Source organism: Triticum urartu, chromosome 6A (assembly GCF_056163025.1).
Source record: "Triticum urartu cultivar PI428250 chromosome 6A, HENAU_Tu73, whole genome shotgun sequence".
NCBI lineage: Eukaryota > Viridiplantae > Streptophyta > Magnoliopsida > Poales > Poaceae > Triticum > Triticum urartu.
Window position 1 is genome coordinate 579,863,183 of NC_141878.1, and position 72,089 is coordinate 579,935,271.

At 46.0% G+C, this 72,089-nt stretch overlaps 1 protein-coding gene and 1 pseudogene across 1 annotated transcript; both read right to left on the bottom strand.

The window, feature by feature from the left end:
* Positions 1 to 20,104: 20,104 nt before the first annotated feature.
* Positions 20,105 to 21,192, bottom strand: LOC125512960 (dehydration-responsive element-binding protein 1H-like). Its single transcript, XM_048678015.2, has one exon. It carries the CDS (start codon positions 21,100 to 21,102, stop codon positions 20,362 to 20,364), a length of 741 nt encoding a protein of 246 aa, XP_048533972.2. The 5' UTR covers positions 21,103 to 21,192; the 3' UTR covers positions 20,105 to 20,361.
* Positions 21,193 to 23,515: 2,323 nt separating this feature from the next.
* LOC125517012 (cinnamoyl-CoA reductase 1-like) lies at positions 23,516 to 47,347 on the bottom strand (annotated as a pseudogene).
* Positions 47,348 to 72,089: the final 24,742 nt, after the last annotated feature.

The window sequence follows — 72,089 nt, forward strand, 5'->3', positions numbered from 1 at the left end:
GCACAAGATCGTATAGTTCGTTTGCTAGAGTTTTCCAATGTCAAAGTATCTTTTCCTTAGACCATGAGATCGTGTAACTCCCGGATACCGTAGGAGTGCTTTGGGTATATCAAACGTCACAACGTAACTGGGTGACTATAAAGGTATACTACGGGTATCTCCGAAAGTGTCTGTTGGGTTGACATGGATCAAGACTGGGATTTGTCACTCCGTATGACGGAGAGGTATCACTGGGCCCACTCGGTAATGCATCATCATAATGAGCTCAAAGTGACCAAGTGTCTGGTCACGGGATCATGCATTACAGTATGAGTAAAGTGACTTGCCGGTAACGAGATTGAACGAGGTATTGGGATACCGACAATCGAATCTCGGGCAAGTAACATATCGATTGACAAAGGGAATTGCATACGGGGTTGATTGAATCCTCGACATCGTGGTTCATCCGATGAAATCATCGTGGAGCATGTGGGAGCCAACATGGGTATCCAGATCCCGCTGTTGGTTATTGACCGGAGAGTCATCTCGGTTATGTCTGCTTGTCTCCCGAACCCGTAGGGTCTACACACTTAAGGTTCGGTGATGCTAGGGTTGTGAAGATATGTATATGCAGAAACCCGAATGTTGTTCGGAGTCCCGGATGAGATCCCGGACGTCACGAGGAGTTCCGGAATGGTCCGGAGGTAAAGAATTATATATAGGAAATGCTATTTCGGCCATCGGGACAAGTTTCGGGGTTATCGGTATTGTACCGGGACCACCGGAGGGGTCCCGGGGGCCCACCGGGTGGGGCCACCTGTCACGGGGGGCCACATGGGCTGTAGGGGGTGCGCCTTGGCCTGCATGGGCCAAGGGCACTCCCCCATGGAAACCCTAGGCGCATGGGCCAAGGGCACCAGCCCCACTAGGCCCATGCGCCTAGGGTTTCCATGGGGGAGGAGTCCAAGTGGTGGAAGGCACCTCTAAGGTGCCTTGGGGGGGAGGGAATCCTCCCCCTGGCCGCCGCACCTAGGAGATCAGATCTCCTAGGCTGCGCACCACCCCCCCTTGGCCCTCCTATATATAGTGGGGGAGAGGAGGGATTTCATACACCAGCCCCTGGCGCCTCCCTCTCTCCCTGTTACGTCTCCTTCTTGTAGTATAGGCGAAGCCCTGCTACTGTGACGCCCTGCATTCACCACCACGCCGTCGTGCTGCTGGATCTTCGTCAACCTCTCCTTCCCCCTTGCTGGATCAAGAAGGAGGAGACGTCTCCCGTCCCGTACGTGTGTTGAACGCGGAGGTGCCGTCCGTTCGGCGCTTGGTCATCGGTGATTTGGATCACGTCGTGTTCGACTACATCATCACCGTTCTTTGAACGCTTCCGCACGCGATCTACAAAGGTATGTAGATGCATCTGATGACTCGTTGCTAGATGAACTCCTAGATGATCTTGGTGAAACGAGTAGGAAAATTTTTATTTTCTGCAACGTTCCCCAACACAAGTACCCACTACCCAACATCAACTTGTTGTTTGAAGAACTCAAAGGTGCTCAAGTATTCTCCAAGCTTGATCTCCGTATGGGCTATCACCAGATTCGAATTCGTGAGCAAGATATCCCTAAGACGGCATTCAGAACAAGCTATGGTTTATATGAATACACTATCATGTCTTTTGGCCTCGTCAACGCTCTTCCGACATTCTCTCGCATGATGAAGTTCCTCTTCAACCCCTACACAAATGACTTCGTCTTGGTCTACCTCGATGACATTTTGGTCTTTTCCAAGAACAAGGAAGATCATGCCAAGCACTTGCGTTTGGTGCTGGATAAGCTCAGAGAACATCAGTTCTATGCCAAGTTTTCAAAGTGCGAGTTTTGGCTCGATGAGGTTCTCTACCTTGGGCATATCATTTTTGCCAAGGGCATAGCGGCGAATCTTGAGAAGGTGTCTGCAATTGTGAATTGGGAACTACCTCAGAACGTGAAGCAACTCCGCAGCTTCCTTGGTCTCGCAAGCTATTGTCGAAGGTTCGTTGAGAACTTTTCAAAGATCGCGAAGCCTCTTTCAAACCTTCTCCAGAAGCATGTGAAGTATGTTTGGTCTCCTGAATGTGACATCGCTTTCAACACCTTGAAAGAGAAATTACTCACTGCTCCAGTTCTGACTCCTCCCGATGAATCCAAACCGTTCGAGGTCTTCTGTGATGCCTCTCTTCAAGGTCTTGGTGCAGTGTTGATGCAAGAGAAAAAATTTATGGCTTATACCTCTCGCTAGTTGAAGCCCGATGAAAAGAACTACCCCACTCATGACCTCGAGTTGGCGGTAGTTGTGCATGCTCTTTTGACTTGGAGACATCTCTTATTGGGAATAAAAGTGGACATCTTCACTGACCACAAGAGTCTCAAGTACATCTTCACTCAGCCTAATCTCAACCTCAGGCAGACTCGTTGGGTCGAAATGATTCAAGAGTATAATCCGAGCATTGAATATACTCTAGGCAAGGCCAATGTAATTGCTGACGCATTGAGCAGGAAGGCTTACTTCAACAGTCTAATTCTCAAGCCTTACTAACCCGAGCTTTGTGAAGCTTTCCGCAAACTCAATCTGCAAGTTGTTCCTCAAGGTTTCCTCGCCAATCTTCAAGTCTCTCCTATTTTGGAAGATCAGATTCGAGAGGCTCAACTTCTTGATGCTATGGTGAAGAAGGTGAAGATTGGGATTGCCAAGAGTCAATCCAAGTACAAGTGTTATCGCCTTGATGACAAGGATACTCTCATCTTCGAGGATCGCATTGTTGTGCCTAAAGGTGACCTTCGTAAAGTCATTATGAACGAGGCTCACAATTCACTCCTCTCTATCCACCCTGGAAGTACAAAGATGTACCATGACCTCAAGCAGGCGTATTGGTGGACTCGAATGAAACGTGAGATTGCTCAGTTCGTGAATAAATGTGATGTCTGCAGAAGAGTGAAGGCAGAACACCAACGACCAGCTGGTCTCCTCCAACCTCTTGCCATTCCAAAATGAAAGTTTGACCACATTGAGATGGACTTCGTGACTGGATTTCCAAAGTCCAAGCGTGGCAATGATGCTATATTCGTTGTCATCGACAAACTCACTAAAGTGGCTCACTTTCTGCCTATCAAAGAATCCATCACAGCAGCTCAATTGGCGGAGCTTTATACCTCTCGGATTGTCTCTCTGCACGGTATTCCGCAGTTGATTTGTTCAGATCGTGGCAGCATCTTTACCTCCAAGTTTTGGGATTCTTTTTAGAAGGCCATGGGCACCAACATCCGTTTCAGCACAGCTTTTCATCCTCAAACTAGCGGCCAAGTCGAGCGTGTCAATCAGATTCTTGAAGATATGCTCAAGGCTTGCGTTATCTCCTTCAGTATGAAGTGGGAAGATTGTCTTCCATATGCCGAGTTCTCCTACAACAACAGCTTTCAAGCGAGTTTGGGCAAGGCCCCATTTGAAATTCTCTATGGCAGGAAGTGTCGTACTCCTCTTAACTGGTCAGAGATTGGTGAACGTCAACTTCTTGGAAATGACTTGATCACAGAGGCAGAAGAGATGTGCAAAGTCATTCGTGATAACCTCAAAGCAGCGCAATCGCGCCAGAAGAGCTACTATGATAGTAAGCATCGTGATTTGGCTTTCGAGATCGGAGACCATGTTTACCTCCGCGTCTCTCCAATGAAATGTACTCGTCGCTTCGGTATCAAAGGGAAGCTTGCCCCTAGATACGTGGGTCCTTTCAAGATCGTCAGCAAGAGAGGCGATCTCGCCTATCAACTCGAGCTTCCCTCCAACTTTGCAAATGTGCACGACGTGTTTCATGTCTCTCAGCTCCACAAGTGCTTCAAGACCCCTGACCGCACCTTCAACTTCGAAGACATTGATCTCCAAGAAGACATTTCTTATCGTGAGCACCCCGTTGCTATCCTTGAAGAAACTGAGCGCAAGACTCGCAACAAGTCAATCAAATTCCTCAAAGTCAAGTGGTCACACCATTCCGACCGTGAAGCCACCTGGGAACGCGAGGATCACCTCCGTTCTGAGTACCCGGAGTTTTTCCAGTCCTAGATCTCGGGACGAGATCCTTTCGTAGTGGTGGAGTGTTGTAACACCCCGGATGTAATTTACCTTATCTGTACTCCAACTCTTGCAGTTTCTGGTCCTAAGTTATTTTATTTCCTCGTTGTCGGGTTTTTTGTCTCCGTGTGTTGTTGTCTTTGTCATGCATCTCATATCATGTCATCATGTGCATTGCATTTACATACGTGTTCGTCTCATGCATCCGAGCATTTTCCCTGTTGTCCGTTTTGCATTCCGGCGCTCCTATGTCCTCCGGTGGTCCTTTCTACCTCTTTTCGTGTGTGGGGGTTAAACATTTCCGGATTGGACCGAGACTTGCCATGCGGCCTTGGTTTACTACCGGTAACTGCCTGTCAAGTTTCGTGCCATTTGGACTTCGTTTGATACTCCAACGGTTAACCAAGGGACCGAGAAGGCCTCGTGTGTGTTGCAGCCCAACACCCTTCCAATTTGGCCCAAAACCCACCAAAACCTCTCCCATCGTCTAGAGCGTTCGATCACGATCGCGTGGCCAAAAATCATGCTCAATTTGGAGACTCCTAGCTCCTCCTACCTCTATATAAAGGCCACTCCCCAAAATTCCCGGATCTCTTCTTCCCCAAACCCTAAAAATTCGCCTCGCACCGCGCCGGACACATCCCCGCCGCCGCCCGCAGCCAACAGGGGGCCACCACGTGGCGCGCCGCCACCCGCAGCCACGCCGGCCCGCCGCAGGCCCCCGCCTCCACCGCCCGGGCCAGAGGCGCCCCGCGCCCTTCCTCCGCAGCGCCGCCCGCGCCCTACCGCGACGACGCCCCGCCGCCATCCCGATCCGCCGGCGCGACCCCGCCGCCTCGCCCGCTCACTGCCGTCAACAGCTCCGGCGCCGCCCGGCCACCTCCGACTCCGGCGCCGCCTCGCCGCCCTCCTCGTCGTCCGCGCCGCCCGGCCTCCTCCGACTCCGGCTGCCGCACCGCCGTGAACCTCGAAGTCCGTGCTCCGACGAGATCCAGATCTGGATCTGGAACTTCACGGTTGACTTTTCCCCCTCCAAACCCTAGCTAATTTGCATTTTTCCGCATGCCATAACTCTGCATCCGTAGCTCCGATTCGTGTGTGTAGCATATCAGAATGTTCGTCTCGACGAGTACATCATTTCATCTCATTGCATCATTTTCATTTGAGCTCATCTTGTTGCCCGAAATGCTGTTGGAAGAGGGCTATGTGAGGAATTTGTCAGATCTATTTCAGCAAATAGCCTTTTGTCATTATTGCCATGATTAATGTGTGCATGATATGATCCTGAGCTCTACATGTGTTTTGGTATATGCCATGCCATCTTTACAGAGGTGCTTGCCATGTATTTTTGTGATATTTGTGGTGACTAGCACAAGCTTGCAAAGTAGCGTAATCGGTAATGCTGATTTCAGGGACTTGTAATTCCTCTAAGTCCTTGTCCTGATTTTGTTGTTATGCCATATGTTCATGTTGTTTCCTAGTGATTCGTGCCTCTTTTGAGGATGACCAGTAAGGATGTTTTGTTAACATTGTGGTGCTCTATCCATCCATGTCCTTGTTTGCATTTATGGAGCACCCTACCTTGAGTCAATCGAGCTCTACTTTTGCTATAAATTGATACTGGCAGATTGTTGACATGTTTAGCGATTTTGCCGAGGATGTTGCTATTGATCCGTGCAAGCTATGTTGTTGTTCTTGCCATGTCTAGTTCCTATGCCATGTATTCTTCATGGGTGTATGCTTAGTTTGTCATGCAATGCTCTGTAGTAAGTGCATCGAGCTCGTAAACATGCCTACTCGTTAACTGATTTGCATATTCACATGCTTGCAATTGTATTTTGTAATCCCTTTTGGCTCAAGGTCACTAAGGGACTTTTGTTAAGTGCTTTGAGTAGCTTCATGTCATGCCTTGCTTTGCCATGTTAAGTTCCTGTATCATGTAGTTTTCATGCTCTAAAGTGTGCTTCCTGATGATAAATTCTAGACTTGTGTTAATTTCACAAAGTCTGAAACCTGTTATCATTTGCTCTTTTGCCATGATTGTTTGAACCTGTTAATGGATGAATTAGCCGTAGCTTAGTGTTCATATTTTGTCAAGCTTCATGAGTGGATCCCTGCCATGTATCTTGTTGTCATGTTTGAGTGTTGTAGCATGCTTATCTTGATGCATTTAGTTGGTCACTTGCTGATTATCGCAAACCGGTGCCATATTTGTTTTGCTTGCCATTTCCAAACCGTGCATCCGATTCCGGTGATCTTTATATCGATTTCAACCGAAATCACCTCACCTTTCCAGTGGCACTCTTGGATTTCCATGCTGGGGCCAGGTTCAATCATTCCTTGTCAAATCTTGCATATGCATCACATATCGCATCCCGCATATCATACCATGTTTGCATCATGTTGTTTGAGCATTGCACGTGGTTGATTGTGCTCCCTTTGCTTGTTGTTCTTATTTGGGTAGAGCCGGGAGACGAGTTCGTGAACGAGGATCACGTTGAGTTCGCTTACGAGGATCAAGGCAACTCTGAGAACTTTGAAGGCAAGATGACCATACCCTCGAAATCACTTCTATCTTTGTTTGCTAGATGCTCGCTCTTTTGCTATGCCTATGCTACGATACCTACCACTTGCTTATCATGCCTCCCATATTGCCATGTCAAACCTCTAACCCACCTTGTCCTAGCAAACCATTGTTTGGCTATGTTACCACTTTGCTTAGCCCCTCTTATAGCGTTGCTAGTTGCAGGTGACGATTGGAGATCGTTCCTTGTTGGAACATTGTTTATTGTTGGGATATCACTATATTATCTTGTTTATCTTAATGCACCTATATAATTGGTAAATGGTGGAAGGCTCGGCCTTATGCCTGGTGTTTTGTTCCACTCTTGCACCCCTAGTTTCCGTCATATCGGTGTTATGTTCCCGGATTTTCCGTTCCTTACACGGTTGGGTTATAATGGGAACCCCTTGACAGTTCGCCTTGAATAAAACTCTTCCAGCAATGCCCAACACTGGGTACACTCTTTTTCCCTTGGGTTTCGCGGACTGAAGGGTCATCTTTATTTAAACCCCCGGGCCAGTGCTCCTCTGAGTGTTGGTCCAACCTGTCAGCTGCCGGTGGCCACTAGGGGCAACTCTGGGCTGGCCTACCGGAACCTTGGACAATCCGGTGTGCCCTGAGAACGAGATATGTGCAGCTCCTATCGGGATTTGTCGGCACATTCGGGTGGTTTTGCTGGTTTAGTTTTACCATTGTCGAGGATGTCTTGTAACCGGGATGCCGAGCCTGATCGAATTGTCTTGGGAGAAGAAATATCCTTCGTTGACCGTGAGAGCTTGTGATGGGCTAACTTGGGACTCCCCTGCAGGGATTTGAACTTTCGAAAGCCGTGCCCGAGGTTATGGGCAGATGGGAATTTGTTAATGTCCGGTTGTAGATAACCTGAAACTTAACTTAATTAAAATGAATCAACCACGTGTGTTACCGTGATGGTCTCTTCTTGGCGGAGTCCGGGAAGTGAACACGGTGTTGGAGTAATGCTTGACGTAGGTTGTTCTAGGATCACTTCTTGATCATAGTTGTTCGACCATGCTTTTTCCTTCTCTTCTCGCTCTCTTTTGCGAATAGGTTAGCCACCATATAATTCTAGTCGATTGCTGCAGCTCCACATCATACCTTACCTTACCTATAAGCTTAAATAGTCTTGATCGCGAGGGTGTGGGATTGCTGAGTCCCCGCGACTCACAGATTCCTTCCTAAACCAGATGCAGGGACAGATGATACCGTTCCAGACGTTGCGCTTGAGCTCAAGTGGGAGTTCGATGAAGACTCTCGTCATTACTATGTGTCTTTCCCAGATGATCAGTAGTGGTGCTCAGTTGGGGCGATCAGGGACTTTGTCGCATTTGGGGGTTGATCTTTATTTTGGTATTGTAGTCGGACCATGAGTGTATTGGATGAATGTAATGCTATTTATGTATTTGTGTGACGTGGCGATTGTAAGCCAACTATGTATCTTTTCCCTTTATTTATATTACATGGGTTGTTTGCGAAGATTACCTCACTTGCGACATTGCTTTCAATGTGGTTATGTCTCTAAGTCGTGCTTCGACACATAGGAGATATAGCCGCATCGAGGGCGTTACACGTAGGTCTAAAGTAAACTACTCACACATCACTGGAGAGGCCATGGAGTTGATGTAGAGGCCCTCCGTGATCAATGCCCCCTTCGGCGGAGCTCCGGAAGAGGCCCCATGATGGGATCTCTCGGGTACAGAAGATTGCGGCGGTGGAATTAGGTTTTCGTTGTGGTCCCGGATGTTTGGGGGTACGTGGATATATATAGGAGGAATAAGTACGTCGGTGGAGCAACGGGGGGCCCACGAGGGTGGAGGGCACGCCCGGGAGGGGGGGGGGGGTAGGCGCGCCCCCTGTCTCGTGTCCACCTCCGTTGTTTCTTGACGCCCACTCCAAGTCTCCTGGATCATGTTTGTTGAGAAAATCACATTCCTGAAGGTTTCATTCCGTTTGAACTCCGTTTGATATTCCATTTCTTCGAAACCCTAAAATAGGCAAAAAAAACAGCAATTTGGGCTGGGCCTCCGGTTAGTAGGTTAGTCCCAAAAATGATATAAAAGTTTAAAATAAAGCCCATTGACATCCAAAATAGATAATATGATAGCATGGAGCAATCAAAAATTATAGATACGTTGGAGACGTATCAAGCATCCCCAAGCTTAATTCCTGCTCGTCCTCGAGTAGGTAAATTATAAAAGAAGAATTTTTGATGTGGAATGCTTTCTAACATATTTCTCAATGTAATTTTTCTTTATTGTGGCATGAATGTTCAGATCCATAAGATTCAAGGCAAAAGTTTAATATTGACATAAAAATAATAATACTTCGAGCATACTAACTAAGCAATTATGTCTTCTCAAAATAACATGGCCAAAGAAAGTTATCCCTACAAAATCATATAGTCTGGCTATGTTCTATCTTCACCACACAAAATATTTAAATCATGCACAACCCTTATGACAAGCCAAGCAATTGTTTCATACTTTTGATGTTCTCAAACCTTTTCAATCTTCACGCAATATATGAGCGTGAGCCATGGATATACACTATATGGTGGAATAGAATGGTGGTTGTGGAGAAGACAAAACGGAGAAGATGGTCCCACATCAACTAGGCGTATCAACGGGCTATGGAGATGACCATTAATAGATATCAATGTGAGTGAGTAGGGATTGCCATCCAACGAATGCACTAGAGCTATAAGTGTATGAAAGCTCAACAAAAGAAACTAAGTGGGTGTGCATCCAACTTGCTTGCTCATGAAGACCTAGGGCAATTTGAGGAAGCCCATCATTGGAATATACAAGGCAAGTTCTATAATGAAAAATTCCCACTAGTATATGAAAGCGATATCATAGGAGACTCTCTATCATGAATATCATGGTGCTACTTTGAAGCACAAGTGTGGAAAAAGGACAGTAGCATTGTCCCTTCTCTCTTTTTCTCTCATTTTTGGGCCTTCTTCCCTTTTTTTTCTTTTTGGCCTCTTTTCTTTTTTTTCCTTTTTTTATTTTTCGTCCGGAGTCTCATCCCGACTTGTGGGGGAATCATAGTCTCCATCATCCTTTCCTCACTGGGACAATGCTCTAATAATGTTGATTATCACACTTTATTTACTTACAACTCAAAAATTACAACTTGATACTTAGAACAAGATATGACTCTATGTGAATGGCTCCGGCGGTGTACCGGGATGTGCAATGATGCATGAGTGACATGTATGAAAATTATGAACGGTGGTTTTGCCACAAATACGATGTCAACTACATGATCATGCAAGCAATGTGACAATGATGAAGCGTGTCATAATAACGGAATGATGGAAAGTTGCATGGCAATATATCTCGGAATGGCTATGGAAATGCCATAATAGGTAGGTATGGTGGCTGTTTTGAGGAAGGTATATGGTGGGTTTATGGTACCGGCGAAAGTTGCGCGATACTAGAGAGGCTAGCAATGGTGGAAGGGTGAGAGTGCGTATAATCCATGGACTCAAAATTAGTCATAAAGAACTCACATACTTATTGCAAAAATCTATTAGTTATCGAAACAAAGTATTACACGCATGCTCCTAGGGGGATAGATTGGTAGGAAAAGACCATCGCTCGTCCTTGACCGACACTCATAAGGAAGACAATCAATAAATAGATCATGCTCCGACTTCATCACATAACGGTTCACAATACATGCATGCTACGGGAATCACAAACTTCAAGACAAGTATTTCTCAAATTCACAACTACTCAACTAGCATGACTCTAATATCACCATCTCCATATCTCAAAACAATTATCAAGTATCAAACTTCTCATAGCATTCAATGCACTTGTATGAAAGTTTTTATTATTGCCATGTTGTTCTAAAGGACTCTCAAAATAATATAAGTTAAGCATGAGAGAACAATAGTTTCTATAAAACAAAACCACCATCGTGCTCTAAAATATATAAGTGAAGCACTAGAGCAAAAACTATATAGCTCAAAAGATGTAAGTGAAGCACATAGAGTATTCTAATAAATTCCCAATCATGTGAGTCTCTCTCAAAAGGTGTGTACAGCAAGGATGATTGTGGTAAACTAAAAAGCAAAGACTCAAATCATACAAGACACTCCAAGCAAAACACATATCATGTGCTAAATAAAAATATAGCTCCAAGTAAAGTTACCGATAGACGAAGACAAAAGAGGGGATGCCTTCCGGGGCATCCCCAAGCTTAGGCTTTTTGGTGTCCTTGAGTTTTACCTTGGGGTGCCATGGGCATCCCCAAGCTTAGGCTCTTTCCACTCCTTGTTCCATAATCCATCAAATCTTTACCCAAAACTTGAAAACTTCACACCACAAAACTAAAAATAAAAAATCTCATGAACTCCGTTAGCGAAAGAAAACAAAACACCACTTCAAGGTACTGTAATGAACTCATTCTTGATTTATATTGGTGTTAAACCTACTGTATTCCAACTTCTCTATGGTTTATAAACTCTTTTACTAGCCATAGATTCATCAAAATAAGCAAACAATACACGAAAAATAGAATCTGTCAAAAACAGAACAGTCTGTAGTAATCTGTAGCTAACACAAACTCTGGAACCCCAAAAATTCTACAATAAATTGCTGGACGTGAGGAATTTATCTATTAATCATCTGCAAAAATAATTAACTAAATAGCACTTTCCAAATAAAAATGGCAGCAATTCTCGTGAGCGCAAACGTTTCTGTTTTTTAAAGCAAGATCAAAAAGACTTCCCCCAAGTCTTCCCAACGGTTCTACTTGGCAAAAACACAAATTAAACACAAAAAACACAACCAAAACACAACCAAAACACAGGCTTGATAAATTATTTATTAATAAACAGGAGCAAAAAGCAAGGAATAAAAATAAAATTGGCTTGCCTCCCAACAAGCGCTATCGTTTAACGCCCCTAGCTAGGCATAAAAGCAAGGATAGATCTAGGTATTGCCATCTTTGGTAGGAAATTTTCAATAAGACACCTATAATACTTAGGGGTTTCTTTATTTTTATTAATTATCAAACTCCTAGGTACGAAATCAAGGAAATCATTTGTAGCAAAAGGTTCCTTAAGGATAGTGAGAAATTTGGGGTGAACACTTATGGATTTGAGGTCCGCATTTTCCTTACTAGAAGTTCCACCCTTATTTTTAGGAACATACATCAATTTGGCAATCTTAGCATTAGGAGGAGTGTTTTTCACAGAAGAAAAGGCAGACCCAAGGTTGGTAATAATATCCTCAATTTTATCAATTCTAGTGGAATCTTGATCTATCTTTTCATTAACCATAGGCCCCTTTTCTTTAAACCTTTTAAGAGCAACTCCTACCTTAGATCCGTATTGGGTAATTTGGTTATGGATATTTCTATCCAAATTTTCAATTAACTCTACGGTGGCAACTTTATTTTCAATAATTTCAAGCCGTTGCATCACATGTTCCAAAGTTAAAATAGTTCCATTAACCAAAAGAGGTGGTGGGCCAAACAGATCTATCATAGCATTATAAGAATCAAAAGTATGGCTACCCAAAAATTCCCTCCGGTAATGGTATCAAGAATATATCTATTCGAAGTAGTGATGCCTACATAAAAATTGTGAAGAAGAACGGAAGTAGATTGCTTCCTAGTAGATCTATTTTGCGCATTGCAAATTCTGTACCAAGCATCTTTTAGATTTTCTCCCTCCCTTTGTTTAAAATTAAGAACTTCATTCTTGGGAGACAAAGGAGTAGATAAAGGACTAGCCATAACGACAAAGCAAGCGATCCAACACACAAGCAAACAAGAAACGGGCAAAAAGGCAAATAGAAAAAGAGAAGGGGAACGGAAAGAGAGGGAGAGAGGAAAAGAGGGCGAATAAAACGGCAAGGGTGAAGTGGGGGAGAGGAAAACGAGAGGCAAATGGCAAATAATGTAATGCGAGGGATAAGAGTTTGTGATGGGTACTTGGTATGTCTTTGACTTGTGCTTGACTTGACTTGGTGCAAATCTCCCCGGCAACGGCGCCAGAAATCCTTCTTGCTACCTCTTGGGCACTGCGTTGGTTTTCCCTTGAAGAGAAAAGGGTGATGTAGTAAAGTAGAGTAAGTATTTCCCTCAATTTTTGAGAACCAAGGTATCAATCCAGTAGGAGATCACGCTCAAGTCCCACGCACCTACACAAACAAATAAGAACCTCGCAACCAACGCGATAAAGGGGTTGTCAATCCCTTCACAGTCACTTACAAGAGTGAGATCTGATGGATATGATAAGATAATATTTTTGGTATTTTTATGATAAAGAGAAATAAAGATGCAAAGTAAAATAAATGGCAAAGGAAATAACTAAGTATTGGAAGATTAATATGATGGAAGATAGACCTGGGGGCCATAGTTTCACTAGTGGCTTCTCTCGAGAGCATAAGTATTATGGTGGGTGAACGAATTACTATCGAGCAATTGATAGAATTGAGTATAGTTATGAGAATACCTAGGTATGATCATGTATATAGGCATCACGTCCGAGACAAGTAGACCGAAACGATTCTGCATCTACTACTATTACTCCACACATCGACCGCTATCCAGCATTCTAGAGTATTAAGTTCATAAGAACAGAGTAATGCTTTAAGGAAGATAACATGATGTAGAGGGATAAACTCATGCAATATGACATAAACCCCATCTTTTTATCCTCGCTGGCAACAATACAATACGTGTCGGTTCCCTTTATGTCACTGGGATCGAACACCGCAAGATTGAACCCAAAGCTAAGCACTTCTCCCATTGCAAGAAAGATCAATCTAGTAGGCCAAACCAAACTGATAATTCGAAGAGACTTGCAAAGATAAACCAATCATACATAAAAGAATTCAGAGGAGAATCAAATATTGTTCATAGATAAACTGGATCATAAACCCACAATTCATCGGATCTCGACAAACATACCGCAAAAGAAGATTACATCGAATAGATCTTCAAGAAGATCGAGGAGAATTTTGTATTGAGATCCAAAGAGAGAGAAGAAGCCATCTAGCTAATAACTATGGACCCGTAGGTCTGAAGTAAACTACTCACGCATCACCGGAGAGGCCATGGAGTTGATGTAGAGGCCCTTCGTGATCAATGCCCCCTCCGACGGAGCTCCGGAAAAGGCCCCAAGATGGGATCTCTCGGGTACAGAAGGTTGCGGCAGTGGAATTAGGTTTCTGTGTTCTCCTGGATGTTTGGGGGGTACGTGGATATATATAGGAGGAAGAAGTACGTCAGTGGAGCAACAGGGGCCCACGAGGGTGGGGGGCGCGCCCCCTGCCTCGTGGTCGCCTCCATTGTTTCTTGACGCCCACTCCAAGTCTCCTGGATCACGTTTGTTGAGAAAATCACATTCCCAAAGGTTTCATTCCGTATGGACTCCGTTTGATATTCCTTTTCTTCGAAACCCTAAAGTAGGCAAAAAACAGCAATTTGGGCTGGTCCTCCGGTTAGTAGGTTAGTCCCAAAAATGATATAAAAGTGTAAAATAAAGCCCATTGACATCAAAAATAGATAATATAATAGCATGGAGCAATCAAAAATTATAGATACGTTGGAGACATTTCATGGATCACACATTAGGGTTGGTTGTATGTTGATATAACTATGCATTGGAGGGCAAGAGTGACAAAAGCTTCTTTCTAACATAGAAATTGATGCATACAGGATTGAAGGAGGACCAGTATATCTTAATGCTATGGTTGAGTTTTACCTTAATGAACGTTAGTTGTTGCGGACGCTTGCTAATAGTTCCAATCATAAGTGCATAGAATTTCAAGTAAGGGATGACATGCTAGCAGTGGCCTCTCCCACATAAAAACTTGCTATCGGTCTAGTAACATAGTCGATTGCTTAGAGACAATTCCGCAAATCCTACCACCACTTTTCTAGACTCGCTATACTAACTTAATTGTACTTTTAATAGAACATCACCTAACTTTTATTTTTCACGTTCTTTATTATCTTGCAAACTTATCCTACTATACCTGCAAGGTACTTCTAGTTTTATTCTTGTTCTAGGTAAAGTGAACATTAAGCATGCGTAGAGTTGTATCGATGGTCGATAGAACTTGAGAGAATATAAATTCCACCTTTAGTTCCTCGTTGAGTTCGACACTATTACTTATCGATAAAGGCTATAATTGATCCCCTATACTTGTGGGTTATCAACAAGTTCCATCTTGGTTGCAGGGATAATTTGCAGAATTACTTCCGGTTCCTATGCCCTATCAATGGTTGCCGAAGATTCACTAATCTCATGAAGTTATATCGTCCTTCCACTCACTTATTTAGTGAGAAATTCTTTTTCAAGAAAGTGCCCATTCCTAGCAACAAACACTTTGTTGTCGGACTTTTGGTAGAAAGAATACCAAACTGTATCTGTGAGATAACCTACAAAGTAACTTTTGCCTCATCTTGGATCAAGTTTGTTTGGCTATAAACACTTCAAATATGCCTCACAAACACAAATTATGTGATGCGAGACATTGGGTTTCTTCCCATAGCATAATTCAAATGATGTCGTCTCAACAGACTTAGACGATGCTCTATTTAATGTATAAGCGGAAGTAGTAAGTGCATGACCCCAAAAATATATCGGCGGTTCTGTAAGAGACATCATAGACCTTACCATGTCCAACAAGCTACGGTTACATCTCTAGGAAACTCCATTCCTCTGTGAAACAATTCCATAACCACTAAGATGTTGACTAAACTCATGACTAAGATATCCACCTCCACGATCCGATTGCAGGAAATTAATCTTTTTTCCACGATGATTTTCTACCTCATTTTGAAATTCCTTGAACTTTTCAAAGATCTCAGACTTATGCTTCATCAAGTAGATATAACCATACCTACTTAAATCATCAGTAAAAGTCACGAAGTACAAATACCCACCACGTCTTGTAGTGTTCATCGGACCACATACATCACTATGCATTATTTTCAATAATTCACATGTCGGTTCAGGAGGACTCGTGAACGGTGTCTTGGTCATCTTCCCCATAACACAATCCTCACAAGTCTCAAATGATTCAAAATCAAAAGACGGTAAAACTCCATCTATATGGAGTCTTTGCATGCTTTTTTTTCCGATGTGACCAAGACGACAGTGCCACATGAAAGTGATGGTGGCATCAACCTTCTTAAGGGGTTTGGCTTCTATTTTAAAGAAATCATTTTCACATTCAAGATTCAGAATGAACAGGCTCCCAACAATGGGTGGAAATCCATAAAATTTATCCTTACAATAAGGTTAACAACCATTGTTCTCAGATTTGTAGGAATACATGTCGTGTATCAAACATGATCCAGAGAGGGGATCCAATCGCCTCGCTCGCTCTTGTTGACCGTGACAGAAACCGCAGTGGAAGCGGTGTCCAAAGAACTCGAGCACTTCACCTTCTACAACTTTCATGTCGTCGACATTGGCAGAGGGTGAAAGGTGGGGAAGCAACGATTAGGGGAACTGCTCATGGGCGGTTTCTCTTTGATGGCGTCAGGGAGAAGATGGAAGAATGAGGAAGCATAGACCCTCTCTCTCTCTCACACACCTCTCCTATTTATAATGATGAGGAATCAAAACCGCCATGTGACACACGTCATCACAAGAGCCAAAACTGTGCATGGAAGTTGAAACAGTCAACATTTAAAACCAACTATCACACAAGCAACAACTAGATTTTATGTCAGTCGGATCACAAAAGCTGAGGATTCCTCCCTCACAATAAATTCAGAAGGGAGTCTGAGAACATGGAAAATATCTTGATGTAACAACACATCAAAACTAAAAATGATGACATTCATGATTCACCTTCCAGTCGGAATGTGGGACGAAGCATCTTTTCGGCTACCTGGGTTAGTCCTGAGTCAGAATTCACGCACCCATTGTGTGGGAACAAACCCGAGCATGGAGGTGCTCGAGGAAAACCAAGTGAGACGACACTCATCACATAACTAATCCGTGAACAAAGCAAGGAGCACCCGTGATATCCTTCGTGGCACGAGTCAGACCCAACGAAGAGACCAAATATCCAGATGCGCAAACTTGGTTTGCGAGAAAGCTGTCTGACCGGCGTTTCACATAAAGGGTATTGACTAGGGATACTTCGTCAATTCAAGCCCAGGCGCCTCAAACCGCTGGTTGGAATTTTATGATACGTCCAGAATTGGGCCATGAGACATACTCTTCCGAAGACATTGAAATGGGGTATCACCAAGTTTTTTTCAAATTGCTCACCCTTTCGCCTTCAGAAGGCATGATCATTTGAGTCTGTGAGGTCTCTCAACCAACCAACCAATGGTGATCAGAGTCCATCAAATAGTCAGAATGTTCTCCAATGTTGAACAATCAGTTTCTTCATCCAGACCTCGACTGACTCGAGGGCTATTGTCGAAGTTATACCTACGGGGTAGGACAAGATATGTAAATGGTCATGCCAAGGGCCCATGCCCATCAAGAAAACGGTGCAGCAGATAATGGGCCGGCCAAGGGGCAACCTTTCCAACCCATTGGAGACATAACCTAAGATATCAAACGGGGGGGGGGGGGGGGGTCCATAGCCCAACAATCAGATCCTCCACCCATGAAGGATAAGACCCAACAATCGGTAGTCACCAAGGCAACAACAGTCGGGAAGCTTACAGTCGGGTGTGCCATAGGATACCATGACCCCCACGATGCATTCATTACTATCATTACAGAAAGGTGGTATAATCTAGTTAAATACGACAGTTACAAGTAATAAGTGCAATGTATAGCCGGTCATGCATGTGACCGTTAATAGCTTTAATAGCAGCCAGTTATGGAACCCCTCCTAGCGCACTCTATATAATCTGGAAGGGGGCATCAGTGTGAGGGTTGAACTCTCTCACATTGTACCTGCGCCAATAGAAAGATCACCACACAGGATTAGGGACCTTCACCGTTGAGGACCCGAATTTGTAATTCCTTCTGCGTACTCTCATCCATGACATTGTGCATTAGAGATTTGGTCTTTGCAACACCTCTTGATCCATCCAAATCAAATTTGATAGCCATCTAACACAGAATCAGGGGATAACTACCTAAAATACCATATTGAGCCATTCTTCTTTCTTCCTTTTAGAACAATGATATGTAATTTTTGATTTACTACACAGTATAAAAAATTATAAATAAGATATAAATCAATAAAAAGCTTTGATAAAAAAGTAAACCTCTTCCATGTCTCCAATAATGATATAGTAGAAGACAACATCTTGGAGTGTTGGACTAGCCTCATATGTTTTAATGAGTTGTATGAGTAGTACACCCAAAACCATGGCAGCTTAAGGCCGGTGAGCACACCATGGTTGGAGACACAACTCTTCAACAAAATATTTTCAATCTGTCGCTCAATCGCTCCACCATTGTTGAAAATACCAACAAGTGTTATAAGATGAGTCATGAGAACTGCTAGCTCCATGGAGTTACAATGGCTAATGCAACTAAGGGGAGCCGGTAAGTCCTCTATAAGTTTGATACGACACCATCATCACAATTCAGATGTTGTTCTAAACATTTGCAGTAAAATATCTTTAGATGTACTATAAACTACGATCGTGTACTCTTTATACTCTAGTAGTGAGTACTGTAAGCTCTATGTGATCATGTATTTTGAATTACTTCATATTATAAATAATTGGGAAGCTAGTGAGGCTGAAGTGAACATATAAATTACTCATAAAACTTATGAAATTAATTGATGCCCAAGAAGTGAAACTTTTTCTTATCAATAGAATGTGAAAATCAAGAAGCAGTGCAGAGCCACCAAATAACGCGACGCTGAGCCACAAGATCCTCTGAGAGAAGTGGCCTACTCGGAAACTCTACCATTCAACACTACAAAACACATACATCACCTACCAGCACATGCTTCTCTCTCCCTTGCACGTTGTTCGAACTTTCTTCCATTGTTGGCCACAAGGTCAGATTTATTGACGACCATCAGTGCGAACCTCCATCTTTGTGATTGGCTGAGAGAAAAAACAACACGAGGAACGAAAAACACACACAATTAACTTCAACTTTAGCGTCTTTTTTTACTGAAAAAATGGTCCAACAATCGGCTTCACAAACCACAGGAAAACATCTACCATTTCACTATGGAGAGGATAAAGTATTTCAAGACCACGAACAAGCCTATGCATATGCATGTTCGGCACAGAAATGCCGATGAAGAGTGAAAATATATTTAAAATGATATTTCATTATAGAAAAACTCCTCCTGAGAATTTGACAACAATGTGTTGTTAAACACGCTTAAAAGTGCAAACACACACTCACGCTTACATATCATCTACCAAAGAATGGAGTGGCCAATTTTAATACTCATGCCATTCGAAAGCATAAAGTTGCAGTTTGACCATCATAATTTCATGCTTTGACTATCAATGTTATAGAACAAAACAAATATCTAATATTTAAGTCTACAAATTTTTTTTCCGTTATACTCGTTTTGAAATTATCCATGTGGAAGTGTTCCATTGGTATAGATTTATGTTTACAAAACACCAAGACATAAAAATTATCGAACAAATGACATAGTGTAGTTGTTTCAAGTTGCTAGACATTGCTACATTAACTATTAAACTAGAGGATACCCCGCACGTTGTTGAGGGAATATTATGCAACACATTTCAATGTGATTCATTGTACGAAACAAGAATATTTGAAGCAATAATATAAAAGGCTAAAACTAAAAATACATATAATTTATTATGTTTGATTACTATATAAATGTAAAATGTATAAATAGCATAATAGAATGAAAATTCTCATGTCCATTTGCATGTTGAGATGTGTCTTTTTTCATGCATATTTCATGATCAAGTGGCATGCTTGCATGTTAAAAGACATATGATAGTGGGGGTGGACTTTTTCTCATGCATGTTGTGTGATGATGTGGCATGCTTGCATGTTGAGAGAAATAGTTAGTGGGGGCTAGCTATTTAGATATAGAAGATACCATCTACTTTTTTTGCGGGTGAAAAATAGCATCTACTTTCGCAAGAAAAAACTATTAAATACCATCTTCAAAATCAAACAAAATAGGGCAATTAACATTCTATAAATCTTTAGATATTGAAGGTGCTAAACTTAAAGTTATATGCATTCTCTTGGATCGGATTGATTTTATAGTAATAGTTTTCTAATAATAAGAGGAAGAGGAGTAGAAATGTTTTCTAAATTTAGGCACTGTTTCCATATTCCACAGCAAATTTAATTAGATGTGCTCTAGTTATTGCATATCTAAGTGAGTGAATCAAGTATAAAGTGGGAAAAAAAGAAAAAAATATCCACACGAATCTCAACGTAAGACCAATGACATAAGATTTAGATGTGCAATACTTACATCACATCTAGATGTGCTTTAAGAAAACTGTTTAATAAAATATAACATATGATCAACAATATCTTATAATAGGCATATGTTTATGGAAAAAATAAATCTCAATGTTACAATTTCGTGAATATATCCATCTCTAAGAGGGCTACTGTGTTAGTTTAATGAGTCTAATGTAAAATTAGGGTGATGCATCGCATCAGTCCCACCAGGCCACCACTTGGTGGTTCTAGCTAAAGATATATAGCAAAGGGGCCGACAAGAAGGAATGAGACACTCGGAACGAAGAAGAGTCAAACATTGTCGATATAAGTCCTAGTAACTCCAGAGCGCGACATCAGCTCCGGCTCCGCCGTCGGCGCAGTCCCCATTGTCCCAGTACTGCCCGGTGGCCATGGTAGGCGGTGGCTCCATGAGCAGGCCCTGCGCAAGGTTCGCGTAGTAGTACGTGTCCGAGTCCGTCTCCCCAAACAGGCAGTCGAGGTCGAACATATCCATGCTTAATGCGCCTGGCTCTTCAAAATTGGCATCACCGGAGGTCTGCGCCGTCTCGGACGAGGGGACACTGCACGCCGCCGCCGACGGGATGTCCACGCTGGAGGCGACTTCCTCGACCGCCGCAGCGGCACCGGTGGCCTCCGGACGGCGCAGGAAGTCCGCGACGGCCTGGACGGCCGCGCGCCGGACATCAGAGAGGTTGGAGAAGGCGGGCGGCACCGAAAGCAGCCACGCGGAGTCCCGGAAGTTGAGGCACGCGGCGGAACGGCCGCGCAGCATGAGCATTGCGGCATCGTGCGCGCGCGCGGCCGCCTCGGCGGTGAAGTACGACCCGAGCCAGAGGCGCGTGCCGCGCTCCCCGGGGACGCGCACCTCGCAGACCCACCGGCCGGCGCTGCCACGGCGCCGCACGCCGCGGAACACGGGGTGCCGCGTCTCCCGGAACTTGGTGCGGCCCGCGGGGCGCTTCGGCGGCCACGGCCACGCCGTCCCCCCGTGCTCGGTCGTGGTCGTGGACGAGGAGGAGGGAGAGCTCGAGTGCTCGAGGCTCATGTCCATGGCTGCTGGCTGGCTGCCGGTCGATGGCTCGGTGGTGGTACTTCAGGAAAGCTCGAGTGCTTGAGGCTTGTGCAGTTGTGCTCGAGCGAGAGAGTGAGAGTGTTACTTAGTGTCGTGCTCGTGCGTGTGCGTATTTATGCGTGTAACAATAAGATGACAGCTGTTTCCTTAGCCGCGTTCCTGCGTCGCGTCCAGTCACTGTATGGCAAGCCGCGCTTTGGAAGCGCAGCATACGCTGCTTTGAGTGCACTCCAGCGGATAAGACGCGGCTTCGTATAGCTTCCTTGCTCGTAGGCGCGAGCTGAGTTCACGTGTTGTTAAGTCGCCACCTGAAATGATTATGTGAGGCATCGTGGCGCTTTCCTGAAGCGCGTTATGTTACCACGTGGGAAGCATGGCGCTTTCCTGCCAGGCGTTTGCCTGTTCGCTAAGTGAGTCCGTGAGTATGAAGAAGGTCACGGGTGACTCGCGAACCTAGCGACTGGCATATTGGTGGCAACCGGCGTTTAGTCAGGGGTTCCATGTACACGCATGTCAATATCTTTTTTTTTTTGCGGAAATGTCAGTATCTATTTAAAAATGAACGCATTTTCATCATTAGATTATTAGCACGAATCTCAGGGCAAATCTACTTTCACGTAGGCTTCTGGCATCCCTTATGGTCGAACTAACCGAACGACGACCGGCAGCCCACCCGGTCATCTCCGTGCTCACGGGATGTGGAGGCAAAGTGCTCCCTAAGAGCCACAATGGCTCATCGTATTTTCCTCACGCCCTTACACAATGCAAGGTGCCGTGAATTCACTAAAGGACTTTTGAGGGCGATCACCGAATCCGTATAAATGGAGATCTTTGTGGGCGGTTACCAAACCTGTACAAATTGCCCGGGGCAATCTCCACAACTTAATTGGAGGCTCTTGAAGATTGCCCAAAGCTTTACACCATAATGACTGAGCTCCGTGACAGCATCAACCATTTAGGGCACCCAAGCACCCAGGAGGAACAAATTGTAGGGTACCAAGCACCCAAGAGTTAAAAAGCTTCTCGAAATTTCACTTCCATGTATCACCGTGAAAAACTCAAACATATGCACCAAATTCAATGGCAAGAGCACACGGAATGCTCAAGTCATTCTCTCCAAATCCCACCACAACAAATAATGCTATGGCGATATATGAGAGAAAGAACAAAGGAGAAGAACACAAAAGAACGTCAAGATCTAAATTCAAATGGTTCCCCTCACTTAGAAGATATGGATTGATAAAAATGTAGATATAGATCTTCTCTCTCTTTTTTTCTTAAATAGACGCAAGAATCAAGGGAGAAACAGAGAGAAAGCAAACTACAATAGGTCAACAATGGTAGGGGAACCTTGCTCAGATTCATTGGGGCCATTGGGGAAGAAGACCCCCTTAAATAGGCTCCTATGAATCTAACCGTTACGCTGTAGAAAAACACTGGAGCAGTACAACCACTTGGATAAGTGGTACAACTGCTCCAGGCAGTAAAACCATGAGGTGGTGGCCTAGGCGGTACAATCGCTCATCACACCGGTTGCATCGTTTATTAAAACAACCGGAACTATGGTGCTCCCACCGCTCACTACCGCACCCCAAAACCCATAGGAATCACCCTCGAGCGGTAGTTGGGGCGGTACAAATGCCGCTACAACCGTCCCAAAAGCTTACAGGAGTGGCTGTAAGTTCCATTGCAGTACAAATGTTGGAACAACCGTCCCAGAACCATGCACACACCAGGCAAGCAGCCCAATCGCCAAAGCCGTTGACGGAACCGATAATATCCGTTGATGCCTGAGTGCCTCCAGTTTGTTAATCAAACTGTTGAGAAGAGACAATCTGTCTAAAATCCCACATTGAAGATGCTACGGCAATCTTACGCATCCGACACAAGTCTATGTCCATAATAAATCTGGATGTTATCTCAGGTCCCAGAAAATACATCGCCTTTGCTGCACCTTCATAACCGCAACTAGCCATCAATATCTTTGTCAAACATGACCCGAACATTCCTTATCGAAAACAATAACATGGCCACCCAAACGAAAATAAATTGGAAACGTAAAAAAAGAAGATGGGACATGATAGTCAAATATGGTACTTGTGTACACATTTTTCTCTATTGATCCCAAATTACGATATCATTCATTCTTTCTTTCTCTGGTGAAGAGGAATTTATTAATAATGGGTAAAAATACATTCATTACAAAATAAATAATGCCCCCTCCGTTCCAAAATATCATGGTTTTAGTTCTATTTACATGCCACACTTTGCTTTGCAGAAATACACAATTGATTTTATGAAGAAGTTCCAAAATCCTGACAGTATTTTCTTTTGTTGTTGCAGCCTTGCTCTTGTTGTTTTATCAGATGGGCTTGTCCCCTGTCTCACCCTGTTACAACTTACAAGTATGCGCCTTTTGTGCTATGGGAACAATGGGGAGAGGCAGGTAGCCCTTTTTCTGCAAACATGTCACTGTCTCGTACAAGCTTTGCCTCAGCGGAGCGAACTCCAACCCCAGCTCCCTCAGCCTCAGGTTTGAGAATGTAACACCCCATATGTAACCTGCCATATTTGTATTCCAACTCTTGCCATTTCCGGCACTAAGTTATGATATTTCCTCGTTGTCGGGTTTTTTTGTCTTCGTGTTGTTTTGCCTTTGTCATGCATCTCATATCATGTCATCATGTGCATCGCATTTGCATACGTGTTCGTCTCATGCGTCCGAGCTTTTTCCCTGTTGTCCGTTTTGCATTCCGGCGCTCCTATGTCCTCCGGTGCCTCCTTTTACCTCTTTTCGTGTGCGGGTGTTAAACGTTCTTGGATTGGATCGAGACTTGCAAAGCGGCCTTGGTTTACTACCGGCAGACCGCCTGTCAAGTTTCGTGCCATTTGAACTTCGTTTGATACTCCAACGGTTAACCGAGGGACCGTAAAAGCCTCGTATGTGTTGCAGCCCAACACCTCTCCAAAGTGGCCCAAAACCCACCTAAACCCCTTCCATCATCTCAGTCGTTCGATCACGATTGCGTGGCCTAAAACCGTGCTCAATTTGGAGCCTCCTAACTCCTTTTATGTATAAATAGGTCCTCCCATTCCAAATCCCGGGTCAATCCACCCCTGACCCTAACCCTAGCCCTGCTCCTCTCCGAGCGCCGGACGCGTCCGCCCGCCGCCGGACAACCTCGCCGCCGCCACTCACTGCCCGCCACGTGGCGCCCCGCCGGCCCGCCGCCGCCGAGGCCCGCGGGTTCCAGATCCGGCCCCGCGGCCTGAAGCCGTCCGCCGCCCGCGCCCGAGGTGCCGCCCGACCGCGCTCGCCGGCCCCGCCGCCTCCGCCGCGCGCCCTGCCGCCGGCCTCCGCATCCGGCCGGCCGCCGCACGTCGTCCCTCGTCGCCCTTCGCCACGACCGAGGCCCCTTCCTCGCCGCCGCGCCATCCCGGCCCCAGATCCGGCCGGCCCCGCCCGTTTCGGCCGGGCTCCTCCTCTCCGGTGAACCCCCGCGACGCTCCGGCCACCGCTGCTTCTTTTCTGGCGATTCTCGAAGAGCGTGCACGAACCCTAGATCTGGGAGAGAGGTTGACTTTTTCCTAAGTCCCCAGTATTTTTTGGGCATTTTCATCGCATCATATCTTTGCACCGGTGGCTCCGTTTTGGGCGTTTAGCATATCCAATTGTTCGTCTCGACGAGTACTTCATTTCATTCCATTGCACCATGTTCATTTGAGTACATCTTGATGCCCTAAATGCTGTTGCAAGAGTGATATGCAATGTTAGTTTCAATTTCTTATCAGCATTTGGACATTTGTCATTTTTGCCATGATTAATGTGTGCCTCCTATGAACTTGAGCCCTACATGAGTTTAGAAGTATGCCATGCCATCTTTACAGGGTGTATGACATGTATTTTTGCGATCTCTGTGGTGACTAGCACAAGCATGCAAAGTAGCTCTCGTAATGTTGCTGATTTCAGGGACTTAGAAATCGTCTAAGTCTTTTCCCTGATATTATTTTTATGCCATGTATTCTTGTTGCTACAGAGTGATCCATGAATCTTTTGAGCATGATCAGAAAGGACGTTTTGTAGATATTGTTGTACTCTATCCATCCATGTCTTTGTTTGCATTTATGGAGCACCCTAGCTTGACTCAATCGAGCTCTACTTTTGCTATAAAATGTTCCTGGCAGAATGTTTACGTGTTAAGCATTTTTGCCGAGGTTGTTGTAGTTGATCCATGCATGCTATGAGGTTGTTCTTGCCATTTTTAGCTTCTATGCCATGTTTACTTGCTGGGTGTATGCTTAGTTTGTCATGCAATGCCTTGTGGTGAGTGCATCGAGCTCGTAAACATGCCTACATAATATCTGTTTTGCCATGTTCCGGTTTTCTTCTAAGTCTGAATCTGTTAACGAAACTTGCTATGTTCACATGGTTGCCATTGTATTTTCTGATCCCTTTTGGCTTATGGTCAGTAAGGGACTTTTGTTGTATGCTTTGAGTAGCTTCATGCCATGCCTTGCTTTGCCATGATATGTTCCTGTAGCATGTTGTTATCTTGCTCTAAACACTGCTTCCTGATGTTAAATTCCTGGCTTGTTGTTAATTTCACTAAGTCTGTAACCTGATATCTTTTGCAATTTTGCCATGCTTGTTTGAACCTATTATTGAGTGAATTAGCCGTAGCTCAGTGTTCATCTTTTGTCAAGCATCTTGAGTGGATCACTGCCATGTGCTTTGTTGCTATGTTAGAGGGCAGTAGCTTGTTGTTCTTGATGCATTTAGATGGCCTCGTGTTGTTAATCGCAGATCGGTGCCATATTTGTTTTGCTTGCCATTTGCAAACCGTGCATCCGTTTCCGGTGATCTTCATATCGATTTCGACCGAAATCAACTCATCTTTCTAGTGGGACTCTTGGTTTTCCATGTTGAGGCCAGGTTCAATCTTTCCTTTCCGAAGCATGCATATGCATTGCATTTCACGTTCCGCATATCATGCCATGTTTTGCATCATGTTGCTTGTGCATTGCACGTGGTTGATTGTGGTTCCCTTTGTTTGTGTTCTTGCTTTGGGTAGAGCCGGGAGACGAGTACGTGAACGAGGAGCCCGTTGAGTATGCTTACGAGGATCAAGGTAACGTCAACTCGGAGAACTTTGTAGGCAAGATGACCATACCCTCGAAATCACTTCTATCATTGCTTGCTAGATACTCGCTCTTTTGCTATGCCTATGCTACGATACCTACCACTTGCTTATCATGCCTCCCATATTGCCATGTCAAGCCTCTAACCCACCTTGTCGTAGCAAACCGTTGTTTGGCTATGTTACCGCTTTGCTCAACCCCTCTTATAGCGTTGCTAGTTGCAGGTGAAGATTAGAGTTTGTTCCTTGTTGGAACATGTTTATTTTTGGGATATCATTATTATATCTTGTATTTTAATGCATCTATATACTTTGTTAAGGGTGGAAGGCTCGGCCTTATGCCTGGTGTTTTGTTCCACTCTTGCCGCCCTAGTTTCCGTCATACCGGTCTTATGTTCCTTTATTTTGCGTTCCTTACACGGTTGGGTTATAATGGGAACCCCTTGACAGTTCGCCTTGAATAAAACTCCTCCAACAATGCCCAACATTGGTTTTACCATTTGCCACCTAGCCTCTTTTCCCTTGGGTTCCGTGGACTCAAGGGTCATATTTATTTTAAACCCCCGGGCCAGTGCTCCTCTGAGTGTTGGTCCAACTTGTCAGCCGCCGGTGGCCACCAGGGGCAACTTTGGGCTGGCCTACCGGAAGTTTAGACAATCTGGTGTGCCCTGAGAACGAGATATGTGCAGCTCCTATCGGGATTTGTCGGCACATTCGGGTGGCTTTGCTGGTTTAGTTTTACAATTGTCGAGATATCTTGTAACTGGGATCCCGAGTCTGATCGGGTTGTCTTGGGAGAAGGAATATCCTTCGTTGACCGTGAGAGCTTGTGATGGGCTAAGTTGGGACACCCCTGCAGGGATTTGAACTTTTGAAAGCCGTGCCCGCGGTTATGGGCAGATGGGAATTTGTTAATGCCCGGTTGTAGAAAACCTAAATCTTAACTTAATTAAAATGAATCAACAGAGTGTGTGGCCGTGATGGTCTCTTTTGTTGGGGATCGTAGCAGAAATTTAAAATTTTCTACGCATCACCAAGATCAATCTATGGAGTAATCTAGCAACGAGGGGAAGGGGAGTGCATCTACATACCCTAGTAGATCGCTAAGCGGAAGCGTTGCAAGAACGCGGATGAAGGAGTCGTACTCGCAGCGATTCAGATCGCGATTGATTCCGATCTAAGCGCCGAACAACGGCGCTTCTGTGTTCAACACACGTGCAGCCCGGTGACGTTTCCCACGCCTTGATCCAGCAAGGGGAGAAGGAGAGGTTGGGGAAGACTTCGTCCAGCAGCAGCACGACGGCGTGGTGGTGGTGGAGGAGCGCGGAACTCCAGTAGGGCTTCGCCAAGCACTACGAGAGACGAGGAGGGAGAGAGGTAGGGCTGCGCCAAGAGGGAGATGATCTCATGTGTCTTGCAGCCCCCAATACCTCAAGTATATATAGGGGAAGGGAAGGGGCTGTGCCCCCATCTAGGGTTCCCTCCCTAGGGGTGGCGGCAGCCCCAAAACCCATCTAGGGTGGCGCCAATGGGGAGAGAGGGGGGCGCACCTAGGGTGGGCCTTAAGGCCCATCTGGACCTAGGGTTTGCCCCCTCCCACTCTCCCCTGCGCCTTGGGCCTTCGTGGGGGGCGCACCAGCCCACCTGGGGCTGGTCCCCTCCCACACTTGGCCCACGCAGCCTTCTAGGGCTGGTGGACCCCCGGTGGTCCCGGTACGTTACCGATAGCACCCGAAACCTTTCCGGTGAACAAAACGGGACTTCTCATATATAAATCTTTACCTCCGGACCATTCTGGAACTCCTCGTGACGTCCGGGATCTCATCCGGGACTCCGAACAACATTCGGTAACTGTGTACATACTTTCCATATAACCCTAGCGTCATCGAACCTTAAGTGTGTAGACCCTACGGGCTCAGGAGTCATGCAGACATGGCCGACACAACTCTCCTATCAATAACCAACAGTGGGATGTGGATACCCATGTTGGTTCCCACATGCTCCACGATGATCTCATCGGATGAACCACGATGTCAAGGATTCAATCAATCCCGTATACAATTCCCTTTGTCTATCGGTACGATACTTGCCCGAGGTTCGATCGTCGGTATCCCGATACCTTGTTCAATCTCGTTACCGGCAAGTCTCTTTACTCATTCCGTAACACATCATCCCGTGATCAACTCCTTGGTTACATTGTGCACATTATGATGATGTTCTACCGAGTGGGCCCAGAGATACCTCTCCGTTACACGGAGTGACAAATCCCAGTCTCGATTTGTGCCAACCCAACAGACACTTTCGGAGATACCCGTAGTGCACCTTTATAGCCACCCAGTTACGTTGTGACATTTGGCACACCCAAAGCACTCCTACGGTATCCAGGAGTTGCACATTCTCATGGTCTAAGGAAATGATACTTGACATTAGAAAAGCTTTAGCATACGAACTACACGATCTTGTGCTAGGCTTAGGATTGGGTCTTGTCCATCACATCATTCTCCTAATGATGTGATCTCGTTATCAATGACATCCAATGTCCATGGTCAGGAAACCGTAACCATCTATTGATCAACGAGCTAGTCAACTAGAGGCTTACTAGGGACATGGTGTTGTCTATGTATCCACACATGTATCTGAGTTTCCTATCAATACAATTCTAGAATGGATAATAAACGATTATCATGAACAATGAAATATAATAATAACTAATTTATTATTGCCTCTAGGGCATATTTCCAACAGTCTCCCACTTGCACTAGAGTCAATAATCTAGTTCACATCGCTATGTGATTAACACTGACAGGTCAAATCGCCATGTGACCAACATTCAAAGAGTTTACTAGAGTCAATAATCTAATTCACATCACTATGTGATTAACACTCAATGAGTTCTGGGTTTGATCATGTTATGCTTGTGAGAGAGGTTGTAGTCAACGGGTTTGCAATATTCAGATCCCTATGTATTTCGCAAGACTTTATGTCATATCGTAGATGCTGCTACCACGTTCCACTTGGAGCTATTCCAAATTGTTGCTCCATTATACGTATCCGGTATCTCTACTCAGAGCTATTCGGATAGGTGTTAATCTTGCATCGACGTAACTCTTTACGTCGAACTCTTTATCACCTCCATAACCGAGAAACATTTCCTTATTCCTCTAAGGATAATTTTGACCGCTATCTGGTGATCCACTCCTAGATCACCTTTGTACCCTCTTGCCAGACATATGACAAGGCACACATCTGGTGCGGTACTCAGCATGGCATACCGTATAGAGCCTATGACAAAAGCATAGGGGACGACCTTCGTCCTTCCTATTTCTTCTGCCGTGGTCAATCTTTGAGTCTTACTCAACTTCACACCTTACAACTCAGGTAAGAACCCCTTCTTTGACTGATCTATTTTGAACTCCTTTAAAAACATGTCAAGGTGTGCGTTTTTGAAAGTATCATCAGGCGTCTTGATCTATCTCTATAGATCTTGATGCCCAATATGTAAGCAGCTTTATCCAGGTCTTCCTTTGAAAATCACTCTTCAAACAACCATTTATGCTTTCTAGAAATTCTACATTATTTCGAATCAACAATATGTCATCCACATATACTTATCAGAAATGTTGTAGTGCTCCCACTTACTTTCTTGTAAATACAAGTTTCTAGCAAACATTATATAAACCTAAAAGCTTTGATCACTCCATCAAAGCATATATTCCGACTCCGAGATGCTCGCTCTAGTCCATAGATGGATCACTGGAGCCAGCATACCTTTTAGCATCCTTAGGATCGACAAAACTTTGATTGTATCACATACAACTCTTTCTTACGAAAAATGGTAAGAAAACTTGTTTTTGACATCCATCTGTCAGATTTCATAATCGAAAAATACAACTAATGCTAACATGATTCCGACGGACTTAAGCATCGCTACGGGTGAGGAATTCTCATCGTAGTCAACTCCTTAAACTTGTGAAAAGACTCTTTCCCACAAGTCGAGCTTCATAGACGGTAACATTACCGCCCATGTCCGTCTTCTTCTTAAAGATCCATTTATCTCAATGGCTTGCCGATCATCGGGCAAGTCCACCAAAGTCCATACTTTGTTCTGATACATGGATCCTATCTCGGATTTCATGGCTTCTAACCATTGGTCGGAATACGGGCCCACCATCGCTTCTCCATAGCTCATAGATTCATTGTTGTCTAACAACATGATATCTAAGACATGATTACCATACCACTCAGGAGTAGTACATATCCTTGTCGACCTACGAGGTTCGATAGCAACTTGATCCGAAGCTTCATGATCACTATCATTAACTTCCTATTCAACAGACGTAGGCGCCACAGAAAACATCTTTCTGTGTTGCATCACTCTCTGGTTCAAGTAAAGGTTCGACAACCTCATCAAGTTCTATCTACCTCCCACTTAATTCTTTCGAGAGAAAACTCCTTCTCGAGAAAGGACCCGTTCTTAGCGACAAACAATTTGCCCTCGGATCTGAGATAGAAGGTGTACCCAACTGTCACCTTTGGGTATTCTATGAAGATATGTTTGTCCGCTTTGGGTTTGAGCTTCTCCGGCTGAAGCTTTAGGCATCGCAGCCCCAAACATTAAGAAACGACAACTTTGGTTTCTTGCCAAACCAATGTTCATATGATGTCGACTAAACGGACTTATGGTGTCCTATCTAAAGTGAATGCAGCTGTCTCTAACGCATAACCTCAAACTGAAAACGGTAGATCGGTAAGAGACATCATAGATCGCACCATATCTCATAGGGTTCCATTACGACGTCCAGACACACCATTACCCTGTGGTGTTCCAGGTGGCTTTAACTGTGAAACAATTCCACAATGTCTTAAGTGATTGCCAAACTCATAACTCAGAAATTATCATCGATCAGATCGTAGGAATTTGATCTTCTTGTTATGATGGTTCTTAACTTCACTCTGAAATCGCTTGAACTTTTCAAATGTTTCAGACTTGTGCTTCATTAATTAAATATACCTATATCTACTCAAATCGTCAGTGAAGATGAGAAAATAGTGATATCCACCGCACGCTTCAATTCTCATTGGATCACACGCATCAGCATGTACGATTTCCAACAAGTCACTTGCCCATTTCATTGTACCTGAAAACGGGGTCTTAGTCATCCTGCCCATGAGGCATGGCTCGCATGTGTCAAGCGATTCAAAATCAAGTGACTCCAAACATCCATCAACATGGAGTTTCTTCATGCATCTTACGCCAATATGACCTAAGCGGCAGTGCCACAAGAAAGTGGTACTATCATTATTAATTCTACATCTTTTGGCATGAACATGCGTATTACCACGACCGAGATTCAATGAACCATTCACATAGGGTGCATGACCATGAAAGGTATTATTCATGTAAACAGAATAACCATTATTCTCTAACTTAAATGAATAACCGTATTGCAACGTACATGATCTAATCATATTCATGCTCAACATAGACACCTGATAACATTTATCTAGGTTCAATACTAATCCCGAAAGCAGATGGAGCGTGCGATGGTGATCTCATCAACTTTGGAAACACTTCCAACACACATCGTCACCTTGCCCTTAGTCAGTCTCCATTTAGTCCATAGCTTTTGCTTCAAGTCACCAATAATAGCAACTGAACCGGTATCCAATACCCAGGTGCTACCAGGAGTACTATTGAGGTACACATTAATAACACGTATATACTTTGTTGAAGTTGCCAGCCTTCTTATCTACCATGCATTTGGGGTAATTCCGCTACCAGTGACCGTTCCCCTTACAAAAGAAGCACTTAGTCTTGGGTTTGGGTTCAACCTTGGGTTCCTTCACTGGAGCGGCAACTGGTTTGCCATCCATGAAGTTTCCCTTCTAGCCCTTGCCCTTCTTGAAACTAGTGGTCTTGTTAAACCATAAACACTTGATGCTCCTTCTTGATTTCTACCTTTTGCGGTCTTAAGCACCGCGAACAGCTCCGGGATCAACTCCATCCCTTGCAAGTCATAGTTCATCACAACGATCTAGTAGCTTAGTGATAGTGGCTAGAGAACTCTATCAATCACTATCTTATCTGGAAGTTTAACTCCCACTTGATTTAAGTGATTGTAGCACCCAGACATTCTGAGCACAAGCTCACTAGCTGAGCTATTCTCCTCCATCTTGTTGGCAAAAGAACTTGTCAGAGGTCTCATACCTCTCAACACGGGCATGAGCCTGAAATCCCAATTTCAGCTCTTGGAACATCTCATATGTCTTATGGCGTTCAAAACGTCATTGGAATCCCGATTCTAAGCCATAAAGTATGGTGCACTAAACTATCAAGTAGTCATCAGGATGTGTCTGTCAGGTGTTCACAACATCCACAGACGACATTGTTGGGGTTTGCACATCAAGCGGTGCATCAAAGACGTAAGCCTTCTGTGTAGCAGTGAGGACACTCCTTGGACTATGGACCCAGTCCGCATCGTTGCTTACAATATCTTTCAACTTGGTCTTTCTCTAGGAACGTATTGAAACAGGGAGCTACAACGTGAGCTATTTATCTACAACATATTTGCAAAGACAATTTAGACTATGTTCATGATAATTAAGTTCATCTAATCAAATTATTTAATGAACTCCCACTCAGATAGACATCCCTCTAGTCATCTAAGTGAAACATGATCCGAGTCAACTAGGCCGTGTCCGATCATCACGTGAGACGAACTAGTCAACATCGGTGAACATCTTCATGTTGATCGTATCTTCTATACGACTCATGCTCGACCTTTCGGTCTTCCGTGTTCCGAGGCTATGTCTGTACATGCTAGGCTCGTCAAGTCAACCTAAGTGTATTGCGTGTGTAAATCTGGCTTACACCCGTTTTATTTGAACGTTAGAATCTATCACACCCGATCATCACGTGGTGCTTCGAAACAACGAACCTTCGCAACGGTGCAAAGTTAGGGGGAACACTTTCTTGAAATTATTGCGAGGGATCATCTTATTTAAGCTACCGTCGTTCTAAGCAAATAAGATGTAAAACATGATAAACATCACATGCAATCAAATAGTGACATGATATGGCCAATATCATTTTGCTCATTTTGATCTCCATCTTCGGGGCGCCATGATCATCATCGTCACCGGCATGAAACCATGATCTCCATCATCATGATCTCCATCATCGTGTCTTCATGAAGTCATCTCGTCAACTATTACTTCTACTACTATGGCTAATGGTTTAGCAATAAAGTAAAGTAATTACATGACGTTTAAGTTGACACGCAGGTCGTAAATAAATTAAGACAACTCCTATGGCTCCTGTCGATTCCTATTACAAGAACATGATCAATCTCATACATCACATATATCATTCATCACATCCTTTTGGCCATATCACATCACAAGGCATATGCTGCAAAAACAAGTTAGACGTCCTCTAATTGTTGTTGCAAATTTTTATGTGGCTGCTATAGGTTTCTAGCAAGAATGTTTCTTACCTACGCCAAAACCACAACGTGATATGCCAATTTCTATTTACCCTTCATAAGGACCCTTTTCATTGAATCCGATCCGGCTAAAGTGGGAGAGACAGACACCCGCTAGCCACCTTATGCAACTAGTGCATGTCAGTCGGTGGAACCTGTCTCACGTAAGAGTACGTGTAAGGTCGGTCCGGGCCGCTTCATCCCACGATGCCACCGAATCAAGATAAGACTAGTAACGGCAAGTATATTGACAAAATCGACGCCCACAACAACTTGTGCTCTACTCGTGCATAGAAACTACGCATAGACCTAGCTCATGATGCCACTGTTGGGGATCGTAGCAAAAATTTAAAATTTTCTACGCATCACCAATATCAATCTATGGAGTAATCTAGCAACGAGGGGAAGGGGAGTGCATCTACATACCCTAGTAGATCGCTAAGCGGAAGCGTTGCAAGAACGCGGATGAAGGAGTCGTACTCGCAGCAATTCAGATCACGGTTGATTCCGATCTAAGCGCCGAACAACGGCGCCTCCGCGTTCTACACACGTGCAGCCCGGTGATGTCTCCCACGCCTTGATCCAACAAGAGGGAGATGATCTCGTGTGTCTTGCAGCCCCCAATACCACAAGTATATATAGGGGAAGGGAAGAGGCTGCGCCCCCATCTAGGGTTCCCTCCCTAGGGGTGGCGGCAGCCGCAAAACCCATCTAGGGTGGCAGCCAAAGGGGGAGAGAGGGGGCGCACCTAGGGTGGGCCTTAAGGCCCATATCGACCTAGGGTTTGCCCCTCCCACTCTCCCTTGCGCCTTGGGCCTTGGTGGGGGGCGCACCAGCCCACCTGGGGCGGGTCCCCTCCCACACTTGGCCCACGCAGCCTTCTAGGGCTGGTGGCCCCACCTGGTGGACCCCCGGGACCATCCCGGTGGTCCCTGTACGTTACCGATAGCACCCGAAACCTTTCCGGTGACCAAAACGGGACTTCTCATATATAAATCTTTACCTCCGGACCATTACGGAACTCCTCATGATGTCCGGGATCTCATCCGGGACTCCGAACAACATTCGGTAACCGTGTACATACTTTCCATATAACCCTAGCGTCATCGAACCTTAAGTGTGTACACCCTACGGGCTCGGGAGTCATGCAGACATGGCCGAGACAACTCTCCTGTCAATAACCAACAGCGGGATCTGGATACCCATGTTGGTTCCCACATGCTCCACGATGATCTCATCGGATGAACCACGATGTCAAGGATTCAATCAATCCCGTATGCAATTCCCTTTGTCTATCGGTACGATACTTGCCCGAGATTCGATCGTTGGTATCCCGATACCTTGTTCAATATCGTTACCGGCAAGTCTCTTTACTCGTTCCGTAACACATCATCCCATGATCAACTCCTTGGTCACATGGTGCACATTATGATGATGTCCTACCGAGTGGGCAAAGAGATACCTCTCCGTTACACGGAGTGACAAATCCCAGTCTCGATTTGTGCCAACCCAACAGACACTTTCGGAGATACCCGTAGTGCACCTTTATAGCCACCCAGTTATGTTGTGACGTTTGGCACACCCAAAGCACTTCTACGGTATCCGGGAGTTGCACAATCTCATGGTCTAAGGAAATGATACTTGACATTAGAAAAGCTTTAGCATACGAACTACACGATCTTGTGCTAGGCTTAGGATTGGGTCTTGTCCATCACATCATTCTCCTAATGATGTGATCCCGTTATCAACGACATCCAATGTCCATGGTCAGGAAACCGTAACCATCTATTGATCAACGAGCTAGTCGACTAGAGGCTTACTAGGGACATGGTGTTGTCTATGTATCCACACATGTATCCGAGTTTCCTATCAATACAATTCTAGCATGATAATAAACGATTATCATGAACAATGAAATATAATAATAACTAATTTATTATTGCCTCTAGGGCATATTTCCAACATCTTTTCGGCAGAGTCCGGGAAGAGAGCACGGTCTCGAGTTTATGCTTGAACGTAGGTTGTTCTAGGATCACTTCTTGGTCATAGTTTCTCAACCGTGCCTTGCCTTCTCTTCTCGCTCTCATTTTCATATGTTAGCCACCATATATGCTAGTGCTTGCTGCAGCTCCACATCATACCTTCCCTACCTATAAGCTTAAATAGTCTTGATCGGGAGGATGTGAGAGTGCTGAGTCCCCGTGACTCACAGTTTACTTCCACAACCAGATGCAGGGACCAATGATACCACTCCAGGAGATTCGACTGAGCTCAAGTGGGAGTTCGATGAGGACTCAGGACAATACTACGTTTCCTTTCCAAACGATCAGTAGTGGAGCCCAGTTGGGGCGATCGGGGTCATTATGCATTTGGGGTTGTCTTTATTTTGGTTCCGTAGTCGGACCTTGATTGTATCTGGATGAATGTAATGATATTTATGCTATTGTGTGACTTGGCGAGTGTAAGCCAACTATGTAACTCTTTTCCTTATTTATTACATGGGTTGTGTGAAGATTACCCCACTTGCGACATTGCTTACAATGCGGTTATGCCTCTAGGTCGTGCTTCGACACGTGGGAGATATAGCCGCATCGTGGGCGTTACAAGTTGGTATCAGAGCCTTCCCCGACTTAGGAGCCCCCCTGCTTGATCGAACCGCTGGCGTTGTTGAGTCTAGAAAAATGTTTTGAGTCATTTAGGATTTTATATATCGGAGAGTAGGATTCTTTTTACTCCTCAGTCCCTTCATTGCTCTGGTGAGGCATCCTGACGTAGAGTTTTGACTCCTCTCTTCTCAAAATTCACTAAATTTTTTTAGGATCATGCGGGTATTTTGGAATCGTTCCGATGGTTTTGTGACGAGAACATTGTTCTTAGTGCCTCCTAACATTTAGGGGTTGTGGCAGTGTCCCGGGGAGTTGATCTCCAAGGTGTTGTCGTCACAATTTTATCGTTGCAGTTCTGGAATACCTGAGTTTCGCCGACATCGAAAATCTCTTTTATGCAGTTGTTGGTGAGATAACCTCGACGCCACCCAGTACTGGGGCGGGAGTTCGGGAGTATTGCCATAACTCGTATAACGGATGCTTTTCGAAGGTTGAGGTAAATGATTTCCGAAGGTTTCTTGGTTATGTGTTGAAGGATGGATACAGCTGGATGTAGGATTTGCTAGCTTTGGGTGAGATATTATGCTTCCCCTGTATCCCCAACACCTGATTGCATAACCGGAAAGGTTCGGGAGTTTCATAGGTGGGAATTCATGTAGCTCTAGTATTTCTTCCGCGAATATTTGGTTTGTGATTGGGTAATCCTCAGCAAGTATTTTTCTTGTCCGTACCTTGTTGTTTTATTCTTCTACCTCTACCTAAGTGGCTTCTCAATTTATGAAAGTGTGACCATTTAATTCGGAATTCATTCGTTCGTTTTATTCGGATGTTAAGACTATATGTTGCAATTTCGATCCATTTGATTCATCTTGAATATATGTCTGTCAAGATGCTAACGGATGTCACCCTCTTCAGGATGGCTCCTCCAACGCGTCAGAATCCTGATCCGCCACCACCACCTCCACCTCCGGAGGCATGGCAAGCTGTGATGGCCGCTACCAATGTCAACACGCAGATGCTTATGCAACTCTTGCAAGAGCACAACCAAGGAAACCAAGGCCATGGCAACTTTCAGAATCAGTTTGCTACACTCAACCAGTTCCTCACAAACCAGCCAAAGACCTTCAGTAACTGTGTCGAGGCAATAGACGCTAATGATTGGCTCGTGGATATCTACAAGCATTTCGAGTGCAGCAACGTCAGGCCTGAGGACTTTGTCAAGTTTGCTTCGTTCCAACTCAAAGACCAAGCTGCTGAGTGGTATCAGCAATACAAAGATTCCAGAGGAGGTCATGTGATTACCTGGGATGCATTCCGTCAAGACTTCAAAGCTCACCACATTCCTCAGAGTGTTGTTGAGAGCAAGCGTGAGGAGTTCCGCAATCTGAAGCAAGGCAGCTTGTCTGTTTACGAGTACAACAACATGTTGCATAAGCTCGCTCGTTTCTCTAAGCAAGACGTCCCTGATGAGAAGTGCATGATTTATCAGTTCAGAGGTGGCCTCAGAGAAGATCTCCAACTAGCTCTCGTGCTTTTTGAGCCGAAGAAGTACGATGAGTTTTACAACATGGCACTGAAACAAGAGACTGCTCAGCTCAAGTGCGATGCTTCGAAGAAGCGAGTCAGGGATGCAACTCCTCCTTCCTCAACTCAAGTGGCAACTAAGCAGCAAAAGTATTGGTTGCCTCCTCCTTCGTTCCGTCAGCCTTATCAGAAGAAGAGCAAAGGTGGCAATGGATCTTCCCACCCACCCAACCCAGGCTTTCAGAACAAGACTTCGTCTCATGCTCCAAGATCAAGTGCTCCGTATCACCGTCCGCTCTCGGAGGTTACGTGCAACAAGTGTCATCAGAAGGGTCACTATGCCAACAAATGCTTCAATCAGAGGCGTCTTCCTCCTCCTCCTGTGAGATCTGCCAGCAACGCAGTGGTCAAGCATACTCCCAAGTTTGCAAAGGTCAACATGATGAACGCAGCTCAGGCAGAGGACTCGTCAGATGTGATAATGGGTAACCTTCCTGTTAACGATATTCCTGCAAAAGTTCTTTTTGACACTGGTGCATCGCATTGTTTCATCTCAAGACCATTTGCAACTAAGCATGAGTTGGCTTTCCAAGATTTGCATAGACCATTAGCAGTTGTCTCACCGGGTAAATGCTTGCACACAAGCTACGTGGTTCCGGATGTTTCTATCACGTTGGGCGACTATAAGTTTCTGTCTTCTCCAATGGTCCTTGGTAACTTGGATATTGATCTTATTCTCGGAATGGACTGGCTTTCTAAGCACAAGGCTCAGCTTGATTGTGCTGCCAGGCAGATTCAATTGACACATTCGTCTGAGGATGTAATCGTCTTTGCTGCGCGTGATGATACCATTCGACTGTTTTCTCTCAACGAGAAGGGTGAGCTGGATGCCATATCTCAGATTCCAGTCATTTGCGAATATCAAGACGTCTTTCCAGAAGAGCTTCCAGGAATGCCTTCTCACCGGCCAGTTGAATTCGTCATCAATCTTGAGCCTGGCACGGAACCTGTTTGCAAACGTCCATACAAGCTTGGACCTGAAGAGTTGAAGGAGCTGAAGAAACAACTCGATATTTAAGAGTGTATGGTTCTCATCCGACCAAGTTCTTCTCCATGGGGTTGTGGTGTTCTTTTTGTCATGAAGGATGGAATGGACCGACTCTGTGTCGACTACCGTCCATTGAACAAGAAGACCATAAAGAACAAGTACCCACTTCCCAACATCAATGAGCTTTTCGAACAACTCAAAGGTGCTCAAGTATTCTCCAAGCTTGATCTCCGTATGGACTATCATCAGATTCGCATTCGTGAAGAAGATATCCCCAAGACAGCGTTCAGACCAAGCTATGGTTCATATGAATACACTGTCATGTCTTTCGGTCTTGTCAACGCTCCTCCAACTTTCTCTTGCATGATGAACTTCATCTTCAATGCCTACACAAATGACTTCGTCTTGGTCTACCTCGATGACATTCTGGTCTTTTCCAAGAACAAGGAGGATCATGCCAAGCACTTGAGATTGGTTCTGGACAAACTCAGAGAACATCAGTTCTATGCGAAGTTTTCAAAGTGTTAGTTTTGGCTCGATGAGGTTCTCTACCTTGGGCATATCATCTCTGCCAAGGGCATAGCTGTTAATCCTGAGAAGGTGTCTGCAATTGTGAATTGGGAACCACTTCAGAATGTGAAGCAACTCCGCAGCTTCCTTGGGCTCGCAAGCTATTATCGAAGGTTCATTGAGAACTTCTCAAAGATCGCGAAGCCTCTTTCCAACCTCCTCCATAAGCATGTGAAGTATGTCTGGTCGCCTGAATGTGACATCGCTTTCAACACCCTGAAAGAGAAGTTAGTCACTGCTCCAGTTCTGACTCCTCCTGATGAATCCAAACCATTCGAGGTTTTCTGTGATGCTTCCCTTCAAGGTCTCGGTGCAGTGTTGATGCAAGAGAAGAAAGTTGTGGCCTATACCTCTCGCCAGTTGAAGCCCAACGAAAAGAACTACCCCACTCATGACCTCGAGTTGGCATCAGTTGTCCATGCTCTTTTAACATGGAGACATCTCTTGTTGGGAAGGAAAGTGGACATCTTCACTGATCATAAGTGTCTCAAGTACATCTTCACTCAGCCAAACCTCAACCTCAGGCAGACTCGTTGGGTCGAAATGATTCAAGAGTATAATCCGAGTATCGAATATACTCCAGGCAAGGCCAATGTAATTGCTGACGCATTGAGTAGGAAGGCTTACTGCAATAGTTTGATTCTCAAGCCCTACCAACCAGAGCTTTGTGAAGCTTTCCGCAAACTCAATCTCCAAGTTGTTCCTCAAGGATTCCTTGCCAACCTCCAAGTCTCTCCTACTTTGGAAGATCAGATTCGTGAGGCTCAACTTCTTGATGCTATGGTGAAGAAGGTGAAGATTGGGATTGCCAAGAGTCAACCCAAGTATAAGTGCTATCGTCTTGATGACAAGGATACTCTATTCTTCGAGGATCGCATTGTTGTTCCTAAGGGTGACCTTCGTAAAGTCATTATGAATGAGGCTCACAATTCACTCCTCTCTATTCACTCTGGAAGTACAAAGATGTACCAGGACCTCAAGCAGTCTTATTGGTGGACTCGAATGAAGCGCGAGATTGCTCAGTTCGTGAATAAATGTGATGTCTGCAGAAGAGTGAAGGCAGAACACCAACGACCAGCTGGTCTCCTCCAACCTCTTGCCATTCTGAAATGGAAGTTTGACCACATTGAGATGGACTTCGTGACTGGATTTCCAAAGTCCAAGCGTGGCAATGATGCTATCTTTGTTGTCATCCACAAGCTCACTAAAGTGGCTCATTTTCTTCCTATCAAAGAATCTATCACATCAGCTCAGTTGGCAGAGCTATATACCTCCAGGATTGTCTCTCTGCATGGCATTCCGCAGTTGATATCTTCAGATCATGGTAGCATCTTCACCTCAAAGTTTTGGGATTCTTTTCAGAAGGCCATGGGCACCAACATTCGCTTCAACACAACTTTTCATCCTCAAACCAGTGGCCAAGTCGAGCGAGTCAATCAAATTCTTGAAGATATGCTCAGGGCTTGTGTCATCTCTTTCGGTATGAAGTGGGAAGATTGTCTTCCATATGCCGAGTTCTCCTACAACAACAGCTTCCAAGCGAGTTCGGGCAAGGCCTCATTCGAGATTCTCTATGGCAGGAAGTGCCGTACTCCTCTTAACTGGTCAGAGACTGGTGAACGCCAACTTCTTGGAAATGACTTGATCACAGAGGCTGAAGAAATGTGCAAAGTCATTCGTGAAAATCTCAAAGCCGTGCAATCGCGCCAGAAGAGTTACTATGACAGCAAACATCGTGACCTGGCTTTCGAGATCGGAGACCATGTCTACCTCCGCATCTCTCCAATGAAAGGTACTCGTCGCTTCGGTATCAAAGGGAAGCTTGCCCCTAGATAGGTGGGTCCTTTCAAGATCATTGGCAAAAGAGGCGATCTCGCATATCAACTTGAGCTTCCATCCAACCTTGCAAATGTGCACGACGTGTTTCACGTGTCTCAACTCCGGAAGTGTTTTCAAGACTCCTGACCGCACCATCAACTTCGAAGAGATTGATCTCCAAGAAGACATGTCTTATCATGAGCACACCGTTGCCATTCTTGAAGAAACTGAGTGCAAGACTCGCAACAAGTCTATCAAATTCCTGAAAGTCAAGTTGTCACATCATTCCGACTGTGAAGCCACCTGGGAACGCGAGGACCACCTCCGTTTCGAGTACCCAGAGTTTTTTCAGTCCTAGATCTCGGGACGAGATCCTTTCGTAGTGGTGGAGTGTTGTAACACCCCATATGTAACCTGCCATATTTATATTCCAACTCTTGCCATTTCCAACACTAAGTTATGATATTTCCTCGTTGTCGGGTTTTTTTGTCTTCGTTTTGTTTTGCTTTTGTCATGCATCTCATGTCATGTCATCATGTGCATCGCATTTGCATACGTGTTCGTCTCATGCATCCGAGCTTTTTCCCCGTTGTCCGTTTTGCATTCCGGCGCTCCTATGTCCTCCGGTGCCCCCTTTTACCTCTTTTCATGTACGGGTGTTAAACGTTCTCTGATTGGACTGAGACTTGCCAAGCTGCCTTGGTTTACTACCGGTAGACCGCCTGTCAAGTTTCGTGCCATTTGGACTTCGTTTGATACCCCAACGGTTAACCGAGGGACCGTAAAGGCCTCGTGTGTGTTGCAGCCCAACACCTCTCCAAAGTGGAACAAAACCCACCTAAACCCCTTCCATCATCTCAGTCGTTCGATCACGATCGCGTGGCCAAAAACCGTGCTCAATTTGGAGCCTCCTAGCTCCTTCTATGTATAAACAGGTCCTCCCATTCCAAATCCCGGGTCAATCCACCCCTAACCCTAGCCCTGCTCCTCTCCGTGCGTCGGACGCGTCCGCCCGCCGCCGGACAACCTCGCCGCCGCCACTCACCGCCCGCCACGTGGCGCCCTGCCGACCAGCCACCGTCGAGGCCCGTGGGACCCAGATCCGGCCCCTGCGGCCCGAAGCCGTCTGCCGCCCGCGCCCGAGGCGCCACCCGACCGCGCTCGCCGGCCCCGCCGCCTCCGCCGCGTGCCCTGCCGCCGACCTCCGCATCCGGCAGGCCGCCGCGCGCCGCACCTCATCGCCCTTCGCCGCGCGCCGCACCTCATCGCCCTTCGCCGCGCCTGGGCCCCCTTCCTCGCCACCGCGCCTTCCCAGCCCCAGATCCGGCCGGCCCCGCCCGTTCTGGCCAGCCTCCTCCTCTCCGGCGAACCCACGCGACGCTCCGGCCACCGCTGCTTCTTTTCCGGCGATTCTCAAAGAGCGTGCACGAACCCTAGATCTGGGAGAGAGGTTGACTTTTTCCCAAGTCCCCAGTATTTTTTGGGCATTTTCATCGCATCATATCTTTGCACCGGTGGCTCCGTTTTGGGCGTGTAGCATATCGAATTGTTCGTCTCGACGAGTACTTCATTTCATTCCATTGCACCATGTTCATTTGAGTTCATCTTGATGCCCTAAATGGTGTTGCAAGAGTGCTATGTAATGTTAGTTTCAGTTTCTTATCAGCATTTGGACATTTGTCATTTTTGCCATGATTAATGTGTGCCTCCTATGAACTTGAGCCCTACATGAGTTTTGAAGTATGCCATGCCATCTTTACAGGGGTGTATGCCATGTATTTTTGTGATCTCTGTGGTGACTAGCACAAGCATGCAAAGTAGCTCTCGTAATGTTGCTGATTTCAGGGACTTAGAAATCGTCTAAGTCTTTTTCTTGATATTATTTTTATGCCATGTATTCTTGTTGCTACAGAGTGATCCATGCCTCTTTTGAGCATGATCAGAAAGGACGCTTTGTAGATATTGTTGTGCTCTATCCATCCATGTCTTTGTTTGCATTTATGGAGCACCCTAGCTTGACTCAATCGAGCTCTACTTTTGCTATAAAATGTTCCTGGCAGAATGTTTACGTGTTAAGAATTTTTGCCAAGGTTGTTGTAGTTGATCCATGCATGTTATGAGGATGTTCTTGCCATGTTTAGCTTCTATGCCATGTTTACTTGCTGGGTGTATGCTTAGTTTGTCATGCAATGCCTTGTGGTGAGTGCATCGAGCTCGTAAACATGCCTACTTAATATCTGTTTTGCCATGTTCCAGTTTTCTTCTAAGTCTGAATCTGTTAACGAAACTTGCTATGTTCACATGGTTGCCATTGTATTTTCTGATCCCTTTTGGCTTATGGTCAGGAAGGGATTTTTGTTGTATGCTTTGAGTAGCATCATGCCATGCCTTGATTTGCTATGATATGTTCATGTAGCATGTTGTTATCTTACTCTAAACATTGCTTCCTGATGTTAAATTCCTGGCTTGTTGTTAATTTCACTAAGTCTGTAACCTGATATCTTTTGCACTTTTGCCATGCTTATTTGAACCTATTATTGAGTGAATTAGCCGTAGCTCAGTGTTCATCTTTCGTCAAGCATCTTGAGTGGATCCCTGCCATGTGATTTGTTGCTATGTTAGAGGGCAGTAGTTTGTTGTTCTTGATGCATTTAGATGGCCTCGTGCTGTTAATCGCATACCGGTGTCATATTTGTTTTGCTTGTCATTAGCAAACCGTGCATCCGTTTCTGGTGATCTTCATATCGATTTCGACCGAAATCAACTCATCTTTCTAGTGGCACTCTTGGTTTTACAAGTTGAGGTCAGGTTCAATCTTTCCTTTCTGAAGCATGCATATGCATTGCATTTCACATTCCGCATATCATGCCATGTTTTGCATCATGTTGCTTGTGCATTGCACGTGGTTGATTGTGGTTCCCTTTGTTTGTGTTCTTGCTTTGGGTAGAGCCGGGAGACGAGTACGTGAACGAGGAGCCCGTTGAGTACGCTTACGAGGATCAAGGTAACGTCAACTCGGAGAACTTTGTAGGCAAGATGACCATACCCTCGAAATCACTTCTATCTTTGCTTGCTAGATACTCGCTCTTTTGCTATGCCTATGCTACGATACCTACCACTTGCTTATCATGCCTCCCATATTGCCATGTCAAGCCTCTAACCCACCTTGTCCTAGCAAACCGTTGTTTGGCTATGTTACCGCTTTGCTCAGCCCCTCTTATAACGTTGCTAGTTGCAGGTGAAGATTAGAGTTTGTTCCTTGTTGGAACATGTTTATTGTTGGGATATCATTATTATATCTTGTCTATTTTAATGCATCTATATACTTGGTTAAGGGTGGAAGGCTCGGCCTTATGCCTGGTGTTTTGTTCCACTCTTGCCGCCCTAGTTTTTGTCATACCGGTGTTATGTTTCTTGATTTTGCGTTCCTTACACGGTTGGGTTATATTGGGAACCCCTTGACAGTTCGCCTTGAATAAAACTCCTCCAACAATGCCCAACATTGGTTTTACCATTTGCCAACTAGCCTCTTTTCCCTTGGGTTCCGCGGACTCAAGGGTCATCTTTATTTTAAACCCCCGGGCCAGTGCTCCTCTAAGTGTTGGTCCAACTTGTCAGCCGCCGGTGGCCACCAGGGGCACATTCGGGTGGCTTTGCTGGTTTAGTTTTACAATTGTCGAGATATCTTGTAACTGGGATCCCGAGTCTGATCGGGTTGTCTTGGGAGAAGGAATATCCTTCGTTGACCGTGAGAGCTTGTGATGGGCTAAGTTGGGACACCCCTGCAGGGATTTGAACTTTCGAAAGCCGTGCCCGCGGTTATGGACAGATGGGAATTTGTTAATGTCCGGTTGTAGAAAACCTGAATCTTAACTTAATTAAAATGAATCAACAGAGTGTGTGGCCGTGATGGTCTCTTTTCGGCGGAGTCCGGGAAGAGAACACGGTCTCAAGTTTATGATTGAACGTAGGTTGTTCTAGGATCACTTATTGGTCATAGTTTCTCGAGCGTGCCTTGCCTTCTCTTCTTGCTCTCATTTGCGTATGTTAGCCATCATATATGCTAGTGCTTGCTGCAGCTCCACCTCATACCTTTCTCTACCTATAAGCTTAAATAGTCTTGATCGCGAGGGTGTGAGATTGCTGAGTCCCCGTGACTCACAGTTTACTTCCACAACCAGATGCAGGGGCCGATGATACCGCTCCAGGAGATTCGACTGAGTTCAAGTGGGAGTTCGATGAGGACTCAGGACGATACTACGTTTTCATTCCAGGCGATCAGTAGTGAAGCGCAGTTGAGGCGATCGGGGTCATTATGCATTTGGAGTTGTCTTTAGTTTGGTTCCGTAGTCCGACCTTGATTGTATCTGGATGAATGTAATGATATTTATGCTATTGTGTGACGTGACGAGTGTAAGCCAACTATGTAGCTCTTTTTCTTATTTATTACATGGGTTGTGCGAAGATTACCCCACTTACGGCATTACTTACAATGGTGTTATGCCTCTAAGTCATGCTTCGACACGTGGAACATATAGCCGCATCATGGGCGTTACAATGAACTTGTACGGATTTGCCATGGGCTTGCCGTCATCGTCGCACCTGCTGCGCCAACGAATTCCACGGTGAGCAAGCAAGCAACGCCCAAAATCGAATCAAGCACGTTCAAATAAGATCGATCGTATTGCGCTCGTACTTATTCAAATAAGATCGGTCATATTGCGCTCGTACTTACTTGGCGGTTATGTGGTACTGCAGGAAGAGGTCGCCGAGGAGCTGGAGGAAGTGCGCACGGTACAGCACGGCGCCGATGCAGAGGTCGGCCGTGTGCATCGGGGGTGCTCGTAGACAAGGACATGGGCCCCGGCGATGTCACGGACGTCGGTGTAGGCAGCGACGGCGTTAGGGTAGGTGGGTTTGGCGCCGGTAAGGTAGCAAGCGACGTGGCTGCTGCTGAAGTTGAGCGCCTGCTGAAGCATGGGGCCCATGGTCATAGACGGCACCACCACTGCCAGCTCTAGGCCCCTCTTGGCCGCCTCCTCCGTCGCCGTTATCTCCGCCATCATCTTGGCGCAGCAGTACAGGTTCTGCAGTGCACACGAGGGCTGTTAGTGGGCTCAGCGACCGGCGAGAAAGATCGGGTGCGATGGAGTTTCTTACCCCTGTGTTTTTGCTGTACTCGTAGTCGCTCCAGCACGTCTCGTCGAGCACGGCGTCCGGGCCGCGGTTGGGGTCCATGTGCACGGCGCCGTAGGACGAAGTGAACACCACACGGTGCACGACAGCGTCCGCTGCAGCTCTGATCACGTTTCTGGTTGCCTCAACGGCGACCGGCACGAGGTCCTGCAAAAACCGACAGCACATGTAACAAGTAAGTACCCGGCCCTTGCTGAAACTAAAAGAAGTGACCAGAGCAAAGTCTGTACTGATGGGTCGTTGGAGACATGCGAGGCGATGTGAAAGACGCCGTCGCAGCCACGGAAGGCGGCGTGAAGGCCGTCGTAGTCGAGGACGTCGGCGCGGAAAAAGGTAAGCCTCTCCTCGGCGCCCTCCAGAGCCAGCAGGTGCGCGTTCTTGCGGCCAGCTTCACAAACCAATGCAAACGCGCGCGCCATTAAATAAGCTGGTCAAAAACCACAACACTCGGCGAGATCATGGATGGTGTGTTAACTGTTGCTTACCAGGATCTCGGGCGGTTCCCCTGACGCGGTAGCCACGGAGGAGGAGCTCCTTCACGACCCAGGAGCCGATGAAGCCTCCGCCCCCCGTGACGCAGACCAGCTCCTGCTCCGGCTGCCTCTGCTTCAACTCGCCATTGTCGCTAGCGTTGGCAATCGACGGCATGGCGGATTGGTGGCCGGTGAGCACGGTGGTCAGCCGATGTGTGGATGCAACCTTGCTTCTCAACAAACTACACGGGCTAGCAGTACCAGTTTGCGCTTGCTTAAGCTGCTGTTGATCAGTGGGTTGAGCTTGTGTGAATATTTAGCGGCGCGACCGGATGGGTGGGTTTGGGGCTCAGCCGACATCGGAGCATGCCAGATTCTGTTTCCGCGAAGCGAATCCTTCCTCCTGCCACGGAAAGGTCCACGACCTCGCGCGTCATCGTTCCATGACAAAAACTATGCTGGTTTTCTCCGCCCAGTATGTCTTGGATTTGACTTTCCCTTCGGGTAAAGTGTTATCTGACTTTCAAGGCCAAAAAGTCCTCCTTGAGGCCGAATTTGAAGGCACTCCGGGCCTCCTGGCGCAAGCACGGAGTATTTTCTAGATTCACACGCTCGGCGCGAGCATTTTGAATACTTGTGGGTCCGAAACAAATTCCGAATAAAAAAGTTATGACCGTTTTAGTAAACACCGGTTCGTGTATGTGTTTTTTTATCGCCACCATCTCGTAATGGGTCTAACTTTTTTAACTCTTTATATAATGTAATTTGTCCGCTAAAAGAACCACGAGAGGAGCTATCTGTAGTAGCCTAAAATATTTTCAAGGGGATGGAAACTGATGCAAGTTTTGTTAAATGGGGTACTCAAGATGAAAAAAATTGTTAAATGTAGGATGAAAAACAACAAAGTAGACATAAGAAAAACTAAAATTCACTCAACAAAATTATATTGTGATAATTTTTTTGCGAAAGAAACTTTTAGTCGAATCGTAATCAATCATGGTAGTACAAAGACGCTAGAGGTAACAAAAATTATAGAGGTCCATGGATCATCTCGCGACGACTATAAGCACTAGAGTGAGCCGAAGCGCGCCACCGTCATGACACCTACCACACTGGAGTGGCGCAAACCTTGCTGTAGTAGAAAGTTAGGAAGTCGACGTGCTAAGGCCCTATAGGTCCAGCGCATCAGAGCAGCAATCGTCGCTGATGAAGCGAGTCTTAGATCGGAAGGATCAAATATGTAAGCACACGAATGAATGGACGAATACTAGATCTAAACAAATCCACCAAATACCAGCACCGACTGAATCTCATGAGATCCGACAACGACACACCTCCACACACCCTCTAACGACACTAGACACACCATTCGGTCAGGGATCGAACGCGGGAGACATTATTTCTATTTAGGAATATCACTGCCGCCACACAGCCCCAACCAAATATGTTGACCCCTAACAAAAATGATAGTGCAATCCATTCCGCCGGTGGGGGCGGGGTCCTCTGCACCGCTATGGTCCATAGGCCATCGGAGGTGGGGCAGACTGGTGGTGGCACCGACGGGAGGAGGAAACCTAGTCACTGGAAAGAACATGATAATTTGGATCTAAGTCTAGGAATCACTAATTTACCTACATTTCATCCAATGGATGTGGACAAATATTAGTTTTTAAATATACATTTACGCCTTCTTAACTACCACACCAATTCGACCTGCATTCATGAATGCAATTTGTTGTTCACAACCTATTTCTCTATCTTTCTTTCAAAATAAGTCCATGCCCTTAATTTTGAGTTATGTGTGTGGTAATTTTTTTTTCAAATAATGATCAATATGTGTACTTATATCCATTTTTTTTCATGTAACACCATGTTAAATTTTTTTTGGTCACATTGGCGATACTTCAGGTAAGAATGAATGTTGATGTATTTATTTCCATGTTTTTATTTATGATACCTGAACATGATTTGCAATAAATGTTTTCGTCATGTTGAATGGTAATATTTTTTGCGGTTAGCTATCTAAAAAAATGATACTATTTTTGAAGCCATGTGCTTTCTTTAACCCCAAGAACTACCACAATGATCTATGGGGTCGGGTTGTGTCTTGTAAAAAAATCTAGCCAAGTGAGGTGGTGGTGCACCCTAGGCTCACCACCATGGCCATGGCTCCATCGACAAAGGACACACTCATCACGTATTATGAATAATTATATCATTTATGTGTGTCTACTTGGTTCTCACACAAATGGTATACTACTTGACACACCTACCCTTTGCACCTTTAGGTTTGAGTCGAATGACGAACATGCAATGGAGGCAAACACACACAAGGAAGGGCCGACACCATCCACGAGAGAAGCTTGTAAGGCGAGAAACAAGAAGCAAGGAGTACCTCAGACAAAGTCAGCCAACAACCAGCGGGAAAGTCGAACATTCTAACAGAGTGTCTGATCCAACATCCGACTTCATGTTTGTTCTTTGGGAACTGTCGTAATGTATGACAGGAATATCCGACACAACCTCCGATACGTCGGACAAAACATCGGACCACCTGTCCGACTTACCCGGAGCCCTCATACCCTATCAGCCGTAAGTCGGATAGAGGGTGCGTCACATGCCTGTTACCTTTCCCGACATAACTATCTCTTCGTGGCTAAACTATATATACCATACTCCTCCTCCTATCTAGAGTTAGCAAAATATAAACTAAATCTTAGGAGAGCTTTGCTCAATCTACCTCCTCCTTCCGGATCAAGATCCCTTGCAAGAGAAGAATCTGTTGAATTACAAGACCTCTTACGAGAAGATTCCTATAGGAATACAAGACCCCATCTCTCAAGACCTCCAATTCCTCTTGAATTTGGAGAGGAGCCTACCTTAGCTAACTTTTACTTTGTTATTGTTTAGATCTTGGAGTGTATCACCTTTTGCATTGGGATTTGACTAGTTGTGTGTGAATCTTGTCTATGAGAGTGGTTTCCTCTTGAGTGTTGCTCCTTGTTCCTCGTGTACTACCTCAAATACACCCCTAATTCGTGAAGATCGGGCCACTCCAATGGCTTGCCCTGTATCATGAGGTCAAACGGTCAAACGGGCTACGGTCAAACGGGCTACGACGTGGCCCTAGTGCCTATAAGTGTGCACTGTTGATGAACATGTGTTTGTCGCCTATTAAGTCTGGCAGAAAGCCAACTAGAGCTTACTGTACCGGGTTTTTTATGAGACTCACTATACCGTGTGGATGGGGCGTATCTGGTGCACCGGAGCATTTGATGCTACTTGTGCACCCAATCACCGTAAATATCATTTGAAATATTGAAAGACTGAAATTTCAACATGATATAAGTAAAATACGTATCTAGTCTGATATAAAATTTTGGATCTAAATTCAAAATGCTTATCTGGAAAGTAAAAAATCAAATCAAATCATGGCGCAAATAGAAACAAATGCGGACTGGGCTTGAATATGGCCCATTTTCTTCATTGTAAATGGACCCAATCTTTTTTTTTCTGCTACTATGTTCCAGATTTAAATGTAAAATCTATGGTATAACAAATTCAGAATATTTGCGGCGGGGGTGACAGCCCACCGGAGGCATCGCTGAAGGAGCACGAGTTGCTTCTTGCTTCTTGGCTGCGCGAGGAACAAGCCGTCAAAGCACGCCAGACCAGAATAAAACTGGTATTCTTCCGGTACGTTCTGAAAAGAATCTCAAACATGGGGCAGTAGCACCATCAGTGTCACTACGGAACCATCAACGGTTTCCGTCAGGCTCCCGAGCATATGCCATCCCAGTCAACTCCACTAACACCACTTCCAGAATATGTGCGGCGTATCGGTCCGACTGTTTTGATCAGGAGAGGAGATGATATATAATATTCTTCCGTCCTAAAATAAGTGTCTTTATACTAACTTTAGTATAAAGTTATACTAATCCTGAGACACTTATTTTGGGACGATTGAAGTCCACAATATTTTAAAGTGTACTAAAGCTGTGACAAATAATATTAACGAAGAGAAATACGGTCTTTTGATAAGTATGAACCGAAAAAAGATCGGAGCAGCTTTCTGGTTCACTCTAGGGGCCAACAAGTTTGAGTGTTAATGCCAGGTTGCCAAAGTATGTGAGTGAAGTGAGTCAACTCGAGGCAGGCCATCTCTAACATGGATCATTCCCACCGTCCGTTTGGACAATTTTAGTACAGATCACCAAAACAGAAGATATCGGTCCGAATGTCTGAAATTCTATAAACTGGCTCCAAATCGAGGGAGCTCTGGGGGAGTTTGGACGCCTGCCACATCAGACTCCAACACCCCGGACCCATTCAAAAAACCCTTCCGAACGGCCTTAAACCATTAGCATGTCAGCATTTGCATCGTGTGGTCATCCGCCTGCTTACCCGCATCGACTTTGCTGTCCGCATTGAACCTTCACCGCTCCCTGCCATGACTAGTTAAAGCCAGCCAGCCTCCCCCAAAATAACACCTCCGAGCCCATCCTCCCACCATTCGCATGCAACTTTAGAGCCGTATGAGCCCCTAGTCCACTCCATATCTTCGGCCATCGGGCATGGTGCGGTCCTTGGCTACGTGGTATAATCAGCTCACGTTGGAGTGACACTAAAATCGTGGCAGAGGTCCGCGCCCTAGACACCCGACGCCAGGCCTGCATTGAGGCGGGCCAACATCCGAGCCCTCCGAGTCGAGTTCAAAGGAGGAGGAGATGGGGGATGAACAGGAGGGCGATCTCATGACCAAGCCCCGCGGCCGAAGAGGAGGGGTGATGGTCGTCGACACTACGCTGGCGCCCTGCTTCACCATGCTGCAGGTGGAGCAGCAGTTCAACCTTGTGCTCTTGGATGAGCAACCCGCGGCAGTGGCTCAACTCGAGGCGGAGCGTTTGGATGCCACTGCAGTGGCGGAGCTCCTTGTTAACCTAGGCGTCTACAACAAGAATAGGGCGATGCTCGCATCTGTGTGAAGCCGCCGCAAGGACTACATCACCAACGCACAGCGGGAGTGACTCTTCGAGGAGCTCGAGGCCGACGACAAACATGTGTCGGACTAACAGAACAACAATGTCAAAACGACACTTGTTGGCGGCTCTAGCTGGTTGGCGCCGGCTGCCAATGACAATGAGGCCGGCTGCTCCAGTGTGGGGGTCGTTAACCTCACCTACAACGTGGAGTAGTCTTCCTTTAGTTTTAAATTTTTTTATTAAGCTCGGTGTCCAGCTTTGTGACGTGAAAAAAAATACATGTTCGTTTTTATTTGATGAACTGCGTTGGATGGTCGACGTCTCGACTGTCCAGGGATATTTGGTGATTTCCACTTGATTAACTGCATTCAAGATTCCCACATACCTCTTCTCAGAATATAATGTTGCGGGCTATTTTGGGCAAAAGACTCAAGGCAATCACGAACTAAGAGCAAATCCAGCGCCGTGCACCAAATCTGTTGGACATATGCCCTATAGAAAATAATAAAATATTATTATTTACTTCCACCTTCATAATTAAGTTTACATTTCTGCACTATAACTGTAATGGTTTCAGAATATGAGATTCGGATGAAAATCCAGTTTCATGTGTAGAAAGACAAACACCAACTAACTACATAGTCTCACCTCTTAGACTAGCTCATGTATTGTAGATAATCTAGTTTTCTTGATTACGGTTATTGTTAAAATAACAAGGATGCCACTAATAATGAGAACACAATGTCGAAGAACAATGTGTTAGACCCAACTAATGATATAGTATGAGATCTCATCGTCAAGTTGTTATCAATATTATTATGTCAAGTGTTAATGTATACCCACATCACATCCTTAGACCATGAGAATGTCGGGTACCTTCATATCGGATGGTTCATTTGGGTTTGCCAAAAGTTACTAATAACAGGGTGATCATAACGGTAACTTTCGGGTACATAAAAAATGTCTAAGGACATGATAGTTCAAGAATGGGATTTGCTCCTCCAACAATGAAGAGGTACTCCCTGGGTCCACTCAGTATTACGATATACATCATCGTCTAGACACACCATTTATATAATCACGGTGATACCGGAATACAGAAATGAGAAAAGAGAACAAAACTAGGATGAGGATAACTTGCTATTGTGATCAAGTAAGTGATTCACAAGGATACCGTAAGTCTCACCTCAGGTTTTGTTTAGTACTATGAAACAAAGGAAAATGTGTATGTAAACAAAAGGTTCACTCGATAAATATCTACGTGTGTATATGGGAATCAATTTGTGTGTCTACACTCCACTTTTGATTATTGACCAAAAGGTGTTCTGAGACATGTCCACATATTGTCGAACCTGTAGGGACACACGCTTAATTGTTAACAGTTTGATAGAGAACGGGGAAGTGTTAAGATTAAGAGAGAAATGCATCTGAGATATATAGGATGAAACCAAAAAGGTTCCAACGGTCCCAGAAGTACTCCCGTGAAATTGATGAGAATGTCCTTGAGGTACCCTAAAAGATTTAAAAATGTTTTGAAACCTTAGGTTCTAGGTGGTCGTAGTGGGCTGCCTTCTTGGTTGTACCAAGGGGAAATAGCTGCATCGGCTCATAGTCATACGCCCCCTCTTTACTTGGGTGGCAAGGCACTTGGGGAGTGGAGAAGGAAAGGATCTCCAGGAGGATCCACCTTCTTGGTGCGGCTGACTCTAGGACACTTATTCAGGCCGGGTACTATGCCAGGTGACATTGGGAGTAAGCCTTTCTTGGTGTTCTCCATATTAAAACTTTTTTATTACCTTATCAATGTACATGATTTGGCTAAGTGCTATCAGACGTATCGAGTTGCAAATGTTAGCAACTGAACCAGTATCAAATAACCAGGCACTACTGTGAGCATTAGTAAGGTATACATCAATAACATGTGTATCAAATATACCTTTCACTTTGCCATCCTTCTTCTCCACCAAATACTTAGGGCAGTTCCGCTTTCAGTGACCAGTTCCTTTGCAGTAGAAGCACTCAGTCTCAGGCTTAGGTCCAGACTTGAGTTTCTTCACTTGAGCAGCAGCTGGCTTGTTGTTCTTCTTGAAGTTCCCCTTCTTCCCTTTACCCTTTTTCTTGAAACTGGTGGTCTTGTTGACCATCAACACTTGATGCTCCTTCTTGATTTCTACCTCCGCAACCTTTAGCATTGCGAAGAGCTCGGGAATCGTCTTATCCATCCCTTGCATATTATAGTTCATCACGGATCTCTTGTAGCTTGGTGGTAGTGATTGAAGAACTCTGTCAATGACACTATCATCAGGAAAATTAACTCCTAGTTGAGTCAAGTGGTTGTGGTACCCATACATTCTGAGTATATGTTCACTGACAGAACTATTCTCCTCCATCTTGCAGCTATAGAACTTATTGGAGACTTCATATCTCTCAATCCGGACATTTTCTTGGAATATTAACTTCAACTCCTGTAACATCTCATATGCTCCATGAAGTTCAAAACGTCGTTGAAGTCCCGTTTCTAAGCCGTAAAGCATGGCACACTGAACTATCGAGTAGTCATCAGCTTTGCTCTGCCAGGTGTTCATAACATCTGGCATTGCTCCTGCTACGGGTTTGTCACCTAGCGGTGCTTCCAGGACGTAATTCTTCTGTGCAACAATGAGGATAATCCTCAAGTTACGGACCCAGTCTGTGTACTTGCTACCATCATCTTTCAACTTAGCTTTCTCTAGGAACGCATTAAAATTCAACGGAACAACAGCACGAGCCATCTATCTACAACAACATAGAAATGCAAAATACTATCAGGTACTAAGTTCATGATAAATTAAAGTTCAATTAATCAAATTACTTAAGAACTCCCACTTAGATAGACATCTCTCTAATCATCTAAGTGATCATGTGATCCATATCAACTAAACCATGACCGATCATCACGTGAGATGGAGTAGTTTTTAATGGTGAACATCACTATGTTAATCATATCTACTATATGATTCACGCTCGACCTTTCGGTCTCAGTGTTCCGAGGCCATATCTGCATATGCTAGGCTCGTCAAGTTTAACCTGAGTATTCCGCGTGTGCAAAACTAGCTTGCACCCATTGTATGTGAATGTAGAGCTTATCACACCCGATCATCACGTGGTGTCTCGGCTTGACGAACTGTCGCAACGGTGCATACTCAGGGAGAACACTTATACCTTGAAATTTAGTGAGAGGTCATCTTATAATGCTACCGCCGAACTAAGAAAAATAAGATGCATAAAGGATAAACATCACATGAAATCAATATAAGTGATATGATATGGCCATCATCATCTTGTGCCTTTGATCTCCATCTCCAAAGCACCGTCATGATCACCATCGTCACCGGCTTGACACCTTGATCTCCATCGAAGCATCATTGTCGTCTCGCCAACTATTGCTTCTACAACTATCACTCCCGCTTAGTGATAAAGTAAAGCAATTACATGGTGATTGCATTTCATACAATAAAGTGACAACCATATGGCTCCTGCCAGTTGCCGACAACTGTGTTACAAAACATGATCATCTCCTACAATCAAATTTAGCATCATGTCTTGACCATATCACATCACAACATGCCCTGCAAAAACAAGTTAGACGTCCTCTACTTTGTTCTTGCAAGTTTTACGTGGCTGCTATGGGCTGAGCAAGAACCGTTCTTACCTATGCATCAAAAAACCACAACGCGGTATAGTGATTGCTTTTTGATCTCCAGAAAGAACCATGTTCATTGAATCCGATTCAACTAAAGCTGGAGAAACAAACACCCACTAGCCACCTGTGTGCGAAGCACGTCGGTAGAACCAGTCTCGCGTAAGCGTACGCGTAATGTCGGTCTAGGCCGCTTCATCCAACAATGCCGCTGAATCAAGAATCAACTAGTGACGGCAAGCAATATGTATATACCCACGCCCACAACTCCTTTGTGTTCTAGTCGTGCATATAATATCTACGCATAAACGTAGCTCTGATGCCACTATTGGGGAACGTTGTAATTTCAAAAAATCCTACGCACATGCAAGATCATGGTGATGCATAGCAACGAGAGGGGAGAGTATCGTCTACGTACCCTTGTAGATCGTAAGCAGAAGCGTTATGACAACGCGGTTGATGTAGTCGTACGTCTTCACGATCAACCGATCTAGCACCTCCGCGATCTGCACACGTTCGGCTCGGTGACGTCCCGCGAACTCACGATCCAGTAGAGCTTCGAGGGAGAGCTTCGTCGGCACGACGGCGTGATGATGGTGATGATGTAGCTACCGGAACAGGGCTTCGCCTAAGCACCGCTACTATATTACCGACGTTGATTATGGTTGAGGGGGCACCGCACATGGCTAAAGATCAATGATCAACTTGTGTGTCTATGGGGTGCCCCCCTCCCCCGTATATAAAGGAGTGGAGGAGGGGGAGTGGGCCGGCCTCTCTAGGCACGCCCCAAGGAGTCCTACTCCCACCGGGAGTAGGATTCCCCCCCTCCTTCCCTTTGTTGGTTCTAGGAGAGAAGGAAGGAGAGGGAAGAAGGAAGGAAAGGGGGGTCCAGCCCCCCTCCAATTCGGATTGGGCTTGGGGAGGCGTGCCCCCTCCTTTTCTTCTTTCCCCTCTCTTCCACTAAGGCCCAATAAGGCCCATATACCTCCTGGCGGGTTCCGGTAACCTCCCGGTACTCCGGTATACTCCTGATTTCATCTGAAACCATTCCGATGTCCAAACATAGGCTTCCAATATATTGATCTTTACGTCTCGACCATTTCGAGACTCCTCGTCATGTCCGTGATCAAATCTGGGACTCCGAACTACCTTCGGTATATCAAAACACATAAACTCGTAATACTGATCGTCACCGAACGTTAAGCGTGCGGACCATACGGGTTCGAGAACTATGTAGACATGACCGAGAGATGTATCCGATCAATAACCAATAGTGGAACCTGGATGCTCATATTGGTTCCTACATATTCTACGAAGATCTTTATCGGTCAAACCGCATAACGGTATACGTTGTTCCCTTTGTCATCGGTATGTTACTTGCCCGAGATTCGATCGTCGGTATCTCAATACCTAGTTCAATCTCGTTACCGGCAAGTCTCTTTACTCGTTCTATAATGCTACATCCCGTAACTAACTCATTAGCTACATTTCTTGCAAGGCTTATAGTGATGTACATTACCGAGAGGGCCCAGAGATACCTCTCCGACAATCGGAGTGACAAATCCTAATCTTGATCCATGCCAATTCAACAAACACCATCGGAGACACCTGTAGAGAACCTTTATAATCACCCAGTTACGTTGTGACATTTGGTAGCACACAAAGTATTCTTCCGGTATTCGGGAGTTGTATGATCTCATAGTCATAGGAACATGTATAGTTATGGAGAAAGCAATAGCAACAAACTAAACGATCATCGTGCTAAGCTAACGGATGGGTCAAGTCAATCACATCATTCTCTAATGATGTGATCCCGTTAATCAAATGACAACTCATGTCTATGGTTAGGAAACATAACCATCATTGATTAACGAGCTAGTCAAGTAACTGGGTGACTATGAGATCATGCAACTCCCAAATACCATAGGAACAGTTTGTGTGCTACCAAACGTCACAATGTAACTGGGTGATTATAAAGGTGCTCTACAGGTGTCTCCGATGGTATTCGTTGAGTTGGCATGGATCAAGATTATGATTTGTCACTCCGATTGTCGGAGAGGTATCTTTGGGCCCTCTCAGTAATGTACATCACAATAAGCCTTGCAAGCAATGTAGCTAATGAGTTAGTTACGGGATGTAGCATTAAGGAACGAGTAAAAGAGACTTGCCGGTAACGAGATTGAACTAGGTATTGAGATACCGATGATCGAATCTCGGGCAAGTAACATACCGATGACAAAGGGAACAACGTATGTTGTTATGCGGTTTGACCGATAAAGATCTTCGTAGAATATGTAGGAACCAATATGAGCATCCAGATTCCGCTATTGGTTATTGACCGGAGATAAGTCTCGGTCATGTCTACATAGTTCTCGAACCCGTAGGGTCCGCACGCTTAATGTTCGGTGACGATCGGTATTATGAGTTTATGTGTTTTGATGTACCAAAGGTAGTTCGAAGTCCCGGATATGATCACCGACATGACGAGGAGTCTCGAAATGGTCGAGACATAAAGATTGATATATTTGACGGCTATATTCGGACACCGGAAGTGTTCCGGGTGATTCCGGAGAAAACCAGAGTGCATGAGGGGTTGCCGGAACCCCCCGGGGAAGTATTGGACCTTAGTGGGCTTAGGGGAGAGAGAGGGAACAGCACAGGAGTCCGAATAGGACTAGGGGAGGGGGTGCGGCCCCACTTTCCCTCTCCCTCTCCCTCTCTTTCCTTCCCCCTTCCTCCTTCCTAGTAGCACTAGGAAATGATGAATCCTACTCCTACTAAGAGGTGGATTCCTCCTCTCCTTGGGTGCCACTAGGGCCGGCCAGCCTCCCCCCTTACTCCTTTATATACGGGGGCAGGGGCACCCTAAGACACACAAGTTCATTGTTCCAAGCCGTGTGCGGTGCCCCCCCCCCCACCACCATAATCCACCTCCACTACTAGGGAAAACCTTATATACAGAATTTTAGCAGTAGTGAGGGTCAAAAAAGCACGCTGTTGCTAAGTAGCAGTAGCGCGCCTGTGCAAACCGCGCTGCAGATAAAGTTCTAGAAGTAGCGTGTTACGTCATAAACACGTTACTACTAAAATTCCCATGACCCCGCCACGAAGCTAGTTCTAGCAGGAGCGCGTTTACTCGGACAACGCTACTGATAGGTAGTTTAGCAGTAGCGCCTTCGCCTTTAGAGCGCTACTACTAAAACTAGCTATCTCCACCCCCACTACCGCTCCTCTCCGTGATACACACTCACACACTCAGACTCACTCCCCCTCACCCCCTCCCCCCCCCCCGCGCGCCGGTCCTCCCCCGCCGGCCGTCGTCGCCCCGGCCAGCCGCCATCGCCTACCCCTCTTCCCTCTGTGCCGCCGTCAACTTCTCCTCCTCGCTGGACTCGGTACCACCCTCCTCCTCCGTCCTCCCTCGACTCGCCGCCGGCCGGCCCCTCCTCGCTCCGCCTTCCTCCTCCGTCCTACTCTTTTCTCCCTCCTCGAGTCGCCCCTCCTTCTCCCTCCTCCCTGCTACATTTTGATTTAGTAGGCTAGTTCATATGCAACATTTTGATTTAGTTGATTTAGTAGGCTAGTTGATTTGGTTGATTTAGAACATTTTGATTTAGTAGATTTAGTAGGCTAGTTGATTTAGTTGATTTAGAACATTTTGATTTAGTTGATTTAGTAGGCTAGTTGATTTAGTTGATTTAGTAGGCTAGTTGATTTAGTATGCATCATTTTATTGTTATTTTTTCTGTACATGGATATGTAGATGTTTTTGTTTTTTTGTAATAAGTTATTTTTTGGCAAAATGTAGGTGCCAATTTAGTTACAATCACATGCTACTGTTTTTCTTTCCTGTGAAGTGGATCATTAATCCTTTGCTCATATTGCTTTAGGAAAATGGCGCCGCCACCACCACCACTATGTCGACTGTGCAAGTCAAGGTGCACCAGCAGCCTTGCAACTGGCAAGCTGTTCGGTATCTACTTCCAGCCGAGTTTTCATCATGCGGAGGTAAGAAATTAGATGAAATGTAACAACTATTTTATTTTTAGTGTTGACATTACTGCATTGTGTCATTTTGCTTTTTTACACAGATCGTCCCATGCAATGTGAGGTTGAAATTCAACAAGCTGACAGGAGAACTGTGACATTTGAGGCTCCTGGGGGCCCGTACACTATGGAGGTCGAGAAAGGAAGCAATATGTCGCAGATTGGAGGAGATGGATGGGCCCGTTTCGTCGCCCACATGCGTCTTACTGGTGGTGAGTTGATCAGGTTCTCCTTCAGAGCAGAAAGACCCAAGCTGGCTGTCATATATCTCAACCTAGAGGAAGATGATGAAGATGACGAAGATGATGAAGATGATGAGAACCCACTTCGTGAAGCCATCGTAGCTCAAAGAATGAGGCTGGCGCGAGGAGGAGGTGCGCAACCTATGGGACATAATTCCGCCACGTGATGACTTTGTCGGGGTGCCATTCGTGACCCGCCTGACAAGTACCATGGTCGATCGGCATGAAATGGTATGTTATACTGACTGTAGTAAGTTGATGATATATATATATATGCTTTATTGTTATACTTACAAATGCAAATTATCCGATGATATGCTTAGTGAATCCGATGATATGCTTAGTGTAGAGTCCAATGATAAGCTATGTGGAATCTAGTTGATGATATGCTACATGGAATCTAGTAGATAATCCATATATACTTATTAGTAGAATTCATGATTAATTAGTACAAATGCGTAGTACTGTGTCTTTTGATAGTGTAGAAATGTAGACTTAATAGAAATATATTTGCAAGAGTATGTGCCAAGCTATTTATTAATTGATATGTTTTTCTTATTCAGAAATTGCCAAAGAACCTATCTGCGAGTTGTGGTATCGAGCATGATGAAGAAGGCTTAGCTGGACTACGCCTTACCGCAAGGGGCTCCGTCACCACCTGTACTTACCACATGGACACAGACGACGGTCGCACACACTTAAACTCGGTTGGCTGGAAGAGATTCCTCGTTGGCAAGAATCTTCGTGTTGGGCAGGCCATCCTAATTACTATCAGGAACACCCGCCGTCCAGGCTTGAGGATGATGATCGTCGTCGATATCATCTAGAACTACATATGTGTGTGTGTGGCTATATCATCTAGAACTACATATGATGATTGTCGTCGATATCATGTAGAACTACATATGATGATCGTCGTCGATATCATCTAAAACTACATATGATGATCGTCGTCGATATCACCTAGTACTGCTTGAGGATGCATGTTGAGTATATATGAAATTGTTATCTAGTACTCCGTCCATTTCAAATTACTCGTCGTGGTTTTAGTTCAAATTTGAACTAAAACCACGACGAGTAATTTGGAACTGGGGGAATACTACCTAGTACCTATAATGCTTTATGCCTTTATGAAATTGATATCTAGTAGTACCTAGTATCTCGAAATTGTAGTTTATTGAAGCTGAAACGGGGCTGAAATGATGAAAGATATAGCAGTAGCGCAGGGCTAGGAAATCGCTATAGCAGCGCGTTTTGTAAAAGTGTTGCTGCTATAGTCAATAGTAGTAGCACGGGTGAATACAGCACTACTACTAGGAGTTAGCTGTAGCGCCTTATTGGTAGCCCCCCCCCCCCGCGCTGCTGATAGCCTAAAAACCCGCGCTACTACTAGGATTTTCCCTAGTAGTGCTCGGTCATATCGTAGCGGTGCTTAGGCGAAGCCCTGTTCTGGTAGGAACATCATCACCGTCATCACGATGTCGTGCTGACGAAGCTCTCCCTCGAAGCTCTACTGGATCATGAGTTCGCGGGACGTCACCGAGCCGAACGTGTGCAAATCGCGGAGGTGCCATACCTTCGGTGCTAGGATCGGTCGATCGTGAATACGTACGACTACATCAACCGCGTTGTCATAATGCTTCCGCTTACGGTCTACGAGGGTACGTAGACGATACTCTCCCCTCTCGTTGCTATGCATCACCATGATCTTGCGTTTTCGTAGGAAATTTTTTCAAATGACTGCGTTCCCCAACAGTGGCATCCGAGCCAGGTTTTTGCGTAGATGTTATATGCACGAGTAGAACACAAAGGAGTTGTGGGAGTGGGTATATACATATTGCTTGCCGTCACTACTTGATCCTTGATTCAGCGGCATTGTTGGATGAAGCGGCTCAGACTGACATTACGTGTACGCTTACGCGAGACTGGTTCTACCGACGTGCTTCGCATACAAGTGGCTAGTGGGTGTCTGTTTCTCTAACTTTAGTTGAATCGGATTCAATGAACAGGGTCCTTTCTGAAGATCAAAAAGCAATCACTATACTTGTGGTTTTTGATGCGTAGGTAAGAATGGTTCTTGCTCAGCCGGTAGCAGCCACATAAAAATTGCAACAACAAAGTATATGACGTCTAACTTGTTTTTGCAGGGCATGTTGTGATGTGATATGGTCAAGACGTGATGAGATATAAATTGTTGTATGAGATGATCATGTTTTGTTGAAGTTATAGGCAAATGGCAGAAGCCTTATGGTTGTCTCTTTATTGCATAAGATGCAAGTGCCAAATAAATTGCTTTACTTTATCGCTATGCGATAGCAATAGTTGCAAGAGAAATAGTTGGCGAGACGACCATGTGAAGACACGTTGATAGAGATCAAGATGATGGAGATCATGGTTGAGGGAGTCCTAGACAAAGGGGTCCTCGGGCGTCCGGCCTGTTATCCATGGGCCGGACTAATAGGCTGTGAAGACATGAAGACCGAAGACTGTACCTATGTCCGGATTGGACTCTCCTTTGCGTGGAAAGCAAGCTTGGCGACCGGCTATGAAGATTCCTTCTTATGTAACCGACTCTATGTAAACCCTAGATCCCCTTGGTGTCTATATAAACCAGAGGGGATAGTCCGGAGAGGATACATTCATTACCATAGTCATATAGGCTAGGCTTCTAGGGTTTAGCCATCACGATCTCGTGGTAGATCAATTCTTGTAACACCCATATTCATCAATATCAATCAAGCAGGACGTAGGGTATTACCTCCATAGAGAGGGCCCGAACCTGGGTAAACATTGTGTCCCCTGTCTCCTGTTACCATCGATTCTAGACGCACAGTTCGGGACCCCCTACCCGAGATCTGCCGATTTTGACACCGACATTGGTGCTTTCATTGAGAGTTCCACTGTGCCATCCACGAAAGGTTCGATGGCTCCTTCAATCGTCTAAGCGACGCTGTCCAAGAAGAAACCTTCCTCCCCGGACAGATTGTCGTGTTCGGCGCCTTCGTACAGCGGGCCAACTCGCTTGGCCATCTGGAGCAGATCGATAGCTACGCCCCTGGCCACCAGGTCAGGTTTGGAAGCGTGAACTATGTCACGGATATCCGTGGAGACTTGATCTTCAATGGGTTTGACACTGCAGCGATCGCTGCCCCTCGCTCCGATGAACATGACCTAAATCTGTCACCGGATCACATCTAGCAGATGGTCCCTGCTGCTGCGACGACCTTAGAACCGGAGCAGGTCGTGTCATCCGAAGCCACAGAGTCCCTGGCGTTGGAGCCGCACACGGACTCGGCACCCCGCTATATCTATGTCAATGGAACTCCGGACTCGTCTCCGGCTATGAGTCCCGAATCAGGAACGCTTGCGGACATCGAGCTAGATCGGTTATCGATTTTCGAATTTAGCGCCGCAGACATCTTCCAGCACTCGCCCTTGGGTAATGTGCTAAACTCTTTAAAGAACTTGTCCTTGGAGAAGGACTCACAGCCGAACTATGTCCGGTTCGAGCCAGAGGCTGATGATGGGTAATTTTGTTTCCCACCCGCCACCCACTTCATAGCCACCTTCGATGATTTAACCGACGTGCTCGATTACGGCTCGAAAGACATCGATGGTATGGACGACGACGCCGACATGGACCAAGGCCAAGACCCACCATTCACTGGATGTTGGACGGCCACCTCTTCGTATGATGTGTACATGGTCGACACACCTAAAGAAGCTAGCAACGATGACAAAGGGGATCCAGTCGCGGATAAACCTTCGGAGACACAGTCCAAGCGCCGGCGCCCCAAACACCGCTCCAAGCTTCGTCGCTCAAGAAATGACAACAATGGCACCAGAGAAAATGGTACTCCAGGCGACGCCAAAAACAATGAAGACCCTGTTGGAGCCGCATCCGAACAGGAGGAACAAGACAACGGGCAAGATGACCCTGATAAACAGGCCACGCCCAATGACTCGGATGATGATAGTTATCGTCCAGTTTCCGAAGATGAGGAGAGCCTCAGCAGCGAGGATTTCATCGTGCCAGAGGCACCCCTAGAGCAGGAATGCTTCAAGCGCCAGCTAATAGCCACCGCCAGAAGCCTGAAAAAGAAACAAAAACAGCTCCAGGCTGATCAAAACTTGCTCATTTACAGGTGGACTGACGTCCTGGCAGCCGAAGAATATGGCCTCGAGCGCCAAGTCAAGAGTTACCCAAAGCGTAGACTACTACCTCAGTTTGATGAGGATGCACCAAATCCCATACCTCCCTCACGCAATGCGGACCAACCACCACGCAGTCGGGATAGTGCGGCGGACCGACCGCGGATAAAGTGGCAACTCAAGCCGAACAACAGCCCGCCCCACCACCTCGCAAAAACAAGGACAGAACAGCTTGGGACCATACATATGACCTTCGGCAGGAGCTGGACAGCAGAGCAGGACACACCAGATCAATCTACGGATCGCGAGGACGCTTCCCGACTTGGGATGATGGCTACCTATTCGGGCGTGACAAACCTAGTCACACCCGGGCCGATAACCGCAGATGCACTCCATCAGAGGTGCGCCCGTGATGCGGCCCGATATAGAGGCACCACACACCCTCTCTACTTCACAGATGAGGTGCTAGACCACGAATTCCCCGAAGGGTTCAAGCCCGTCAATATCGAATCATATGATGGAAGAAACGACCCCGCAGTATGGGTCGAAGATTTTATTCTCCACATCCACATGGCCCGAGGAGATGACCTCCATGCTATCAATTACCTCCCATTAAATCTCAAAGGACCAGCTCGCCACTGGCTGAACAGCCTGCCTGAAAATTCCATCGGCAGCTGGGAGGACTTGGAAGAAGCCTTCCTCGACAACTTCCAAGGTACATATGTCCGGCCACCCGATGCCGATGACCTAAGCCACATAGTTCAACAACCCAGAGAATCGGCCAGAAAATTCTAGACTAGGTTCCTAACCAAAAAGAACCAGATCGTTGACTGTCCGGATGCCGAAGCCCTAGCGGCCTTTAAAAACAGCATCCGTGATGAATGGCTAGCCCGCCACCTCGGCCAAGAAAAGCCAAGATCCATGACAGCCCTCACGGCACTTATGACCCACTTTTGTGCGGGAGAAGATAGTTGGATGGCTCGCAGTACAAACACAGCCAATGAAGCAGGCCCCTCTGAGGCCAAAAATAGCACCAGCAAGCTCCGGCGCAACAGACACAAACGCCGAAGCAATGGCGATAACACCGATGACACCACAGTTCATGCCGGATTCAGCGGCTCCAAATCCGGCCAGCGAAAGAAGCCTTATAAAAGGAACGACGGTGGACCATCCAGCTTGCACTGCATACTCGATCGCCCTTGCGAGATACATGGCACCCCAGACAAACCGGCCAACCATACTAACAGGGATTGTCGGGTCCTTAAGCAAGCCAGCAAGGTAAATAGCGGAAACAAGGAAGGGGAATCGCAGAGCGAGGATGAAGATGAGGAGCCTCGATAGCCGAACACTGGGGGGCAGAAGAAATTCCCGCCTCAAGTCAAAACGGTGAACATGATATATGCTACACACATCCCCAAAAGGGAGCGCAAGCATGCACTTAGGGCTGTTTACACGGTAGAGCCAGTCGCCCCAAAGATCAACCCATGGTGGTCTTTCCCGATCACCTTCGATCGTAGTGATCATACAACTAGCATCCGTCATGGCGGTTCAGCCGCATTGGTACTGGACCCAATCATCGACGGATTTCACATGACACGAGTCCTAATGGACGGTGGTAGCAGCCTCAACCTGCTCTATCAGGATACAGTACGCAAAATGGGCATTAATCCCTCACGCATCAAGCCCACGATAACTACCTTTAAAGGAGTTATACCAGGCATAGAAGCCCGATGTACGGGCTCGATCACGCTGGAGGTGGTCTTCGGTTCCCCAGACAACTTTCGAAGTGAAGAGCTAATCTTCGATATCGTCCCCTTTCGCAGCGGCTACCACGCACTGCTCGGACGAACCGTGTTTGCTAAATTCAATGCGGTGCCGCATTACGCTTATCTCAAGCTCAAGATGCCCGGTCCATGCTGCGTCATTACAGTAAATGGAAACACAGAACGTTCCCTCCACACAGAGGAACATACCGCAGCCTTAGCAGTAGAAGTATAGAGCGGCCTTCTCAAGCGGCTCCATAATCCGGCCGCCGAACCCCTGGACATTGTCAAGAAGGTCCAGACTACACTGCAAAAGGGCAGCCCGGTTTGTCAAGAGCCGAATTAGTAAATTCGGCCTCCGTCCCAGCCCCGAGGAGGAAAGGGCATCCGTGCCGCACGTACATAATTACACACTCAAAACCTCATGGGTACTAATGGAGGCATAACTCGCTCGCGATCCACAGTGCGGCTTGACCGACCCTGGGATTCGCACGCCTTTATTTTTTCTTTTTATTATCACGGGTATTTTCTCTTTTCGAGGTCTATATGGATGACCCGCTTATAGAACACACCAAGGAGGCAAGAAGCTCTGGCATACAAGGGATTCCCTAGGTGGTCTCCATTAAACGATTGCCATACTTGTTTTACATACCCGCACGTAGCTTGCCCTTGGTTTGCGACATGTTAAATAGCTTTACTTGCTTATCACATTACTCGCACAAAGTATGCCTCGGCGTACTAAATACATCACAATGGTGAATAAATGGTGACGTCAGCTTATTACTTAATTTTTCCTCTTTCCTCACCTTTGTGTATATTATATATTACACACGTACACTATGGTACGTATTACTACGCCAGGGGCTCCATTACACCCCGTTCTATGGCAATAAAAGTCCAAACATTTTTTTCAGTATAGTTCGGCACCCCAAACTTATAGCATTATATGCATCGGCTTCGAATCATGTCTTTGGTCAATATTTGGGTTGCCCGGCTCCTATGCTTACTACCTTACATTCCGATATATCGGCTAGGGTAGTAAAGGGAGAACTACTGCGATTGTGTCCCGGTTCTTCCGGACGAGCACCTCAATAGAGAAAGCCGAAAACTGACTATCATGATGCGGCAAGAGCCGGTCAGCTGTTCAAGAGGTTTCAAATCGTTAGAGATTTTTCCGCTTCGTGCGAAGAATCGGTCCCTCCGATTTGGCGTGTATAACGCCCCTAGTTCGGCCTTCCGAATACCAGGGGCTTTGCCTACTTTTTAAATTGTCAAACTCCTATGGCTAAGTGAGGGCGGTAAAGGCCACATAGTCTGATTGCCTTGTTCGTTGCGCTAAACACCTTCTTTAAGGACCAGAATGTGGAGTAAAGAGTGTTTAGATTTATCCCGAACACCCCCGTACTATCTACGTGGGGGCAGAAGCCGACGACTGGTTAACCCTCAGGTTTCATAAACGGCCACACAGGAGGTAAAATGTAAATCATAAGCATTATAATACATAACATCACTGCTCCATATTACAGGACATGATAATACAAATGTTCTCATGGGAAAATGATATCCTTCAAACATTGTTCCGCCGCAAGGCGGGACCCCTCCCGGACGCCATCAAAATAGAGCTCGGGTCGACGATGCTCCTTGCCCTCCAGCGGTCCCTCAGTCATCAGCTTCTTGGCATCCAGCTTTGCCCAATGTGTCTTGACGCGGGCAACGGCCATACGTGCACCTTCAATACAGACCGACCGCTTCACGGTTTCGAGCCGCGGACAGGCATTTACAAGCCGCTTAACAAGTCCAAAATAGCTGCTAGGTACAGGCTCGGCAGGCCACAACCGGACTATCAGGTCCTTCATGGCTAGCTCTGCCGACTTGTGCAACTCAACCAACTGCTTTAGCTGGTCGAGGAAGGGCAACGGATGTTCGGTTCCAAGATACTGGGACCAGAATAGCTTCTCAGTAGACATCCCTTCTTCGGCTCTGTAATGCTCGACAGCATCCGATATACTGCGCGGCAGAACTGCAAACGCCCCTGGAAAACCCGAATTCGGATAAGTACATGGAACGTTTCTTTTACATACTTGATTTGCATGGTGAAAGAATTACCCGCCGCAATCTCCTTGGCCGCCTAAATTTCCTGGAGGGTGTTCTGGGCTTCGGCTCGTGCATCCCATGCGCTCCGGCGGGCCTTCGCCAGTTCAGACTCTTGCACCTTACAATCACGCTCCAAGGACTCAAATCTCTTGATCGCGTCCTGGAGCTGTTGTTGCCCCTCGTCGACCCGGGCCTCATGCTTCTCACGCGCGGCACGTTCCTTGACCGCTTTGTCCTCGGCCTCGGCCAACGCCTTCTTGAGGGCTGCCACCTTAGTCGTGGCCCCTAATAAAGTTCACGACAACTCACTCTGGATGGACTTTTCATTTTTTTTCTTAAAAGGTACCAGTAGATCAGCACATACCTTGGCTATCCTCTAGCTGCTTCTTTACGAGGCTGAGCTCTTCCTCGGCCCGCTCCAGTTTCCGCTTCAGTCCAGAGACCTCTGCAGCATGAGCGGTGGTAGCCTGCAGCAACACTTGCTTATTCACAAAGACAACTTATGTTAGACTCCTGCGATTTTTCTTTTCGATCCTCTGTTCGGCTTCTTCTTTCTGAACACCAAACAGAGCATCAGGGGCTACTGTCTATACTGTGATATTCTTCCTACAAACGCATTACTTACCTCAAAGCCTGATAGAAGGCTAGTGCAGGCTTCGGTCAGTCTGCTTTTCACGAACTGGACCTTCTCTATTACCATGCCCATAAGGGCGCGGTGTGCATCCACAATAGAGGCGCCTCGTAGCGCCTCCAGCAGGTTATCCGGTGCCTCTAGTTGGATAGAGGTCACCGGCGGAATAGGCACACTCCCTCCTTTCGGAGCATGCCGTTCACTGGACTCCGGAGCCGCATAGGTCTCCGGAATGGTATCCAGCTCAGGTCCAAAGGGAACTCGTCCCCCATCGCTGGTCCTCGCAGGGGCTTTTTCCCCCATGTGTCCGGCAAGTGAGGAATCGTCCTGGGGCACCGCCCCAACGATCTCCGGAAGCCCCCCCCCCCCCGGTCGGGGAAGGTCTTTTGCGACACCACCTCGTCGTCACCCTTGGGAGAGACGGAATGAGCAGTTGGCAGAGACATGCTAGCCATCTCCTTTGAGTCTAGCGATCCCTCTGACGAAGATCGCGGGGAGCCATCGCGCGCTGGATTGCAATAAAAAGGTTTAAGGTATATCAATATCACAAACCGGGAAAGCTAGATGTTTTCGGATCCTGGTACTTACGAGGCGGCCTGAGGCTTGGTCCGGCGGGGTCGCTCCGGACTGCTTTCCACATCCCACACAGAGTTATCCGCGTGGGAACTTCAGGTGGGGAGTCGCTTTCTTCTTCCTCTTAGTCATCGTCGTCAGCGGACGAAGAGGAAGTCTCGTCTTCGGACATCATGTCCGGAGCGCCTTTTCGGCAAAGGCCATTCTTGGCCCTTTTGGCGCTTTCTTGGCCGTCTTCTCCGGCACCTCATATGGTGCTGGAAAAAGTATTTTCGTCAACAATGGGAACTCTTGGTCTTCGGGTAGCGGAGCCGGACTGTTAATCCCCTCTGCTATCTTGATCCAGGCCTGAAACCACGGGTAGGAAGGCTTAGGCTTTTTTCTCAAAATATGCTAGTAAAGGGTATGCCTTGAAAACATTAGAAGAGCTTACCGGGTTAGCCTGGCGTTTTAAGCTAAGCCCGCGATCTTCGGTCGTGGGCGGTGGCGTCTCGCTGGCCTTGAAGAGCACTTTCCAGATTTCTTCGTGTGTTGTGCCAAAGAGCTCTTGTAGCGTCTGGTGCTTGGCTGGATCGTACTCCCACGGATAGCAAGTCCGGCGTTGGCACGGAAGAACCCGACGAATGAGCATGACCTGGACCACATTGACGAGCTTGATCTTCCGATCCATCATATTCTGGACACACGTCTGGAGCCCAGTTAGTTCGTCCGAGGGACCCCAGGTTAGGCCCCTCTCTTGCCAGGAGGTGAGCCACATCGGGAATCTAGATCTGAATTCGGGGGCCGCCACCTAGTTGACGTCGCGCGGCTTGGTGATATAGAACCATCCTGATTGCCACCCTTTCACCGTCTCCGTGAATGAGCCTTCGGGCCAGGTGAAGTTGGGCATCTTGCCCACCATAGCGCCTCCACACTCTGCTTGTTGGCCGCTCACCACCTTCGGCTTCACGTTGAAGGTCTTCAACCATAGGCCGAAATGAGGCGGGATGCAGAGGAAGGCCTCACACACGACAATGAATGCCGTGATGTTGAGGATGAAGTTGGGGGCTAGGTCATGGAAGTCTAGCCCGTAGTAAAACATTAGTCCATGGACGAAGGGGTGGAGAGGGAAACCCAGCCCGCGAACGAAATGCATGAGGAAAACAACCCTCTCGTGGGGCTCTGAAGTAGGGACGATCTGTCCCTTATCCGGGAGTCGGTGAGCACTCTCCTTGGCCAGATATCCGGCCTCCCGCAGCGCCTTGATATCCTTCTTGTTGACAGAGGAGGCCATCCACTTACCACCAGCTCCGGATCCGGACATTTTTCGAGTGCTTTCTCGGTTGAGGGAAAAGCTAGAAGGTTGGGCGCTGGAGCTCGGGGACGGAAGGACTGAGGAGTGGTTGAGGTGTGGGTGAAGGTAGGGAATCCTTATCCCCTTATGAAGGTCGCGAATATCAAGCGTCTCCCCACTCGCCTTGAACTCACCTATTCCAGTCATGCAAAACGGCACGGTTGGGTCACCCATGCTCGTATTGATGAGAATCCCGTAATAAGGGGGGCATGATCTCTGCTTCGACAAGACATGCCAATGACAAGCACGTCTCGAAACGTGGAGCGGCAGACGAAAAACGGTTTGAAATTATGACCGGACAGACGTGATGCCATATTGTAAAAACTGTCAGCGGATTAGACTCGTGTAGAAATATATATATATTCTCTCTACGGTTATGTATGGTGTGTGTGACAGGTACGGATACTATCATCGCATCCGAAGACTATCTTGAAGTTTGGATAAAAAGGAACCCGCCTTGCAATGTCGGAGACAATCTGCACGCCGAACTCATTGTCATTGAAGCCAGGTTCAGGGGCTACTGAGGGAGTCCTGGACTAAGGGGTCCTCGGGCGTCCGGCCTGTTATCCATGGGACGGACTGATGGGCTGTGAAGATATGAAGACTGAAGACTGTACTTGTGTCCGGACTGGACTCTCCTTGGTGTGGAAGGCAAGCTTGGCGACCGGCTATGAAGATTCCTTCTTATGTAACCGACTCTATGTAAACCCTAGATCCCCTTGGTGTCTATATAAACCAGAGGGGATAGTCCGGAGAGGATACATTCATTACGATAGTCATATAGGCTAGGCTTCTAGGGTTTAGCCATCACGATCTCGTGGCAGATCAACTCTTGTAACACCCATATTCATCAATATCAATCAAGCAGGACGTAGGGTATTACCTCCATAGAGAGGGCCTGAACCTGGGTAAACATTGTGTCCCCTATCTCCTGTTACCATCGATCCTAGACGCACAGTTCGGGACCCCCTACCCGAGATCCGCCAGTTTTGACACCGACAATGGTGTCATGCCGGTGACGATAGAGATCATGACGATACTTTGGAGAAGGAGATCAAAGGCGCAAGATGATCATGGCCATATCATGTCACATATTTTGATTGCATGTGATGTTTATCCTTTATGCATCTTATTTTGCTTAGTTCTACGGTATCATTATAAGATGATCTCTCACTAAATTTCAAGGTATAAGTGTTCTCCCTGAGTATGCACCATTGCTACAGTTCGTCGTGCCGAGACACCACGTGATGATCGGGTGTGATAAGCTCTACGTTCACATACAATGGGTGCAAGCCAGTTTTGCACACGCATAATACTCAGGTTAAACTTGATGAGCCTAGCATATGCAGATATGGCCTCGGAACACTGGAGACTGAAAGGTCGAACGTGAATCATATAGTAGATATAATCAACATAGTGATGTTCACCATTGAAAACTACTCCATCTCACGTGATGATCGGACATGGTTTAGTTAATATGGATCACATGATCATTTAGATGACTAGAGGGATGTCTATCTAAGTGGGAGTTCTTAAGTAATATGATTAATTGAACTTTAATTTATCATGAACTTAGTCCTGATACTATTTGCATATCTGTGTTGTATATCAAT

Bases quoted from the DNA above. Each gene is read 5' to 3' on its own strand.
- LOC125512960 (XM_048678015.2), bottom strand. From the start codon at position 21,102: ATGGACATGAGCCTCGAGCACTCGAGCTCTCCCTCCTCCTCGTCCACG.